The following is a 72,089-nucleotide window of genomic DNA, read 5'->3' as shown; positions in this document are numbered from 1 at the left end:
ATGAGGGAGCTATTTGAAGCAGTACACCCTGAGAAACCTTATTCATGCTTCTGTCCTCCTCTCACAGACTCTTCCAGAAAACAAGTCACTGACAGTACTCATCCGGACTTGCACTGCACTAGCCAGATCACAGCAGACAACTGGTGAGAGATCATAATGGGTACAGAAGCAGGGAGGAACACAAAGGGATAATTAGCAAGTTCTACTGCTTCATCATTCATACCTGATGGCAGTGAGCTTCATTATTTGAAGAAGCAAAATGCTGCAGAAGCTGTCACCCCTGTGCCCCCTATACCACACTGAGATGCTCACTGTCTTCAAAAGGGAGAAAAAAAAAAAAAAAAAAAAAAAAAAAAAAAAAAGAATTGTTTACTATAAAATCTACTAGCTAATCCTTGCATATCCATCATCCCAGCATCAGATCAACCTGAGCCCATATGATGACCCTGCTCTGAGTGATGCTTTTTTAAAACCATAAAACCCAACTGTCTTGGCACTGGAAATTGCTTTGCCAAGGTACAAACACTCCAGCTTGAGAAAAATCAAGTCAAGGATGGCTGGCCCATGATCTGACCTAGTTTCTCCTGTAACCTTCAGCTCAAACTAGAGCAAGCCACAGACACAAAAAAGAGCTGTTAGATCTTGTACTCCTAGACCTTTAAAATGCAGAATCTCTTCCTCCAGTACATATTTAGTGACTTGCCTACAGAAAGGACTTGCCTAAAACTCTTATTTTAAACATTCAAAAGGGAGGTTCTCACTACACCGAGGCTAATATAAGCCCTAATACATATTCCTGTCATTAAACCCAGAATTCATCTTAAGCTTTTTCTTCCTTTATTTCATGATGAGGATGACAGGACAGTGGAACAGGTTGCCCAGAAAAGCTGTGGATGAGCCACCACTGGAAGTTTTCAAAGTTGGGATGTACAGGGCTTTCAGCAACCTGATCTAATGGATGACACCCCTGACCACATCAGCAGGGTGGTGACCAAACCATTCTATGATTCACTTCTCCCACATAATGCACTGAAAAACATAGATTCCTTCAACTGTAAGATATTTCAGAAATCTCAATATATTTTAATAATCTACTCACATTTGGTTCCAGGCTAAAAATATATATATTTCTGAATGTTTCCCCTCAAGCTAGTTCCTTTGGACATCTGAGCATTTTGTTGCTCTTCTTTGAGCTCTACTGAAATAGCCTTTAACATCCTGTTGATATGGTATTCAGTTTTCGGATGTGTTTGAGGCGGATGTGTACAAAAATGAATCATAGAATGGTTTGGGTTGGAAGGGACCTTAAAGATCATCTAACTCTAACCCTCCTGCCATGGGCAGGGACACCTCCCACCAGACCAGGTTGCCCAAAGCCCCATCCAGCCTGGCTTTGAACACCTCCAGGGATGGGGCATCCACAGCTTCTCTGGGCAGCCTGTGCTGGTGCCTCACCACCCTCTGAGGGAAGAATTTCCTCCTAACTTCTAACCTTTAAAGTCCCTTCCAAACTTCTGATCTAAATCTCCCCTCTTGCAGTATTAAACCATTCCATCTCATCCTATCACTCTACCCCCTGACAAAGAGTCCCTCCCCGGCTTTTCTGTAGGTACTGGAAGGCCACTGTAAGGTCTTCCTAGAGCCTTCTCTTCTCCAGGCTGTACAACCCCAACTCCCTCAGCCTGTCTGCATAGGAGACGTGCTCCAGCCCCTTGACCATCTTCATGGCCCTCCTCCGTTCTAACAGCCCCACATCTTTGTGCTGAGGGCCCCAGAGCTGAACACTCCAGGTGTGGTCTCATGAGAGCAGAGCAGAGGGGGACAATCACCTCCCTCACCCTGCTGGCCACGCTTCTTTTGATGCACCCCAGGATATGGGTGGTTTCTGGGTTGCAAGCACACATTGCTGGCTCATGGTGAGCTTCTCGTGAGCCAACACCTCCAGGTCCTTCTCCTCAGGGCAGCTCTCAACACATTTGAGGAATCCCACTTCTTTGTTCACTGGCATAGCACCTTTTTGTTGTCAGCTCAACTACAAACTGTGCTGTTCTGTAATCATGTCACACTGCGAACCTGTGTATTGCTTCCTGCTGGGTCTTAATTCTAGATTACTTCAAGCATTGCTATTATCCATCAGTAAATTCCCAATTTGAGACCTCCTCTCCTACGAGCCTGCCTTTTCATGAACTTTGTTCTCTTTGCTCTACTATCCTGTAACAATTCTACTTAAGTTCAGTTTACTCCAAAGCAAAGATGTTGTTAGTTTCAAAGGTTACAGGTTTTGCTTGAGGCCCCTATTCAACAAAGCATTTAATTACATGCCTAACTTTAACCACATGCTTAAATCCAATTGATCTCAGCAAGCAGAGATGAGCTTAAGCATATGTTAAAAAAAAAAAAAAAAAAAAAAAGTTAGGCATGCAAGTCAATGCTTTGCTGAACAAAATCCTCAGATTCTGTAATCACATGGATGATTTATTTTCCATATTTGGCAAGAATTGACAGCTCAATGCTTTCATGTTACAGGATTTAAAAATGAGGCTTCACGAGAGTCCAAAACTGACATCATGCTTTTGTTCCTTTCTTAAAATAAGAAAGGGAAATAAATACTTAAGCAAATATTCAACAGTACGACAATCATTAAGCCTCTAGGATTTAAACACACAGTAACTCTACATTCTCGTTACTGCAGTACCCTCTGAAAAAGATAAAATAAAATTAAAAAGCCCTGTGAAAATGTTTAAAAAAGACTTGCCGCACGTGCATCTCAGTAAGATAAGCAGCATGTTCCCTGCTATCTCGTTAGCCACTGCCATCATTGCATAGTTAAATGGTGAGAACAAAGCTGTCAATTTCTTAATTCTTTTCTAACTAAACACATTTAAATAAAATGGATTTAACTCATTGCTCCAAGAAAGATTTAGGGGGGAGAAGTGGCAAGAAGTTAGCAGTCTTGGTTTTGGTCATGGGTTGACTACTTCTACAGGTCTCCAACACACGTGACAGCTGATGTATGATTTTACGTCAATAAACAACAAATGCATTTGGCATAACAGGAATTTCATGGAGAGTGTTTAAAATCACTTCCAAATGTCTTCCACTGTTTACATACAGACTACTTCATGACCTTTCTCTTAATTGTTTTGTTTTGTTTTGCTTTGCTTTATTTGCACTTTTTTGTTTTCTCTGCTTTCCCTCATTCTGCTGCTTGGTAACTACAGGTAGGGGCTACATGGAATGGAGTTAGGCAGCCATACCAAGTGTCCTCTGCGTACCACCCAACTGTAAGGATCTGTTTTTGGGAGCAGTGCCATCTGAGAAAGAAATGATGAAGAAAAAAAATGGAAAATTACTACTTCCTCTCCAACCATAAAGCCTTCCAAAATTCAATTAACGTGTTCTAAACTAAACTGTCAACACATGCTATGGCAATAAAACACTTAATTTCAAATGTATATAAGAAAGTAGCTGCTCATTGATATTTATCAGAATTTTAATATCCCCTGACCATTGCATTTCCACCATTGTTACTGAAGCGGCATTTGTTGTAACGCTTTTGTCCCTCAGTACTTACGATGAGCCCTAAAAATCCTATAGACAATATATATAATCACACCTGTCGTATCTCTTAAATAGCACTACAAACCCCAAAAGCCACTCACAGATGCAGTTCCCACCCCTAGCACAAATAGCATTGTTTACTAATGATTACTAAAGGATTACATTTGCTGTTTTCCCAACAGCAAATACATCTTGTGATTTTAGGGTTTCTAAGATGGAAATGATACCTTTGCTTTCACAGATTCAGTGGTGCAACCAATAGGAAAACCACACATGTTCATTTACAGCACAACCACTGTAAATGCTGCTGGATACCCAAGACCCGCAGGTAAAACTCTGAACAACTTTTGGCCACTTTCTACTACAAAGGAAGGGCAGGAGGCGAGGAGGCAGAAGTGTAGAAAGGCCTCTGTGCCGCTGTGCGTACAACTACTCATCTGTGACTGCTCATCTCCTTTTCCCACTGCGGTTCTAAGGACTAACACCTGCTGGAAAGCTGAAACCCGATAGGCAGTAAGTACAGATACAGGGTTAGATCCACAGCCTGTACTAATGGATTTTTTCGGATAGATGGCAGTGCACAAAGTGCATCTGAGACTGGTCCAGGGTCGAGAATCCATTTCAATGCTCAGACACTAACTAAGGGAATTACCGCATTATCAAAAGCGCTTTTAGAAAGATCATGGCTTCAGACCCTGTCCTGCTGCACTGGGATATCTTTAGCTCTTTTGAAGGGGTGAGCTGGGTGCCAAGAACATAAAAGTGGCAAAGCAGCGCTTTGGATTTTATTTCCCATTCCTGTGAGTGGCAAGGGGGCTGTTTATTTTTTTTTTTAATGCATTCTAACAAACATGGTTTTAAAGCACAAAGCTAAAAGATGATTAGGAAGACAAAGTATGAGATCCGGCATACCGGACACAGCAGATCATTAAACTGGTTCTCTGGGGTCGGTGACAGTATAGATTTAGAAATATTCCAGCAATAAAAAAGGGCATTTCAAATCACTCTCATTGGCAACAAAATCTACAAATACTACTCACTTTGTGCCCTCCTCATTCTAACACAGCTAAGAACGCAGCGTGAAATTTTAACCATTTAACTGCATTTAGCCTGGCAAGTCCCTTTCTCACAAAAGGAAAACCCTAACAAAGCAGCCAAAACACACAGGAGCGGATCTCACTACACGGCTGGCAGTTCTGTGCCCACTTTGGGGTTTCGACACGCAGCTCTCATGATGTGGAAGCATCCACCACCGTTTTGTTTTCTGTGCACAGTAGGGGGTTGCTAGGAAACAAAATACTATTGTCTGATTTCATGATCTATTGCCTGGTTTGCCTGGCGTGAGCATCTTCTGAAGCTATCACCGGATTATTTTACATTGCATGGAGATTAAGACTAACATTAAAACACATGCATGAAATGAGAGGAATAGTAAGAAAAAAAAAGAAAAGCCTCAAAATTCAGGGGAAAGAAGACAAAGTATCCCGGAAAAATGAGCTCTGGTAGCCTGGTGCTATTTATGTACATACACACTCGCACGTGCATCACTGCTCCCTTACTGTACCTATAGTTTTGTGGACTTGTCGGAGACTCTCTCGCCTCCGAGGACACAAAACGTTCCCTTACTACTGGAGAGCTACTGTACGCTGCAAGTTCTGTAAATACCACATGCTGCAGAACGCCTGGTGCCGCCGAGCAAACACACTGGAGTCATTTTTTCCAGATTTCAGCTAAGGGTTGTTTTGGTGCCTTAATTTCTTTATGTAATCGGTTTTGCACATTTGGACTGAGAGGAGTCTAAGACAATTACCCCCCTCGCCCTCCCCTTGGCTGTAATGCAAATAAATAAATAAATGAAAGCATCAGGAAAAGAGATCTAGAATTGAAAGCCACAAAAGCACATTTCACCTCTTTTTTACAGCAAGGCATCTTTGTGAAGGGAGAGATTAAAACACTATTAGGCACCCACATTTGTTTAGTTCTATGAAGCATCCCCACAGCACGCACGGAGACCTCAACACCAAAAAAATACACAATCACACTTAAAAAGCTGAGAGGGAGATGGAGAGACTTCTGTACAATGCGTTACAGAAAGAGGTTTCAAATAAAACCTGCAGAGTAGTTATTACTCTTTTATGCATATCTACGATTTCGCACCACGCACAACATGCGCTATTTCAAAGTCCTTTCAACTTATTTATTAATGTCAACGCATTTTATCATTCCGTTTTAAATTCCGGGAAAAAAAAAAATAATAATGAATGAGGCATGTTGCAAAAGGCATCAAAGCTCTTGACACACTACAGAAGAACTTCCAGTGATAAAAAGAGAAAAGTAACAACAGGCAAGACAGAAAATACACCCGGGCTTCTCGCCTCCCCTGCCCAGGGATGGATTCCCTCAGACCCCAACCTTCCTCACGGCCACCAGCCCGCTCCAAAACCACCCTGGGGATGAAAGAGAGAGAGTAAAAGGCAAGGCAGCTTCTTTTGCAGCCCAGACAACAGCAAGATTAGATCAAAGCACCGGGAGATGGACACGACCCGCAGCCAATCCCGGGTAGGATACGGCTTTTCCCCGGCTGGGAAGCTCCTAGGGTAACCCCACCGCCACCCCGGGATGCTGGGGCGTGCAGCATCACCCCGACACCTCCTCCCAAGCGCTCTCTCGGGCACCGGGGGGGGACAGAGGAGGAGAGCGACGGGACAGCCACCCCCGGAGCCGCCACCGCTCCGGGAGCTGCAGGGGGGGCTGCCTTGCCGCAGCTGTGGGCGCCTGGCTCCCCGCAGCCACCAGCAGGGCTCTGCCAGGGGGGACACGGGTTTTGTAGGGTCCCCGGTCCCTGCTGGACAGATCTGGGGGACCCGGAGGGTGCTCCCCTTTTTTTTTTTTTTTGAGGGGGGGGGCACAAAAGGGGGTTCCCAGCCCAGCCCGGTGGGGGGCGGCGGCAACTGCAATTTCCAAAAAAATAAACAAGCAAGAAAAGGGTAAATAAATAAATATATAAATATAAATAAATGGCCCGCTAGAGGAGCGCGGGGAGGGGGGGGGGTGGTATGGGTAGGGTGAACACCCCAAAAGCAGCCGGTCCCCAAACAAGAGCCGAAGCCGGGCGCCCAGGAGAGCAAACTTTCCGACTCACCGGGGAGAGCCGGTGCCGGGGGGGGGGCTGTGCACGGCCCCCAGGAAGCGGAGCCGGGACCGGGACCGGGATCGGGATCGGGACCGGGATCAAGGAGGGGGACAGCGCGGCTCGCCCCGCTCCCCTCGCCCTCCTTCCCTCCCTCCCCCTGCCCTCCCCGTACCTACCGGCTGCCGGTGCGGGGCCGCGGAGCAGCGGGAGCCGCCGCCCGCCCCCTCTCCTTTCCTCCCCTCCCCTTTTTCCCTTTTTCCTTTCCTTTTTCCTCTCCCTTCCCCTCCCCGGCGGCGCTGCAGCGGGCGGAGGACGCCCCGCGGCGGCGGGGAACGGGGGGCCGGGGAGGAGGCGGCGGCGGCGGCCGCTGCCGATGCACAGGGAAGGAAGGAAGGGAGCGAGCGGTGTGTCCGTGTGTCTGTCTGTCTGTCTGTCTGTTTGTCTGGGTGCGGGTGTGTGTGTGTGTGTGTGTGTGTGAGAGAGAGCGGCGGGGAGGGATGCTGCAAGGGAGCGAGGGAAAATTCTCCCCTCCCAGCGAAGCCGCCGACAAATGGCAAGGCAGGTGTGCAGGGGAGGCAAGGCTCCCGGAGGATGAGGAGGAGGAGGAGGAAGAAAAAGAAGAAGGAGGAGGAGGAGTGGGGGGAGGCGGCCGGGGGTGGGCGGTGAGGAGGGCGGGGAGCACGGAGCCCGGCGGCTGGAGCGGCCCCGAGGAGGAGGAGGGGGGAGGAGGATGAGGAGGAGGATGAGGATGAGGAGGAGGAAGAAGAAGAAGAAGAAGCGGCACCGGGGAGCCCAGGGCAACAGGGGGAGGTCCCCCAAGTTGTCCCCCAAGCCTCTGCTCAAACTGCCCCAGCCGCGGCTTTGGCAGCTGCATCCCACCCGGTGGGCTCCCGGTGCGCCCCCTGCGAGAAGTCCGGGGGTCGGACACGGGGATGGGGACAGGGTGGGAAGGGGGCTTGGGCTCAGCTTTCCTTCAGGAAAGGGGCAGCTGGCCGAGGGCAGAGCATCCCTGCTCAGGGCACTGGTGGCAATAAGCAGTTCCCGAAATCCGAGCTGCTCCTAGAGGTGCCGCCTAACACCTCGGTGGAGAAAAGACCTAGCCAAGGCCTTTGGGGTTGAATTTCAGCCCTGACAAGGGGTGTTTGCGAGTCTGAACTCTTCGTGCTGCTTGGGAAAAGCTTGTTCCTCTCCTGGCCTGAGCTGCCACGGGAGGCTGCTGGAAGCGGCCCCATTGCGCTGGAGAGATGGCCGTGATTTAGTGCTGGAGAAAGCCTTTGTATGCCCATTTATAACAGGTTTCAGCACACTTCTGGGTGACGATTAGTTGGTAAGTGAAAAGTGGCTGTGGCTGAAAGGTGGAAACTAACATCAGATATTAAATATTGCACGCAGCAGCTATGATTTCTAGTAGTAGGAAGAAAATCTGATAGAAAAATCTCCAGCCTCTCCTTTTTTCACAGTACTTCTTCCACCAAAGTGGCACTGAATTACATCCACAGGTACTGGGCTAATTGTGTATGCTCGCCAGCCCATCATTTTGGGTTTACCAGCAAACACGCTTATGCAACAGAAGCAATTTCCACACCACTGGGCTCATCTGATTTAAATGACACTGGCTTGTGTTGCCTCCATGAGTAGCTTTTTTCCCCTGGCTGGCAGGGTTAGTGTCACAGCTTCAGTTTGAGAAGTGACAACAAATAATACTGACACAAATTATACCAAGCAATGCAAGGGCATACACGTAGAGGACAAAAAATGGGAACTAATGCACCAACTTAGGTAAGCGTTAACTACCTCTGCTGAGGAGCAGGAGCCACTCTTTGCCCAGCTGTGCAGATGTGGATTACTTATTTCTTCATGTTTTTTTTTTGTTTGTTTTTTGTTTGTTTGTTTTTTGTTTTGTTTTGTTTTGTTTTGCTTTTCAGTTGTGATACAGATAGCTATATAAAGAAAAAATTGCTGGAGGCATGACGTAATTATAACTTGGGCATCCTATTCTGTACTATTTACAGTAAAACACATCTATTTAGTACTTTAAAGCACAGACATTAATCCTGTTCATTCTTAAGCAACCACCTACTTTTAAAAAGCCTGTGGAAAACTCCTGGAGAAGTTCATGAACAACTCATATTTATGCGCAATTTACACACACAAATTTACACTTTTAGCATAAATTGGTTTGGGAAATGAAGGACTAGTTAATAAATCACATCACTTCCAGTGTCTGAATATATTTCTTAAGTTTGTTGCATTTACCTGCATTGAATTTGCTTCTTTCTAACACTGAATGCAGTTGTACTTGGAAACACACACATGTACAACTATGGAAAGAAAAAAAATAATAAAGCATTTTAAGTATACTCCTCTTGACTGTTGTGTAAGCCTTGGCTGATATTGAAATAGAGGTAAAAAATATCTCTGCCAATAGCGGCCCTGTTTAATGTACCTGACTGAAGTGTCAAAACTTGATAAAGTCATTTCATTAAGGCAATTTAGGCTTGTTCTCTTCTCCTGTCCCCAAGAACTGTCTGGATGAGTGCAGGCACCCAAACACTCACGCACCCACACGTGTGTGTGCATGCACAAATCTGCAGAAGCAGGTGGTGTCTGCTCTGTGCGATTTTTACCAACACAGGCTCCTTGTCTCATGTATTTGCTATTTGTAGGTCAGTACACTGCCAGGTCCCAGCCAAGATCTCGCTGTGTTTGGTTCTGAATAGCTCTCAGGAAGTTGCTGGCTTGACCCTGGAGACTTTACAGTCTAATTTTTTAATAACTGAAGGATTTTTATTATTATTATTTTAAAAAGACACATTTTAGCTGCCTCTTAAGCATGCATTATAACCAAAGACTTCAATAGGAGCTGCACAGACGTATCTGAGAGCACAATTAGGCCCTCTGGACCTTTTAAAGCTTCAAAAAATAGTCATGTGTAATTCCTTCTTCTGTGGATACTGCAAGCTTTAAGAGAATTTCTGAAAGCTGTAAATTCCTATTTATCCACTAAGAGGCTCACAGGCAATCTTCCCCTAATGGAAATAGAACTGTAAAGCCGAAACATTAATATACACAATATGATCCATTACGCAGGGATAGACTAGCCCGAGCCAATGGGAGGGCTGTGCTGCCGTGCCGTTACAGAGCCATAGCCAAACGGGTGAGCGAAGCCTGCTCGCTGGGTTCAGTATCTGATTTATATCAGCACTCTAAAGACGAAGAAAAAAAAAAGAAAAAAAAGAAAAAAAAGAGAGAGAGAGAGAGAGAAAATGCAAAAAATAAATGAATAACTACACAATGTACAACCTTTGAATCCCTCATCTGCATTGGCTGGCAGCTGTTATTGGCTAATGGGAGAGCACCGTTTGGTCTAAATATGAGCCAGCTATTCTTCAATAACGACGCTGTTAATATGCAAATCTCACTGCTCCGTCTACTGTAATCTCCCTCCGCTGATTGGCTTCTGTGATGAAAAAATTCAGGTTATTAGTTGGCAGACAAAATACACTCTCTAGGTTCCCCCTTAAGATGAAGCATTATAAAGCCTCAAGAATATACATGCTAGAGACAAACAACAACAATGCAAGACAAAAAGAAGCAAAGAAAATGGGATTAGAAACATGATAAAAGGGGGAGTAGTGCATTTAAAAATACTCCTGATTCTCTTTCTTCTTTCTAGCTTTCTCTTGGGACTTTTGTCAGTTACTATAGATAGGCCATTTTTGTTCTTTTTTTTTTTTTCAACCTTTCCCTCTTACAGATGAGGGTGCGCTTGAGCTCACAGCAACCGACTTTAATTTGTACCAAAAATGTAATTTTTGCACTAGAAGACATTCATGTGTCTGCCTTCATGGGCCAGCTTTGCTGGCCTGCCCACAGAATGTTAGGAAGAAATACATCACTATGCATTGGCGTGTATCTTGGTATTGAAAAGGTGGAGGAGGCAATTGAATGAGAGGCAATCTACAGTTCAACCCCTTAAAATCCATTCCAAAAAAAGCAACCACCAGTATCAGCACCTGTATAGACATATGTTACACAAAAGGCCAGACTTGGCCAACCACGAACCTTTCACCAAGGACCTTTTCTACAAGACAAGGAGCTGATGGGAACACTCACACCAACCAAACTGTCAAGATCAGCATTTCATTTTCCATCAGCAAATATGGCATATATCCCAGTATGGCATACAAGAGTGACATCTGTTATCTGTTATACAGTATAGAAATTAAACACTTCCATTGATGCTGGTAGTGTAAATTCTGAGAATTTTCACAGAGAGGGATTGGGTTTGGGAATCTCCAAAGCTGACTTGCAGCCACACTGTTCCTCCCTCTTTGCTTTTGTTTTGTAGATCTTCCTTCGTTCTTGCAATCCACCTCTCCTGACACATAGCACCTGACAGGCTGCATTGTCTTCAGTGCAGTACAGATGCGTCCAGCTCTCCCCCTTCCTTCCCTGAAGTGACAGATGAGATCAACCTATTAATTTCTCAGACCTATGTATCTGCACTGAAATCATGGTCCCAGTGAAATCCAAACAAATTTTGTCATTGATTTTGTAACAGCCCTGATTTTGCTTCACAGGATTGGCAGCGAAGTATTTTTGGAGGACTGGACACTGATTCTAATTTCCAGATAGGAGACAGAAGGCCAGCTACTGCTAGTGTACAATGCGTGACCCTTCTCTTTCCTCAGGCGTTTTGCCAAGGGGAAAGGGCTGAGGGCTCAGCTCAGAGGAGACTTCCCACAGGGCTTTTGATTAATTTGCCATGAAAATAGGAGTTGTGTATACATATATATAAAGATAGATAGCAAGCTGCAGTTCAAGTAGCATTTGGACAACACTCTCAGACACTTGGTCTGGTTTTTCTTTTTCATTTTTCTGTGTGTGTGTGGTCCATTAAGGACCCAGGAGTTGGACTGTATTCCGACTCGGATATTCTATAATTCTATGATTCTATGCCATGGAGCTGTTTTCCTTTTCTGTCTCACGTATTTCAGATGCAGAGATAATGGGAATAGCATAAGCAGAAATGGAGGCAGGTATCTGAAACTAAAGGTTAGAAGGAAAAGGTTTTGACAAGAACCACATAGGCTCTGCCTGAGCTTCCAACTGCAAAGGTCAAACAATAAGCTTCAGACAAATTAATAGCACTTCAGCTACAGTAAAGGAACTTTAATATTTCAGTTTCAGTAGAAAGCCTGAAAAATGTATAATGCAATTTATTTATTTTTCTGAGTGTTTTGTTGTTGTTATTATTTTTTTATTTTTCTGAGTGTTTGCTTTTTTTTTTCTTTCCCAAGTGGTATGACCATTTCTTTCCAATATATATTAGGATCCTCATTTAATAAATAATAATAAAGCTAGTTAGTAATTAACTCTTAATTGTGCTCTCCCTGGTATTGCTCTAGAGGAAAAAAAAAAAAAGGGTCCACATGCTTCAGCGGGCAGAGCTACAAACACATCCAACCAGATAATTGACACAGCCGTTGAGCCAGCACAGTGTTAACTCTCTTTTAAGCTTCCTCAAATCATCTAGCTTTAGAAACCATGTAACTTAATTGGATTGCTACAGACCTGACAGTTCCCCACGTACTGTACGCTAATGGATTGCATCGTTACTGTATGATTGGATGCGTAAGCTACTGCTGTCAGCTCTGAGACCCGTTAGGCACCGTCACCAGCTTGTCTTTCATCTTCCGATCGCCATCACTAAGTGAAAACAACAATAATAATCTGGAAAATTTAATTTGGGGAAATTTAAAACGACCGCCCACCCAGAAACAGCAGATGTAGGCCTAGCCTGTCATCCGTGGTCACGTAGGTAGTTCTCCGCCATGTGCCCAATCCTGCTGAAACTCCAGTTAACTCAAGGAGGCTCATCAAAAGAATAATCAAAAGAATAAAAGAATTAAAATTCTTTATCACAAGAGTTACTTAGATGAGGAAAGTCTGCTGAACAAGGCCTTTATAATCCCAAAGGGGAAAATATGAGGCCAATTTACAAGGCAACACTATCTTTACTCACTAAACACAGTTAGAGAGACAGAGTGGATAACAGAAGCTAAACAGCAGCTTGACAAATTCCAAAATGCGATTTCGGTTTCCACCTTAATGAAGCAAAAGTTAATACTACCTGTAAGTCAGAGATGTCCTCAAGGCACAAGTGACAGGTAGGTGCCAAATTGTCATTGAAAGCCTGTGAGGACTAGATACATCTCTGCCGTTGGTGTCAGTGCACACCTCCCTCACTTCAGAGACCTCCTGAAAGAGAAGATTGGTGCTCTGGCCATTATGCTGTCTCTTTTCTGCTGGTTTCCTGAACACCCATTGCAGTTCAGCACTGTTGTGCTCGTTTTGTAACATGGGCCTTCATTGATTAGGCACCCAAAGCAGACGTAATCTTTGTTATTAACCCTTACAGGGGCTATTTAGACATTACTGCTGGTGGGGGGGAGGAGGGTTACAGCACTGAAATCACCAAGCTGTTCAACCTTTCCCACGTTAACATCAATAAATGTTGATTTAAGCTGCCAATAATCATTTTATATACAAGTGTCTGCTTTTTCAGCAACAACCATATGCAATTTTGAAAACAGCCAAAGGTACATATTCTGAAAGAACCCATTCCAGTAGGCTGGTCTTAGTGTGTTTTGTGTGCATTTAATTTATTTATTTATTTATTTGGGGGGGGGGAGTGACATTTTTTGTAATCAGTCAGAACCAACAGCTACTCAGAAAATGACATTGCCTTTTCCAAACAATCTTCTCTGAGGGCAATATTACCATTGTTTCAGCAAAACCACCTCTTCTTTTTGCCTTAAATAGTCCTTGTGCAGGGAGAGTGGATAGGCTGCTAAATAAATATTTATCCCAAGCTATACCATTTTTTAAGTTAAAGATTCAATCTGATCTAACTTGTTTGTAAAGACCTTCCTGAGACAGATGAGCAAATCCCTCTGCTGTTCTTTGTCATAACCATATCACTACATAAAGTTTCCACAAGCCACTGACTATTGATACAGTCTATCCAAAAAGGCTGCAAACCTTCATCAAACAATCCTTAAATTAAGCAACTCTCACCCCCAACGTTGCAATTATGTGTGGTAAATAGTCCAGAAGGAGAAGAGATCCTGATTTTGTCCTACTTAGTTTAGCGATCACTAAAATGCAGCCACATCTGGGTGGCTCTTCAACAATACCCAACGGTGCTATATAACATGATGATCGGGAATGGAAAATAAAGACTAATGTATTCAGCTGAAACAGCAACTGAAATTTACATAGGCAGAATATAATTACCTGAATTGGCATCTTGCCAGGACACTGGGGTTAACATTATTACTCCTACAATACTCCTATTTATGGGCAATATGGAAAAAAAAAAAAAAAGTAACAACAGGATTTTTTAATTGAATCAGTGTGAACCCAACTACAGTAGGTTGCAGACCAATTAAAATTGACAGACCAGTGAAGCAGATACACATAACACGCAGATAAATATAGAAAATCCAAATTGTTCTCTTTTTCTTTGTCTTCTCTTGATGTATTTTCCACTGGATATTTCATTTCATTTTCTTAATCTTTTGATGCCAGGAAACTATCATTGACTGGAAACACTTACCAGCTTTTAGCAGACAGTTTTCATAACTTAAAATAAAGATGGAAAAATATATCCTGTTAAATGTTTCAGCATTGCATTTCTTTCCTTTTCTACTGCACACAGTATTAAAATTACATTGGCTGTGCAGCAGGAGATTAGAAAGAGCAACTGCTTTTAACCTTTAATAGTAAATGATGCTGAAGCCACTAAATCTGTCTTTGGAGCACACACTCTGCACATACTACCAATTGGAAACTTGTGGCTAACTGACAAGCAAGCAGACTGATTCCCCATCAAAAATGTTGCAGAGGTTAACTCCGGTAAAGCAAAACTACTTTCTATTTTTTTCTTTGTCTTCAAAAAAAAAAAAAAAAAAAAAAGCTTGAAATGGCATAAAATATATTACCCTGTTTAATCCTGGTTCTGCAGTCTTTACTCACCTGAGTATCTATTTCTCTGACAAGTCAAACCACACAAACACCCACTGAGGTCAGTGTGACTCCCGGGGAATTAATATTCCCTATCTGACAGAGGTGTTGTGAGGCATGCTTCATTAGTGTTCGGAAGCACTCTGAGAGCCCTAGATAACAGCTGCTATATGTTGTAAGAAAACAGTACTATTCATATTCAACAGAAGAGCTACACCATGTTCGTAATTGACCATTGCCTGAATCTTTTCCGAAGTCATTGGGTTTGGAGATACGCCTCAAAGCAAATCTGTTATTTAACAGAATAGAGAAAGTAAAGAAACATCGTGGTATTTTTAAGAGCAAAGCAGAAGAAAGCTCCCTTGGGCTGTATCCTATTGACCTCTGGTTCCGTTATTGTTTCTAAAATGTTTTTCCATTTAAGGCATTGCCACTGCATCCTTCCCAGGAAGGCCTGGGAAAGGATATAAAGTGAGGTCTCTACTAAGCTTCTAAGTAACATCTCTAAAAATGGAGGGTTGCTTTATCTTTTACTGTCAACCAGGTTTAAGGGGGAAAAACCCTCCAGGCTTTGGTTATGAATCTTCTATAATATAATAAATGGTGCCATCTACTGGTTCTCTTTTGCTTTTGATCGGTGTCAGGGTTTGATCATACGGTACAGCTACTGCAAGTAACATTAAAACACCAAAGAAATCAAGCCAACATCACTGTAGCTAGCATACTTCCCGACAATGGATCTTGGAATGATTTACAGGGGTTTCCGTAAAGCAAACAAGTCCAAAATGAAATAAGAGCAGTAGGAGAAAGAAAAATGACAAGATGCAAGCAAGGGAGAGAAGGCAGCATTCCAGCAGACGTGAAACTGGATGAAGGGTCGATATTGAAGACAGATTTAGCTGAGAGTGAGCTAAACTGAACCAGACACAGGCATCCCATTGGACAAATCAGTAAGGAGACTCCTCAGAGACAGGAGGAGAGCTTCTCCAATCCCTCCCAATTAATTTTCTTTCAGAAAAAGAACAGCCGATCACGCTGTTTTTTTCCTTCCACCCACTCCAGTTTCTACTATTAAGCAAAGAAGAAAATGTAACCAGCCCTGACAGAAGAAATATACACATAGTCATAGAAGTTATAGGTCAATTTCTTTCTCGGAGCTCAATATTTTTCCCTATTTACACCAGGAATGAGAATTGACTCTCTGACTTACGCCTCAGAGAGATACATGAACACTGTCATACATTGTCATCTTTTTAACTAAAAAAGGGTAGGTTTAGATTGGATGTAAGGAAGAAATTCTTCACTCAGAGGGTGGTGAGGCCCTGGCCCAGGCTGCCCAGAGAAGCTGTGGATGCCCCATCCCTGGAGGTGTTCAAGGCCAGGCTGGATGGGGCTTTGGGCAACCTGGTCTGGTGGGAGGTGTCCCTGCCCATGGCAGGAGGGTTAGAGTTAGATGATCTTTAAGGTCCCTTCCAACCCAAACCATTCTGTGATTCCATGATTCTACTCTTACTTAAACTAAGTAATTTTGGCACCTCTTACAGGGCTAAACAGGTATCACTGAGTAAGGGAACTGGTACAGAATACTCTTTATTTGTTGTTACTTTTAATTTATCTAGGTAATTTGCTTGAAAAAGCACAATCAGCTGTAGAGCTATTTTAGTCCTATTTCCTAAGAAAAAAGAGACTAGTGCAATCACAGCATCTGGCAAAGGGGAAGCAGTATCAAAAATGCACAATTTTGTCAAGTGCTTCATGAAAAGCATAGTGGCTTTTAGTACTTTAGGGAAAAGCACAAGGGGAAGCTCTTTTCAGGCATCAGACAACCCTGCCAGATGCAAATCCATAGAAAGTATTCTCCTTCAGTTCAGCTCCTCATAAAATACTTGCATGTCATGATAGTCTTCACCTGCTAAGAAACAGATAAGCAGGACTGGAAGGAAGCGTAGATTATCAGGGCTTTCATTGCTGCAAATGTAACCCACATCAGAACAAGTTGCAGCTTTTGGGGCTTCGGTTTTATCTCCCATCAATGGAGACCCTACTTATCTGTGTCTTGTGGAGTGCTTTTAGTCTTTAAAAGTACAAAAGATCATGGACAGTATGTCCTGTAGATTTCTCCATTCCTGAATGAGAAGTGCAAAGAGTCAGCAGCTCTCTTAGCCCATCTCCACCCCTAGAACCTAAGTGTTGGAATTGTGCTGGAAAAGACTGGGAGCTCTAGAGTTGCTGTGGAAGGCCCTTTAAATGAGCTGGAAAGTAAAATCATTATGCTTTGAAGGGGGAATAAGTTCCATTTTTATTCTGCCACATGTTTTTCACAAAGATTCTTTCAGAATAGGTCCCATGGGTCCCTGTATTCCCCAGGCCTCTGCGATATTTTTCATTTAGCTGTACAGAACTTCTCTCCAGTGAAATGGCCGTCAGCCCTTTCAAACCTGAGGATCCTTTAGGCTAACAGAGCAGATATTTCCTTTTCTCAGCAACCTTCATAGATCCTTTAGAAGTGATCCATGGGCCCCCAAGAACCTGTGAAAGACAAGATGAAAACTCTGTTGCCACACAAGTAGTCAGAGCTTTCAAAAGAATGTAACAGGGCCACAAATAAGGTTATGTCAATAATAAATGGCATTTACTTTGTGCATGCAGACCCAATCTAACAGGCTGTTTTCATATTGATAGGAGAAGCGTATGTGCACATTTTCTTCTCGTTTCATTTAGTTTACCCAGTAGTTAGTGGGCTGATAGCGCAAAGATGAAGTTCTATAGATTTAGTAACCCACTGGATAAAGGGTCAGTTTTGTAGCAGACTTTCACCATTATCCCTTGAGATTCTTCATCAGTCTCGGTTCAAATCTTAATGATTTTAACCTAATGAAGATGATATCATCATCTGGTCCCTCCAACCATGCAGGGCTGTTTCTGACACAGCGTGGGTGTGAAAGAGTAAGAGCTCTCTTTTTGGCACCACCTCTAAAAGATCTTAAATAGACCTCAACTAGTCTGTGGTGGTCTCTTGAACAGTATTAAGTTTTAAGAGAAAAGGACCAGCCTCAATAAGAAAGGCACTGACAAGACTTCCCTTCTTCAGCTCTTATAACAAGTTCTCAGGACAATGTGTGACATTGGAGAAATTGACTGCAGCTGCCGTGCATGAAATCCAAGGCTTCCAGTTCAATTCTTGGCTCCAGGAACAGGCAGGAAGCAAGCACGAGTCTAGGCAGCAGATGGGGACATTGCTAATTGGTCTCTTTTGATGCTGGGCCATCCGCTAACAGACACCTCACACTTCTCTCTTAGCCGTGATTTGCCATGTCAAAGAGCTACAGATACGGAAATGATAACAAAGAAAATGAGAACAGCAATCACTTCAGAGCAGACAATCATTTATCCTCCAGCATGCCAAACAAATTAATTGCAGAACTTTGCGAGGCAGCTTGAACTCACAGATGCATGCAAGTGATTCATCCTTCAGTGTCAGGTGGTAAAGTTGTTGTTACACAAGTGTCGTCACTTCTGATGCATTTTTTCTGCTTTCTTTAAAAGCCTGGTGAGCATTACAAAACAAAACTAGAATGGCTTACAGCACATGGGAGAAATACACTGGGGGGAAACTAATACGAGAGCAGCGGTTCTTAAACAAGGTATCAGTATTTGTGCATGTGACAAAAGTTTTATTGAAAAAGTAGGATTCACAACCAGAAGCAGGAACAAAAGTCTGTAGTTGCAACTAGAAGGGAATTCAGGAACACACTGGAACCAGTGAAGAAGTTTGGGAACTATTCCATTAAACTGTTCCAGTTTAAATAGTGGCATCAGATTACAACCTTTGTTATGTAGAAGTGCTACTCTAACACTTCTCCAGAGATTACTGGCTACAAATCTTAGTATTTTTGTGGTAACAGTTGTGGCTTTGTCTTCTGCAATGTCCTTGCCATATTTTACATGCTCTAGGACAGTAAATGACAGCTATTATATTGCTCTGGGGGAGGAAATGTATCACAGATTCTGTGTCCCTCTCACTTTTGAGCATAGTTGCTAAGTTTTCTGTCTTTTAATGATTTTTTTTTTTTTTTTAATTAAAATGAAAGGAAATTAAACTGCAACACTTTCTACAGACCATCCATTTACAATACAGTAAAATAACCAAAATGATTTTGAATGGAAGGGACATAAAATGTCCTCTTAAGTGACCAGTGTCTAAAAAGCTCTCTATTTGGATCTGTTTAATTACCTCAGATGGAAAAATGTCACCCTCTAGAGGACCAAGTTTCAGTCTGTCATTGTTGGTTGATCCATATATTTCTATGTACGGGAGGTCATGAGGCCAATTCAGTAGAGTACCTCAACGCAAAAGGTAATTTAAAATTTAAGAGCAAGTGTTTTGCCCTAGCTTTTCTGAATGTCACCACCTTTATTCCTGACAAACACATTGAAGAACGTCTGCTCTCTGTGGTATTTTTGATAGCAAGTGACCAGACAGATCAGAGTAACCAGACACCTATCTGGTGATTGAAGTGACCAGAAGATTCAATACAACAAATAAATAAATAAACATAATAATAAATAAATGCATAATAAATAAATATATCATATATAATCCATAATAAATAAATAAACATCAAGGACCAGTCTATGGTGTTATTACTAATGTGGTGCTATTGCACATATTCCTTCACTGCCACTGTAATCCTCAAGGATGGCACCATTGTAAGATAATATTTAGAGGGGCAGGTTCACATCTGCCACCTAATATAAATACAGTGACCTTAGATTTGTTCTCAGTATTCTGTACAAGATACAAGCAACAACACAAGGAGATGCAGGTGTAGCTTTCAGAAACTTTCTCATGTGCCACCTGCTCCATGGATTGCTTTCCTGTATGCATTTTCCACCTACTTAAGAAGAATTCTTTGCGGATACACATAGAAAAAGTAAATACCAAAAGCCTAAAAGCAAAAGACCCATCCCCACCCTCTAACATCAGGCTAAGCTTTGAGTAAATACAAGCACCCTGAGGAGACCAAAACAAGAACCTTGTAGCATCCATAGAACTTTCTTGTTTTACCTTCTCCAGATCACTGGCTAAAGTAATTAAAGTAAAGTCTTTCCGTGGCCCTCTCTAATAGCTTCACATCTTCCTCAACAGCTCATCCAATTTGCACCATCAATGCAATTTCTAAGCCCTGAACATATTAACATGCTCAACAGAGCTTACCTATTTAATGTTTAGGCCTCCATTACAGAGGGAAAGGGACAACCACCTCCATGCGGCTTTTAGTTACCAAAAACAAGTGGCTAAGATATACTGAGTGAAAATAGTGGTCTTATTTACACCAGACACACAGATATTCCATGGCTAGAAATTAGGAATTTGCATACATGCCCTATGGTAGTTGAAAGAGTCTCATTAGGTTTCATTAGTCCAACTGAAGGTAGATTACTTGGTTCCCTCTACAGTGCATGGAAAAAGAATGAGTCACATCCCCAGAGTGATTCACGCTACCTGGGACCATCATCAGTATCAGTATACACACGACTAGTATTTTTTCCTCAGTCCAAGAAGCCTAGATGATTAGCTTACATCATCTAATATTTAGATGTTAATTATTAGACAAGACAAATTCCAACAGAGTCAACTGGAGCATCTCTACGGAGACACATCACTGTGGGACAATTCTGTTTTCCTAGAGCATTTCATCAGAATCTTATTTGAGGAGAGGATATATCATCTTTTTAAGGTACTTTTCCTTTGCACAGAAAATCTGTGCTACTTGTTTAGATGTTTGGTGTGGTTAAGGTTAGGCAAGAAGAGTCACACAGATATTTAGCAAGCTTCTCTGCAAGTGGTCCCCTGCCTTGCTGTGCATTCCTCTACTAAAAGTCTCTTTTCCATTCTGGTGAGGGGAACTGATCAGCTAACACAACATCCAAATGCAGGCTGTGGAGGGAGGTGGTTTGCAGATAAATTACTTGGAACTCCACCACTGAAGAACTGTGTGAGTGTATCTACTAAGGAACATCATTCCCAGTTGGTGTTTATTAGGCACATCTGCAAAAGGAAGAGAATTAACAGCCATGAAACAGACCATTCACTTTCATGACCGCTAAAACCCCACTGAAAAAGTGCTCCCACTTGGCTCTTGATTCAGCCTAATTGTTAGGTTAAACAAACATGTCCTGAACTCCATCCTAGAGATGACTGTCATACATGAGGGAGGAAGAGATAAAGGGAGTACGCATTTCATACTAACCATTTGGACTCAATAGCCAAAATTTCACTTTCGTTACCTCTAACAAGTATGCTTCATTTTCTATTCAGGAGAGAAAAAGAAAAAAATCTCAACAAATGTATTTCCAATCAAACATATCATCAGAATTCTCTGCTTTTGTACTGCACATTTCTAAACTCTAATTTTAGTATACTAGCACATGTTTTCTGTTAACAGATCTTCTCTTTCTCATTTATACTTAACCTTTTATACATCATTAATTAAAGTTGTTAGCATCACAATATGTCTGCTCTTCATGCATTCCATTGCTTCTAAAAACAATGTTGCAATGCTGTTTTTCTTATCTGCTGCTCTTTTATGCTTTTCTGACAGCTTTTGTGTTGTCCATTTCCCAATGTACATTATTTTCCATACTTACGTATTAAAAGCAAATATTATTATACTAAATGGTATCAGAAAATTAAAGCATCTGGGAAATACACTAATGAAAGTTCAAAACTGCCTTTGTACAAGAAAATTAGCACTCTTGATGGTCTAATAAGCATGGTTAAGAATGTCTCTGATGGCAATAACCTGAAAAGTAGTCAAAGTCCCCTGTGCCATCAGCTACTAATATAATATAACACCAAGAAAAAAAAGAAAAAAAAAGTAAGCATTGAGGGGGAAAAAAAAGCAAACATCACAAAGCCACTCAAATGGAAAGCAAGCCATTTACAGATGTCTGGGCAAGAGGAAGGCAAAGTGAGTTTGATTCTGTTTTAAAAGTGATGACTAAACTAGCCACAGGTGTAACTGGGAGTGTATGGTTCCTATTTCAACTTCATGCTTATTAAAGTGAGTGGAGTTAGACTAAATAAAATCTGCAGCAAATAAGCAACTGAACTATTAGGTCCTACTTTTCAACATTCTTCCCCTCCCCCAAATAAATAAATAAAAGAAGAAAAAAAAGCTTTGAAATAATTAATATGCTTTTGAAAATGCAATAAGTATGTTCTGTAGCTGCTTTTTAGGTATAATTCTTAAGAACAGAAGGAGTCAAACCCACCAAAACGCTGTGATTGCTACTATAAAAACTGAGGTGTGTTATGGTGATTGTAATGAGTTACTTTTGATGTCATACTTTGATTCCTCTGTGAATTGTGAGGTGTTCCTTTGTTGTTTTATGAGTGCTAATTGCTGCAGAGCTGTGTTAAATCATTGCTATGCTGTATGGTGTTTTTTTTTAGCAGCAGAATGGATACTTGAATAATTACAAAGAAGTAGTTCATTAAAATGGGTTTGGCTATAGCAATGAGATTTTCCAGCAATTCATTGAGAGTGTGTGTACAGCCATGCAAACAATCTGTTGAAAAAAATTCTCTTCCTACCTAGATCAAATCTTTTGTGCATTCAGCTTCTCTCAGAGGTAGGACAGGAAATGACAACAATTGCACAGGGCTGACTTTCTTCTCCACATACTACTGTAAGAATCCTGATATTATTCAAAAGTCCTGCTACACAATTCCTCTACTATTACAGATAACTCACCAGAACTCAAATTCTGTTCCCTGTCTGTAAAAAAGAGATCTCAAGTGTGTTAGGGGTGTGTAGGAACTGAAGAACAGCAGGGTCTGAACACCACTGAAGAGCAGAATAAACTTGTAATGTAAATGAGAAACTCTCTTCCATTTTGGACTTTCAAGCAATTTCTTTTTTTGCAGAAGATGGCAAAATGTTGAGTCCCATGATGGCTGAATACACTTATGCCATTAGGTCACACAACGAAGGAGTACCTGCAGCGTTGAGCTGCAACAGGATCTAGGTGCTACCTCCATAACTACCATACTCATTACATTAAAAAGTTTAGCAGCTACTGCACGCTGTGAAGAAGCATTACAGGTGCCATGAGGACAAGACAGAAGTTCCATGGGAAACTGAACATGTAAACCAAACAAATCTCACAGCTTGGTTTAAAAAAAATAAAATAAAACAATTAAAAAGAAAAAAAAAAAAGAGAAAGAAAAAGAAAAAAAAATAATTAAACAAAAAACTTATCTAGTGAGATTCTACTAATATCCATAGGGTCGGCAACAGGATTGATACTTGAGTTCTTTTGCACAGATCTCTTATCTCTTATCTCATTGCTTCAAGTAATAAGACACTGACAGTGACAGTTGTCTGTAATTCCCCAGTGCCTGGAGCAAGATGAGATTATCTGCAGAAAGCAGAGGTTTATTCAGACAGGAACCTCACGTTCCACTACAAGCTCTGTAGGATGAAATGAACACAGGCCGATGTACTAACTGTTCTCCCTTCCCCAATTTCTTTCACTTCCACTCATTGCAACCTGTGTTTTTTACTTATGTTTCCAATTTCATTCTCATTTTGAGGAACCACTCACCTTATTTCTGATCATTAGGTAGTAATTTTAAAAGTCTAGTTAAAAAAGAACTAGATTTGAAATTCTCTCTGATGCAAGTATTATTGGCAGCTGAGATGGCTCACGTGACTGGGATGCTAAAGAAATTTAGTTAAAATTTCTTTTGGGAAGAGGTGACAGTACTGAATGATGCGGCGATAGCACTACGAAGACACTCCTACCTGGTGTGTATATCCTAATAATTCAGAAACTAATTAATAATGTGCTAAAAAACAAAAGACAAGAAGAGAGTACAGCAGAAGTGAAAAAGGAAGAGTCTTTATAAACCATATCAGAATTACTTCTTATGGCTTGTCTGTGGTAGGAGGCAGAATGCAGGAAGAAATTGTCTTGCCATGGGAGAATTCAATCTCAGAAATGTAGCGTGGAGGTCACACAACTTATTAAAGTTTCTAAAATTATGCCTTGTGATCCTTTAACACAGAAAGTATTACTGCTCTCAATACAGGGTAACTCAATTATGGGTCTCACTGCGATGGATAGAGCTGTATTAATTCCTGGCCTTGAGTCGGTGAGGGATAACTGGAGATGATAGATGGGATTTATGTCATGTAATTTTAATTATCTACCAGGGGTTTAGATCTAGTTGCCCTGGACTCCTTCTGCAGGCAACAGAGGGAAATAGGCAGTGCTAGAAGGCAAGTCATGACACCTATCTTAGAGCTTGAGGCTGTTTCATCTCATCTCATGTTAGTTATCCAGAAGTTAGATCTCTTCCCATCCAAATTCCCTTCACAGTCAATGCAAGGGGCAAGGCACCACCAGAATGTGAGTTATTACACTTCAACAGATGTATAAAAGAGGCAAGGTGAATCCCCTCTACAGTAATTGATGCTGCAAAATGGCTAAATTCCCCTGGCTGATGAAAATTGTGAGAGAAGTTGACTGGGGAAAAGCAGATAGAAAAAGGCAAATGAAAAATGAGAGGTCTATAACACAAACTAAAAAGGCGCTGAAAAAGCAAAGAGCACTCCACCAAGAAGGAGGAAATCTTGAGCTAAAAGCCTACTCTGGTTCACTGGCAAATGGAAATAGATGTTAGAACCAGCCACCCACTGCTCCCCAGCGTAACATATGGAAGAGGTCCATCAAACGCAGTAAATAAATGAGAAGCTTAAAGCCCGGGAAATCAATAGAGAAAGCTAGAGTAATACAAAATAAAATATATGGCTAGCAGCAAGACAACAAAGGGCAAAAAGAAGAAAAATTGAGCACTTACTAATAATGCTGTTATTGGCTTAAGGAGCTTGGATACATCTTACCTAACTTTAGACATCAAAAGAATATAGTTATTTATTTACATCTGAACTAGTGACCCTTCATTCCCTTTACACTCAGCTGGAAGAAATAAGAATTTTGGTAGCATGATTCTTGTCATCCTAATCCAATCATGTAAAACACTTCAGATGAAACCCCCTCTTAGAAGTGCTTTTTTTTTTTTTTTTTTTTTTCCCCTCTGTGACTATAAAGGAAGAACCAACAGATACAATTGAGAAAAAACTTGAGATATCCAAGCTCTTCTCTGCTGAAATGATTGCCTGGCTTTCCATGTATATTAACTAACCTAACACAGATGCATTAACAATTAAAGAAGTCTAAACAATGGTATGAACTCATGATTTAATAGAGATTTGATGATACTTTTTGTAGAGATGCACAAAAGGTAGGTAGTGTATTTGCACTTCACCAGAGCATGATGCTCTGATCCTTTACTAGTTGTGACAGATATGACAAAACCTGAGGGTAAAATGTTAATTGTAGATAACTTTTATCCAAGTTGACTGAGGTGGCTACTGGCCTATTGATGTAAACTTTATATTAATGCTACAATGTTAGGATTCAATAGATTAGAATTCTGTGTTAATATTAAAAAAGAGAAAAGTGATTAAAATGGATAACTAGATGCTGGTTAGCCTGAAAGAAACTATCCACCAAAAAGCCTCTGCCAAAGTTCAATCCTTTGCCCCAAAGCACATAGCCATAAAATAAAAACATTTTAATAGGGGTAAGCAACAGAATGTCTGTGCTGGTTCTGGGCTTATCCCACAAAAGATAGGCATTTAATTGAATCTTTTAAATTAAGGGTAGTTGCACTCCATCCTTTTGTAGTGAATGAAGCCAGACCCTGCCACAGGGCACACAAGAACTGAATCAGCTGTGGGATGCCTTTCTCTTGTCAAGTATATGGGGAGCCTCAAGCGATGACATTCATACCTCATGTTTAAGCTTTCCAGAACACTGACCTTGAGACAGAAATGCAGTTTCAGGCCAAAAGATTCAGCCCAAAAGATTAGGCAGGGTTATTTAAGAAGCCTGGAAACATGGGTTTATAATATGTTGTAAATCCGTAACTACCAGCCATAGGCAGTTTTAGTCAGCTGTAAAATTTTTTTAGGGCACCTAATCTTTTTGAAATGCATTTTTCAAGAAACAGCAGGGAGCCAATGGCCTCAAACAGAACAGTTTTATGAAGAAAGTGACCTAGGGAAAAGTTTTTAGAGGATTGCTTTTAGCATACAAAAAACATATTAATGTTTTTTAAGGGAAAAAAAAAAAAAAATGAAGTGCATATTTTTCTATTGGATTTTGCATTTTAACTCAGATTAGAACAGAAGGTCATGGGGAAATTTGCCCAATTCTTCTTTTACAACCAGACCAATAATTAAGTATAAATCCAATCCTTTGTCTGTTGTTTTCAGTAGTACAAGTTACAATACTCAGCGTCTCCCTTTCATCCTATTTTTTGAGAAATAGAATAGCATTTAGGAGTATTTACAATGCTCTGTAGAAATATTAACTACTTCCACGTTAAATATTTATCTTCAAATCACAAGCACGAAAGGTGCCTTTACTGTGTAAAAATATATTTCTCCACTAGAGGGAACTATTAGACCTGATTGCTGGGGGGAAAGGCTACATTTCAAATTGATGATGCTGGTTCCACCACAGAAAAGTGTTGCCAACTTCACAGAAAACGCTGTGATTTATTACGTTGCTACACTGTAATGTGCAGATGATTGCAAATCAACAAAGCTTTTGAGTGGCATTTAGTCAATAAGCACTGAATATGTGGTGTATGATATCTAAATAAAAAGAGAGATTAAGAAGCTTGCTTCGCTTGGAAAGATTTAGAGATTTTACTGAAATACTTAAAGCCAGACCACGTTAAATGAGAAGATACTACAGAATGTAGAAGCACTCAGGTCATTTCCTAACATGGGTAACCCCTCTGTTCAGCACAGAACAGTCCTCTGCTCATTATTTTGGAAAGCCATTTTCAACTAGAAGTGTATTTAGTGACACAATAAAACTGTCTCCTCTGTTATTTCCTTCTTTCCTCCAGATTGTGGAATATGCAGTGGGAGTATCCTTCTTTGGAGGGCTAGAGAGAGTAGAGATTTTGCTTGTTGATCTTGCTTTGTCCTTTGTAGATTGTGGTTTGTGGGTTTTGTTTGTTTGCTTGCTTGTTTTCATTTTGATAGGTTGCTACACGTTGCTTCCTCTAAATGCTAGAAAAAGCAAAGAGAAAGAATTGAGCTTAGTACTTTTAAGTGGGCCGTGAACTGGTTTTGCTACATCCACATTTCTGGGGAAGTGTGTTGCACTGCCTCTGAAAACCTTTCTGCCTCCTGCAAAGTAGACAATTAAAAGACAACTATTTCAGCATTGCTTGGAATTCCTCAAGTCACTGCCTCGACATGACTCAAAGCTACACGCTGCAGCTGCAAATATGATCCTTTTAATGAAGGATCAAATAATTACTTTGATAAAGATATATCCATGCATTTCAGAAAACCGGGTAAGAGATCTGAATGATTTTTTTCAGCCTTACATTGATGCATGGTGCAGCCACAATTCTTCCCCCAAAGCTTCACGTATGAACCACAGCAGAAGAGCAGGCACTGCATACTGTCACAGCCTCATGCACATGGCTCTCTGAAAATGTGTCCTCTGTTTTGATGACCAAAGTAAATTCTGCACCAGAGGCAAAGCAACATAACATCAGTGACTGTCTCCAGCCCACCTTCCCTTTTCTGTTGTTTACTGAATGTAGCCTTGATGGGAACTTGATGATCTTAGCAGGTACTTTTCATATTTTCTAATACACTTCCTCTGCTTCAGCACCAGAGGTTGTTGCTGGGTCACGTGAAAGGGTTTCATGTGGGGTGTCAGCTTACAACATGGGGAAATCCTTCCCTTTAGCACCCATCCATACACATTCCTGCATCATGTGACATGATCAAAAAAAAAAAAAAAAAGACGGCTGTATTATTTCCCTGTTGTGTGGAGTTTCGGTGGTATTTTCCTACTCGTTTACATTATATCATTGGAATCGATCACCAGTTTCCTCAAACTTTTGCTAAGTGGCAGGTAGGACTCACCGGTTGGTAAGTTTTCTCACACTCTTATTAACATGCTTGTTGCTGCTTGCTGTTTGTTTTGCTCTTCAGAGTGGGCAGTCACTCCTCTTCCTTCTGCCTGCAGAGCGCCAAAGCCCAAAGTTCCCGTCTTAGCCCCACACCCATCCTCGGAAATGATTGATATGGGTTTGGCGGCGTGCTTCTGCGCTGGGAGCTGGGAGAGCCTTATGTAAAGAGCACAAAGTGCATTCACTGAGCTATTCCCCGAAAATCATAAATCATTCTCCTACTGTCTGTGTTTGCTCGTTAAGGGGAAAAAATGCCCTGAGATCAAGCTACTACTGTTCAACGTCACTGTACCAAGAAAAATCTGCCTCAACAGGCTTCCAGGATTTGCTGGAACTAGACACTTTTATAGAAAGCTGCATATATTTCCTTTTTCATATCTTGGATAGAATGATAATAGTTTAGAGAAGACAGTAACTTTTATTTCCCTGTTTCTGTTGATTTTTTCCCTGATGAGTTTTCTCCTGGTGAAGTAGAATTCACTAGTAAAATGTTTGTGCCTTTCTTATTTTTATTATCTATCTGTTAAATATTACAATTCTAAATTTGGAATGCTGCACATGGGAAAATTTGTAAATGCTGTGCGATACAAAGTTCTGTTTAATCAGAAGTGTGCCAAATGCATTTCATCCTGTAAAAACTTAGCACACTAAACAACCAAATGTACATTCCAGCTGTACTCAGTGACTAAACTTCTACAAATTCGGTGAAGATAGACAACAAAGCCTCAAAGTTGAGAAACGAAATTTGCTTAGGTGTCCAGATAGTTGAATTAATGCACAAATAGTATGTTTACGTGGGATAAGAGCCCTCAGCTGGCATTTAACTGGGATGGTGATGCAGGATGACATTAGCAGTTGGAGCTTATATCCTCTAACAAGTTATTTCAGAGATGGAACAGACTTCTTGGAAGACGGTGGCCTTCATTTACAACATTTACAAATACAACATTTGTATTAAAGAGTTCATACTCCATGTGGTTGGAAAAGCATAAGTAAAATGGATTAAGGACTGACTAACACATTCCCACAAACAATTGTCAAAGAAGCTGCAACATATAAGGGGGTATTTACACTAGGACTCTGCAGACATATTTATTAGGACCAATACTAATATTTTTATTTGATACGGAATATAAGATAAACTTAATTCCAGTATAATTGCCAATGAAAGAACGGTTGTAAATAGCATAGACATACACAGCAAAATAAAATGGTTAAATTTTATCTATATTTTGTGGCAAGAAAATTGAGAAACAGATTTGATAGCTGAGATACCTTAAAAATATTAAGGACTCCAGTAAACAAGATCATGAGCTTTCTTGGGAAGAACAGAGTCAAAAGGAGTATTAGAAAGTTTAGGCTTTGGATGATAGGAAAGTCTATGTAGGAGAAGGAAACCTTTTCTCTGCATAGAGCTAACTGGAGTATTACATACACTTCACGTGTTCACCTTTGTTAAACGATTCTAAACCAGTTAAAAAGATTTGCAAATAAGCACGGAAGTTTCAATGAGACACTGAAATTTACTGAGAACAGGTTATAAAAATAATACAACAACAACAAACAGGTAAAATGTAGGCCTAAGTTATTTACTAAGTTATTTATTTTGATATTAATGAAATGTCTTGGAAGTGTGTTGATACAAAGAAATTGCCTATTACCCAGAGAAATAATAATGAAAATTTTTCTTGGTCAAAAAGAAAAATAAGGTGTGAAATTTTCATTAAGTTAGAAGGTTTGGATTGTTGTCTAGAGTAGTTTTAAACTGGTAGTAAAGCACAATGTCAAACTGTGACATTATAACCATGTTAATACAATAGTAAGCATCAAAGTAATTTCTGTTAATTTACTTTGTGTAGCTGCTAAGAAATGTATCTTCATGCACTGGTTGTTCTGGTACAGAAATAATTAGAAACTGACTGTGAAGCAGGACAATGCAATGTCACCTTAATACCAGCAGGACAATGTCACCTTAATACCCTGGGTGAGAATTTTGGATATTGTACCTTTCTGGGGGATATACATTAAGATTAAGCTCTCATTCAGATTTGACAGTCAATAACTTTGACAGGCTTGAACAATTTAATTCAGTAAGCAGACAGTGATTTATTTATTTTTTAATCATTTAGTGGAGAGAAACTACCTGCTATAAAGTACACTTACTTGACTGCATGGCTGAATAAATTCAAATTTGAAATGATATTAAACAAATAAACAAAAAGAACAGTTAATCACTGAAACTAACAAAAACGCAGTAAATTCTCAAATTCTCTAGAGTCCTTTCTGGAAGATACGCATGAATCAAATATTAGCTGTTTAGCTGTGCGTAGGGAAGACAGTTGTTATTGTTTCAGTTATGTGCAGCATAAATGACCAAAGTTCTGTTGGTGCTTTCTGGATGGACTTAGAAGCAATGAATGAATGAGTCACATCAGAACAGAAAGGTAACTAAGATTGGGGTAAATTTTCTGATGTCTCTCTTTGTCTTCGTTTAAAATAAATCAGATTTAAAAGTTCTAACCAATCAAATTATTCCTATCACATTACAGTTACTATAGCATAGGATATTGAGGGTTTTATTTCTACATTATTGTGTTAAGGAAAGTAGCCTGTTCCATAAAATCATAGAATGGCTTGGGTTGGAAGGGACCTTAAACATTACCTAGTTCCTTCCAGCCCCCCAGCCATGGGCAGGGACGACACCCACTAAATCAGGTTGCCCACGGCCTCATCCAGCCTGGTCTTGAACACCTCATCACTGGTCTCCACCTGGACATGTAGCCATTGGCCACCACTCTCTGGGTGCAGACTTCAAGCCAATTCCTTACCCAATGAATGGTCCACCCTTCAAATCCTTCTCTCTCCACTCTGGAGATCAGGATGTCATGTGGGACTGTGTCAAAGGCCTTACAAAAGTCCAAGTAGATGATATTGTTTGGTATTCCCTTGTCAACTGATGCAGTCACTCCACCATAGAAGGCCACCAGATAAGTCAGACATGACTTGTCCTTGGTGAAGCCATGCTGGCTGTCTCATATCCCCTCCTTGTCCTGCATGTGCCTTAACATTGCTTCCGGGAGGAAATGTTCCATGATCTTCCCAGGCACTGAGGTGGGGCTCACAGCTCTGCAGTTCCCTGGGACTTCCTTTTGACCCTGATTTAAAATGGGAGTGATGTTTCCTTTTTTCCAGTCACCAGGAACTTCACCTGACTGCCAGGACTTTTCAAATAGGATGCAAAAAGGCCAACTCCATCAGCCCATTCCTTCAAGACCCTGGGATGTATGGCATCAGGCCCCACAAACTTGTACCTGTTCAGATCCACCAGGTGGTCTCAAAGCTGCTCTTTGCTCTCAGTGGGAGGGACTTTGATGCCCCAACCAAAGCTTGCCCAGACGTTCTGTGATTCAAGATGTTGGAAGCCTGAAAGGCAGTGCAGACTGATGCCAAGAGGTTGCTGAGTACCTCAGCTTTCTCCATGTCTGTTGTTACCTGTTCTCCCCTCTCACCCATCAGAGGGGGCACGCTCTCCTTGTCCCTTCTTTTCTGGCCAACGTACCAAGAGAATCCCTTCCTGCCATTCTTTGCATCCCTCGCCAAGCTCAGTTCCATCCATTCTTAACCTCTTTAGTCTTAACCTCCAGTCTTAACCCCTTTAATGAGCTCATCTGCACTGGTGAGCACCAGGCCCAGTGATGCTTCTCCTCCGGTTGGGTTGTCTCATACCTGGGCCAGGAAGTTATCCTCAACACACTCTGGGAGTCTCCTGCATTGCTCACAGCCTGCTGTGGGGCTTCCCCAGCTCATAGCCAGGTGGGTGAAGTCCCCCGTCACGGTGAGAGCATGCGAGCATGATGCTTCTTGTAGCTGAAGCTAGAAGGCCTCATCAACAGCTCAGGCAGACTGCGGTAGACCCCAGCCACGAGGTGTCTTTTATTGGTCCAGTCCTTAACTTTTACCCACAAGTTCTCAACCTATCTGTGGCTGCTTCTCAGAGGCATCTCTTTGCAATCAATCCATTCCCTAACACAGAAGGCTACACCCCTGCCCCTCCTTCCCTGCCAATCTCTTCTGAAAAGCTTATAGCCCTCTATTCCACTGTTCCAGTTGTGTGATTCATCCCACCATATTTCCGTGATAGCAATCAGGTCATAGCTTTCTAATTGTGTCATCTTGACAATGCCATGGTTTCCAACTCCTCCTGTTTGTGTCCCATTCTGCGTGCGTTGGCGTGGAGGCACTTCAGCTGGGCTATCAGCTGCATCACCTTTTCAGAGGAACCCTTCCTAATCGCTTTGGGACAGTTCCCAGGTGTTTCCCTGTTGTTTCCTAAAGTGACAATGCTCTCAGGTTCACTTCCGTCACTCAGAAGTACATCCTCTTCCCCCACCACATCTAGTTTGAAGCCCTGCTAGTACACTCTGCCACCGTGCTACCCAGAACACTCTTGTCCTGCCTGGTAAAGTGTGCCCCATCCAGTGTCAGCAAGCCTGGTCTCTCTGAAGAGTGTCTTAGATCACAGAACCCAAGACTTTGAGCATGGCACCAGCCATGCAGCCAATAGTTCACTTGATCCATTTGTCTCCTTCCTCTTGGGTCCCAGTTTCCAACTGGGAAGACAGAGGTGAACATGAACTTGCACTCACGATCCCTTCAACATCTTTCTGAGGGACATAAAGTCCCTTCTGGTATTTTGGAGCCTTTGTTGCAGCCTCATTTGACTCTACATGTAAGTGTAGCAATGGGTTGTAGACTTCTGGCCTCACCAAGCCTGGTAGCCTCTTTGTAATATCATGAATGCGGGCCCCAGGTAGGCAGCAAAACTCTCCAGAGAGATTATCAGGATGGAAATAGTAATTTGGCTGATAAAGTCATGAGGGAAAACGACCATGCCAAACTAACCTGAGTCTAACAACTAAAGTTGAGAGAGAGCCTTCATGAGTCAGCATGTTGCTTCAAATCACTTTATATTAAGTAAAATACACAGGAAAATATAAGTATGCATGAATATATGAGTATCCAAAGGAAATTAATATTAGCATTTCATTTTAATGTTTGCTTTCCTACACTGACAACATATAGGCAGTTTAACAGTTTTAATAGTAAACAGTTCGCTAAAATCTTCATTTTCTATTCAGGTGTAAGGATACATTTAAATTATGTAATACAATACCTCAAATAAAAAGCTAACTACATTCACAGAACAGATAAATGTTACAGGTTACAACCAGACAGGACTATTACCGTAAGTGTAAGAACAGACAAAGTACTGTAAATTCCTCAAACGCCAAGCACATAATAAAAACAAGGCAAAGAAAAATATCCACTACTCTCTATTTTAACAAGAGCTTTTAATATGTGGTCATTTATGTTGAGAATAATCTCACCTAATATTCAGCACTTAGGTGTTAGATGACTAGTATTAGTTCAGATCCTCTGCTCTGTCAGTTCCTCTAAAATCAATGATCTGCAATGCATTACTGTCTCTAGATGGCGAATTCCATTTTAAAAGCTGTCTGGAGCTTTTAAAAGCTCCTCATGTATTCATTCCTCTTTACTAACTACTTGGGAGACATATGTTTGCCAGTTGAAATCAGCCTGTTTGTACCCCACATCTGAATACACTTGGTGCCAAGCCTTTTATAGCAGGAAAGCCTATGTCCACCTTGTCCCCCACACAAGGACATTCTGGCAGACACAGGGCAAACGGGCTGTGATATCATCTATATGAATTTCCTGCTCAGCAAAATATAGGCCACCAGAGCTTTGATAGCCCAAGAAGGCAAATATATGCTGATACTGTTTTTTCTGTAGGAAAATAAAAGTAGATCTCAATCTTCAGAGATCTAATCAAATAAAAAGGAACTCTTCAAATGTTATTTGTTTGACTTTAAATGAGTTTTAAAATAAAATTTGCACATATTTTGTAAACACCTGACAATATTGATAACATATAATTATTGATAAGATAATATTGATAATATTTATATTCTTCTTCTGGCCTCTGGCCACAGTTACAAAAAAAAAAAAAAAGTTATTCCAAATATTCCAAAGCATTACAGATTGAGCTCTGCTTAGTCTGGGTCACACAGTTAAAGTGAGAAAAGCTTAAATAAAAAAAAAAATAGATAGATAGCTATTGGACTACTTCACTGTTGTAGCATTCCCAAAAGAAAAGAAAACAAACAAAAACCAGCCTAATCTGTCTGGAAAGTATTACCCACATTATTGTACCCCATTGTAGCTTCATTAGGTTATGGTTATGGTTACTCTATAACTCCACTACTCCAAGACACTTTCTTAGTTCTGCTGCCTTTTTCTCCATCTGCTGAATGTTCCAGTGCCATTGTCTTTTATTTGAATGGAGTTTGTTCAGCTGGCAATGCAAACGTTTTAGAATAGCATCATATCTCTTATTCTGTACCTGATAAAATAGAATAAAATACACATCAAATGTTTTTTCAAGTACAAGTGCATTTACAGAGGTGGGTTCACCTCACCTAACTGTGTAAGTGTAGATTCTGACATTTGACTGTGTCATTTCATGATGACTTTATAGATACTGAAGAAACACAGAAACATCTAGGAAGCCACTTATCTGATTTATTGCAGTTATCTGCTTTAGGATAGTATCTGTCATCTGCTTTAGAGCAGTATCAGTCATGTCTCGTTCTCCCAGAAAGAAAAATAAAAATAAATAAATAAATAAAGAGAAAAGAAAAAAAAAAAAAAAAAGACTGTTTCCCACTAAGAGCTTAGGTGACGAGTTCAGTGTGGAGACCTGGTTTGTAGATGTTTAACAAAATAAATCCCACCCAAAGATTCATAAGTGAGCATCTTACAGCTGTGGCAAGACTTTGTACGTGGACCACTTCAGGTTCCAGAGTAAGAGGTGAGAAAGGATGAAATTTTCATTCTTTGACAGCTGTGCTTGTGTATAAGTTGGAATACAAATGAGGTAACCTAAACGTAGTAGCACCTTCACTGTTGCAATGCACTCAGAAAGGTATTTTTTGCTTAGTAAGGCAAAACTCTAACAATTCAGTACCATATCAATTTTGCCCTCAATGCTCCATTATTTTGAGAAGTATTGCTCCCATAGGCAACCCTGTAGAGATTTGCATTCTGAAGTGTAAAAATGTGAGATATTTATTGTAATAAAAATGTAAATATTGCCTATTCACTTAAGGAAAATTGGCTTCAATCTAATTTGAATGATATTTGAGTGGTAGTATTTAACTCTTCTTGTGTCTGCTTGTTGAAACATTATGGTTTATTAATTCCACACATGACAGCATAGAGCTGCAATGGAATTACATTGCCAGTGACTTTTGTGAGTCTCATTGCTTACATTTCACATATAACTAAGTAACTTCTTCACTTTTGTTTCATTAATTACACTGCCCTGTTTTACTGGGCTGCCTGGCTCTCCACTATAATCCTTCACAACTTTTCTAGGGATGCAGTCAGATTCAGTCATCCAAATGAGTGCTTGCCAGATCTGAACATTACCAAGGACTACGTCACACACCTTTGAAACATTTATGACCAATATTATCCACGCTTCTTAGAAATGTGTCTCTAGCTTCTTTGCTGGGAATTGTCTGGAACATCCACTAAGACGAGGAGCACTCATATGCTTACTGAAAACCAGAGAAGAGGACTTTGCTCTTTTATTAGGCATCGTGTACGTGTAAGTTAATCATTGGAAAATACATTATCTGGGCACTTGTGGAATCTCCACCACTGGAGTCCTTTAAGCATAGGATGGACAAACGCCTGTCAAGAATAATAAAGCTGCACGATGATGTGGGGAAAAGAGAGCAGTAGGAGAATAGACATTCTTTAGAACTTTTCTTTTCTAATTAATTAATATTACAACCTATTTTCTATTATTTGTGGTTGTCTTGTAGTAGTTACTATGACTGAATCGTCATCTCTACAGAAGTAATCACCCTCATCTATTGACCTTTCCCTATCCAAACCTGGGAATTGGCTAGGCTTTTTAAGAGAGAGGTATTGGGGCTGTGATTTAGGAAAGAGAATGAGACATGGCCTACAGAATACTTAGACATTCACTGCTACCCCTGTTATAACAGGGATGCTTCCCCTGTTTAGAAACTAAGTGTACAGCATATGAATTAGCCATGTCAGAGCACAGACTTTCCTTGGAAGAAAGGAACCTTAAGGGACAAATTTCCTTGCAGAAAGATGTTTCTTCCATATTTTCTTTTTAATTTCCCAAATTCACCTTTTAAATGATTCAGAACATCTGCTTTAGAAAGGCATTCCAAATCTCATTCCTGGACAATGTGTTTAGCTAGGGAAATCTTTGTGGGAAACCTGAGATAACACTTAGGCAAAGAGGGAATTCAGTCCATGCAGCTTGAGTACTACCTCTCACCATTGCTTCAACAGGAATTCTGTAGGCATTGAAGTATAGGGCTGTATAGGGGCAAATTTTGACGAGTGCTTAAAATCATTGCTGAATCAAGGCTCCAAGAAACTCTACAGCAACAACAAACTTCTTAACCAGACATAATGATTTCCTTTATCTGAAGGCTCAGAAACCTGGAAGCTCACATCTTCTCTGCAAATTTATGAGGGGAGGCCAGTTACTCCTGGCCCAAGCATTGCAAGAAGCTGAAAATCCATGCAAGATGTAAAAGTACTATGACAAACTATGAAGCCTTGAGGTGGGGTCAGTTTGTAGATTGACACCTGGCTTTTGAGGTGTGACCTACCCTACATGTCTACAATCATGTTTTGATCATTAGAGACCTATAGTATTATACATACTATAGAAGTCCAGAAAGACTAGGTTACGTGGCTCACCTGTAGGTGCCATGAGCACCTACATTTGGCCAGCTGATCTCTTGACTTTATTAATTGGACTGACTACACCTCCATTGATTATAATGGGAACTGACTTGTGCAGCCACTTACACTGAGCCAACCACTTTTAGGTGTCCTGAGCCAAATCCCAACCTTGCAGCTCAGTGGATCTTCATCCACATCTCCAATACCTCCCTTTATTCACATGCTTGCACTAAGTATTCTTTCCTGGCTTGTGCTGAGGGCTGCTGGGTATTAATGTTTCTGCTTGTCCATTGTTAGTTTATACATTAAAAGTTGGACTATTTTCTAGAGAACTCTTAATAGAAAATAATACCCTGAAACATTTGATTTTTAATCCTGCTTCCTTCTGAGGCAGAAAGATCTTATAATCCAAACAACTGAAAAAATACATTAACCTTCACTACTTAATTGGTTCTGATAACAGAACAGAACATTATTTTTAGGCTGCCTAATTTCAGCATGGATTTAGAGAACTTTATTAGGAAGCTGTTGCCTTGGTAATAAATTATTTTTTCAGACGCTGAATAGCAGAGACTAAAGTGGCTGTGCTTTGCTCTTCAGTTTAAAAATTCTCTGCCATTTCCCATAACACAAATGATAATTCTTTTTTTCTCCGGCATTTTACAATGGCAATAGAGCTAACCCCAGTTCTGTTAATCTTTATATTATCAAGCTTTTATCATTACATTTTGTGGAATTTATTTGAATTAACAAGATAAATGATGTGAAACTTCCAAACTAAAACCCATGCAGACATGCAAAGTATTTTAGTATAGAACAAAACATAAAATAGAGTTCAATTACCTAAAAAGAGAAGCATTTAACTATTTATCAGAATTTTATCTTGTCAGCTACATATTAGCTACTCTGTTATCTTTAATTTAATGTCAACTCAAATTAGAGAGATTCATTGGAAAACCATTTTCTTGGTGCAATTGATTCTCCCATTAATGTGGTATCAGGAACCATGAGACAAGTCATGAATAATCAAGTCAGTAGTGAGATTTAAAATATTTCAAAAGTATTACAGAAATAACAAAACAGACATCTTACTTTACTACCATTCAGTGACACCTTTCTTTTCAGAACTTCATTCCAGAAGTTAAAAGCTGAACTCCTTCTTGGGAGACTTTACAAAAAATGTCCGTAGCTTTATTTTATCTCACAACAACAATTAAATTCTGAACTTTAGAAAGACTAGCAATACCAAGAACTTAAGAAAGCACAGTTACTATGTGTACTTGAATAATGTATGGCCAGCAACCCTGTATAAAGTACTCCAAATTTGATCTGCATTATCCACCTTTTATCAGAGAACTGCAATTATATTTTATTGAAATGACTCACCTCGATTTCTTTTTTAAGCTTAGCATGCATTTTTTTTTCTTCTTCCAGCAAATCTGTTTTTTTACTGATGAACTCTTTCACCGATGTGATCTCCTTTTTTAAAAGTGTAATTTCTTCCTGCAGGTTTAAAACAGAGAAATCCCCTTGTTTAAAAGGTTGCGAAATACATCTACTCATCTTATTACAACTGCCACCTTTTAACAGACTCACTTCATTAATAAAGGTGAGATAAATATCTTTATTACACAATTGCACGTTAAAATAATCGTTAGGAATTAAATTAATAATTTAAGAATCATAATTAAAATTGATTATTAAAATACTTAATAATATGGTTTTATGTACTTTAAAAGATACTCTCTTGCTCCAAAATATACAAACAACTGTAACAACACAGAAATCTGAATTCATTTGTGTGCTTATATTTTTGTTTTAAATTTAATTTACTGCAAAATCAGTGAATATTTCCTGTAATATTTGAGATAGTTTTCTTTCTCACAGGAAAATACAATGTTTATAGTCTTCATGTATTGAGATTTTAAAAGTTGCCTGTTTTCATCATTATACTTGAATAAAATAACACCACGTTTTCAATAACACAAGTTGCATCATGGTGGCAATTTGTGACTTCATTTCAAATTCATACGTGCTTGCTCACAGATTGGCAAAATTTTGTGGTGGGGACTTCCAACATTTTAGCATGTAATAAGTCTTGCAATTAGGCTCTAATAAGAACAGCCATGTTAGACTGAAACACCAAAACAAATGAATGCTTTCTGCCTCCTCCCTCTTATAATCTTCTTATCAAACCTACCTCCTGTAGGCAAACAGCTCAAATGTAGTTCATTATCTGACAACAAAGTTAAATGAGTACTATGCTCTTAGATAAAAAGTATAAAAACATGGCTATATTCCATTGCCGAAAAGTGAACGCTGAAAAGTGTACATGTAACTTTATCCAACAACCCACATAATCCCACAAATCACTTGGCAATGATAAACTTTAATTTATAACCCTGTAATTTTTTTCTTAGCTGAGTTCATTCAATCTCATAGAATGAAGACTTTAAAATAATATGATTTTTTTTCCTGATGATTTTTTTTACTGCAGACTGATGTCTTAATTTCTTCAATTAATTTATAATTTTAAATGATTCTCTATTCCCCCAGTCAATCCATCGTGGATGTAAACTTATTAGACAAAATAATCATACTAAACTATGCCAAAATTAAATCAATCAAAATGAAATCAATCAAAGAGGAAATATAGTACCTGCACTTGTTTTATAAGAGAGCCTTCTGGATTCTGGAGATCATGCATTAACTCCTCTTTCTTTGTCTTCAGCTCTGTGACGATGGCTTTCTTGTTAGCAAGCTCAATCATAACTGGCATTTTACTTTCCATCTCCCAAAAGAGATTTTTATGAGCCTTTATTTTTTCCCGATATTCAGTATTTCTTGCAAATCTCATCTCATACTCTTCCTGTATTGTTTCTGCATCAAACCTCAGCTTCATATTTTCAAAATATAGGGCTCTGACCTGGGCCTCCAGGTTTTCGCAGTGATATTTTGTCACTTCTATGGCATCGTCTTGCAGATGTATTTCCCTTTCTGTTGTTTTTGTTTCTAACAGGATAGAATTCATTTCTTTTTCTAGTTCCTGAAACTTAGCCTGTAAAATATTTCAGCATTCACTTAAGAGCATTTTTATTTGAGAGGATACCAGGTATCAAGTTAAGCATTGTAATTTATATTTCTTTAACAGAAACTTATCCTCACTTTCTTAATGGGGTTTGAATTAAAGATATTATTTCCTAAAATCATCACCTTAGAGGCATAATGGACAAATATCTTGGACTTCTCGCCTTAGACTGAGCCTAAAATATGAAATGAAGTATTCAAATTACTTTGATTTCCCCATATTTACAAGATACATAGTACTTGATGGACCAAACCCAATCTTAAAGTTTGTTTAACAGAATCTCTTTTTAAAAATCAGACTAAAACAACATGGTACCAAACCCACAGCTCCAGGAAGCAGTACTTCATGCCGTCATAAGACGGGAGGGTTGAATTGCTGCCTCAGAAATGTTTGTCTCTCTGTTGACTACAGAGGTAGCCTAGATGACTAATATGGGTTTAACATCTGATTTGTAGGTGATGCAAGTTTGCTGTGGTGAATCCCACCCTAAGTAACATCCAACTATTGTGTATTAAGTGAGAGAATGTGCACTGTGACTTATGCTGCCTATTATATTTTCTCTAATGGAAGCATTATGTGTGCCATGAAGTATCCTATTCAATGCTTTGAACAGAATAAGGCATTATCAACTGTTAAGAACAAAATGTTTCTGCATAACTTTTAATTTGGAAATCCTGGGTTACAGTTTTAGCAGGATCAGTATCACTGCCACAATTTACTGGGGAAAAGACTTTCAATTTTAGAAATTACGTTTTACATATCTACTGTGACACATACACATGGGAATAGACTGGAAGATGAGCAAGCAGTTCCACATTCAGTTCCCAACTATTTTATTTAGTTGTTCTTCTAACAATAATGTTTGTATAGAATTTCCTAATGTTTGTGTAAGAAAAAGAAAGATGTTGGAGAGGAAGATATGAATACATGAATTATCTAGGACTCTAAAGTTCTGTGGGTTTTTGAAAACTGAAACTCTTGTTTTAGTTGCTTGATCACAAGTTAATTGTTACAACATCATCATATTATGTCACAGTAATATTATTAGGTATATATATTACAGTATATTATTAGAAGAAATCTTCTTGCAAGGTGTGGCCAGTTATTAGACCTTCCTAACCAATAAAAGTCTCCACTGCTCCTTCAGAGAAGTTATCTTTGTGCAAAATTTCAAATATCAGTTATTTCAGTTATCGGTTGTTTCAGTTGTAGAGCTATTTGCAGATGTTATAATAAGATTTCCTTTTGCATTCTCTCATGCTCAAAATCATCTTAACACTATTGTGGTTTTCCTCATACTTAAATATATGTCTCTTGACAGACACTTGGTCTCAGAGTTTAAATGACAATTGAAGGCTTAACAAATTCTGTGAGAGATTGTAACAGAAGTGATTATTTAGTCTTCAGGAATACTACACAAATCTAATGTTTAACAAAATAATTAAAAAATAAAAATAATTAAAATAAAAATGGTATTTAATGACTCTTTAGGACATCCACTAAACATGCAGAGAAAAAATACTCTGCACAAATTAAAAAAAAAAAAGTAGTCTTTACACTAAGAAAAAATGATAGTTTTAGAAAACCTGACAAAAAGAATGCTTTTTTTTTTTTTTTTTTCCATTAATTTCTTAGCTACTCAGCATGAAAAATACAAAAACCTCTAACTTTATATTGATTATTTAATGTTTTGTCTGTTTCAGTTTTTTTTCTCAAAATAATAATAAATAAAAACTTCTGCTAAAACACTCTAATGAAGTCTTAGCTAAGGAGTAACCTTCCAAATAATGATGCACATGCAGTTTCAGCAAGGCTTAAATAACACACAGAGGAATAGAATAGCTGCCTTACGCTTACTTAAATGCAAACAGTCAGAAAAAAAATGTACAATCACCTTATCTTGTTCCCAGGAATACTTCCTGAAATAATTAATAAATTAAATTAATTAAACTCTTCTAAAGAAAGCTTATTACCTGTAATTGGAAAAGAACTGCTTTGTTTTTTTCTATCTCTGATGACTGTAAATGCTGCTGCTCTGCAACTTGTTTTACCACTTCAGTTAGTGACTGATAATTCTGCTTGGCCATTTTACACAAGAGCTGACCTACAAAGACATGAAAGAGAAGCGAATTGTGTTATCAATATTTTATTTAATTGCTAACTGTTAATGTAAGAGTACAATAGTACGAGTACAAATAGTAAGGACATCCTGATACTAAATTTTGTTTAGCTACATATACATAATCCTATACGCTCAGTTTGGTTTTGTTCATTTTTTATTACCAAGAGGTAAAGAGGTTGCCAGTCGGTACATGCTCAGAGACAATGACTGAGAATTAGGACTCTCACTTCAGAGTTTTATACCATAAAATACTACAGTGTTCTTCTGGCTTCTGCAACGAACAGATCCTTATTTTTTTAATCACATAAACACGGAATCACAGAATGGGTGAGGTTGGAAGGGACCTCCAGAGATCATCTAGTCCAACCCCCTGCTTGAGTAGGGTCACACAGTGCATGTTAATGTAGTCATCTTAAATGCAATTTAGAGCACTTCTTCATACTTAGCCTGAATATTTATATTATTGCAGTTACCATACTGCAGCTGCATATTAAATATACCATATTTCAGCTGTGTATTAACTATTAAACTATCCTTAATTTATGACAGAAAGCAAATGGAGAAAGCTGTCGCACTGGAAGCCACAAACCAGTTTCACAAAGAAATCCCCGATGACTAGGTAACATTTAGTACTATCCTGGTATCACTTCAGATAGCATAAATTAATGAAGATAATCTGTATTGTAATAGAAAGTGAAACTAAACTGTGTTGAAACCATGCAAATGTGACTTGACACAAAGTGCACCTTCGGTATGCTAGGTGGCACACAGATGAACTGCAAGTTGGAAGGCTTGGCCAGGAAACCACCTTTATCATTTCGAATTTAGGGCTGTCGATACTGTCGTGCGGCCATTCCTCATTTATCTCCTCTACCGTGCTCCCCCAGCACCTTCAGCACGGAGAAACCCTTCCTCTTGCAGCACAGAACCCCAAACACCCAAAAATCGCAGAGAGGTGAGCAGAGCCAGGCAGCCGCCCCACACGCTCCCGCCCCCTCAGGGCAGCTGTAATGGCCGCCCCCACGCCTTCCCGCCCAAACCGCCGGGCATGGGGCGGTGGGGAAGGAGGCGGTGTGAAGGGGGGCAGCCATTGCTGGGGAGCAAAGAGCGCTGAGGGGACGGGGGGAGGGCGGCTGTGCCTGGCAGGAGACGGAGCTGAAGCTGAGGGAACGACGCAGCCCTGTCAGAAATGGAGTCGAGGCTGCGCCGTGGGGCTCAGAGGGGAAGGGTGGGCTGGCTTGCCCTGCGGTTGGGGCATGTTTATGTAGCTCTTCTGCGCTTTTATGTACCCAGAGTTAGCGAGCGGCGTTGTATTAAACGGTGTTTTCTGTCATAATTTGTTAGTATTCAGTGTGCACTGCAGAGGACCTAAGCTTTTCTGAGTGCCATTGAGTTCCAAGAAAAAAAAATCATAAATGTTGGAAAAGACCTCCACGATCATCTGGTCCAACCATCCCCCTATCACCAGTGTCACCCATTAAACCACGTCCCTAAGCACCATGTCCAACCTTTCCCTGAACACCCCCAGGGATGGTGACCCCACCACCTCCCTGGGCAACCTGTCCCAGTGCCTGACTGCTCTTTCTGAGCAGAAATGTCTCCTCATTTCCAGCCTGAACCTCCCCTGGCACAACTTGAGGCCATTCCCTCTAGTCCTAATGCGCAGTTGTGGACCCATCATGTCTACACAGATATTCCTCACAATTCCAGGCTAAATAATTTTAACATTAAATTACACTATTTTTATAATTTAACAGCTCAACTCTGCATATGGTGCATTTACTTCATCCCTTTTATGAGATGGCAGAAGCTCAGTATAATACACCAGCTGGAGATGTAATCCCAATTTGTCATTTTCAGTATTGTTTTGTATCCTGACAATTTTCAGACCTTTTCTTTATCCCTTTACAGCACTCTGTACTGAAAATAATCCCTGTAAGTCTTTTTTTTCTTTTTCTTTTTCTTTTTAGTCTGATTAAAGGAAATAAAAATGCTTTGTTGGTCTCTCTTTGCTGAGCCCCTGCTGTTAATTTTTAATGTCATGCCCTAGTTCAGCCACATTTGACAGTGGGCTGAAATCCTCAAAGATAACTGCTTTCTGCAAACCTCATGAAAATTAGAAATGTACTTCATGTAAACTTCCTCTGCTGGGCAGAGGAAGGACAAGATAGCCACATCAGTTCCCTTTGGGACTGAATGAGAGAAGAGTTCAGTTCTCATCCCTTTGCCCAGTGTATGCTGGAAGAAAAAACAAGAAGGGAAATGGCAGGGGACTTCAGAGGTATGTCCTGGGCCTGGCAGAAATGTAGGTGTATTTCAGTTTGAAGGGAAAAGAGGGATTGGAGTCACAGAAAAGCAATTTGTAGGAAATCCAACTTTACAAAGTCCTCAGTTCGTAGAAAAATTATTATACTTATCATTTCTATGACAATGATTTTAACACAGCTGAGAAAATGTATTTACTATTATATGATTCTTGGACAAACCCTGATACAAATGCCTTGTTCCCCTACTTGCCTTCTGACTGTTGAATTGCCCTGTCAAAACACTGGCTTTTTTCACCAAGCGCTGCAAAATTTCTCGCTGCTCCAAAGAGAAGTTTCCTTCCCCATTTCAGGCAGTGAAGACTGGCATCTCTTAACCCCTATCGGAGCCCTTCTGAATGTGCTTTTTCGTGCCTGACTGCTAAATCCTTCACTGGAACATGCCAGCACGCGTGTCTTGCCTTACAGATCTCTCAGAAAAGGAAACTTCTGGTCTGCACAGGTGTTCCCTTAACTTCTCTGTCTTCTTGTTCTGCTTTGGCGTGCCATACGTCTCTGAATCTGTGATTGTGCAAAATGAATGCACTGGTGCGCGTGATGACAGCAGTAAGCTACATGGCAGGGTTAATGCTGCTTCCGGGTTTAGTCCTTAATCACGGTGATGCCTTCAGTACAGTTTGTTATTTCCTGGGGATAGTGACAGCAACAAAGCAGGGTCTCATCATGAAGAAGAAATACAGGTTCCCACTCCAATCTTACCTAGAATCGGAATTTCCATCTTGTACAAGTCAGCTGCAAGACTGACTGTGCAAAGTGAGATAGATATATAAAGCTGGCAATGTGTGTTTGTAACAGATGATATCTTGCAAGAAGTTAAAAGGGTTGACTGCCTGTTGTAAGTAATTTCTGTGTTTGAAACTCTTGACTTATAAAAGCTGTGTGTACTTCAATTTTTTAATTTTAAGTGCTGATTTCTCTTTCTTCCACCTTTCCTAAGTACCCTTAAGTTAAGAGAGGCGGAATGTTTTGTTTTAATCCAAGTTAAGAGGCTTTTAAATTGTTTGTTTGTTTGTTTTGCTTTGTTGTTGAAATTTTATTGCAAGTGTGCTCGTATGCCTGTTGATTTGGACTGCTTTAATGTTTTCTCTGGGCATCTCTCTCTGGCATGATGTTAAATATTTCTTTCCTTTTCTGTTTCCCAGAACAATGTCAGTTCTCTGAGTTTCTGTAAGATAAGAAGATCTATAGGACTCACAGATGCAGGAAATTGCCAGCAATCTCGTCTAGACCAACAGAGAATTTTCAGAACTGGACATCTGGGTTTTCTGAAAGATACTTTTTAGATGTCTTTCTGGGCTGTCTTTTCTCTACCACCTGGTTTGACGTCCTTCATAGTTTCTTTTCTATGTTCACTTTGCATTTCTCCTTTTCACTCTTGATCGCCTCCTTACCTTTCCTCGCTTCTCATCATCTGTCATTTTCTTTGATTTTATTTTCTTGAAGCCTGTGCTAGAGAATCTTAGCACTCTCCAAATTTTTGTGCAGTTTCAGGGAGTGAGTGGAATGGCTGACAGGTGGCCTTGGCTTCAAGTTTGTGCAAGTATTTGTCTTACACTGTGTACTGGAACGCACAACTCCTTTATAAGAGCACTTAATGCTCTCTGATGCAGTTATGTGCAGCATGAATTTCCATTTAACACGGAACCTAGAGCGTGTTGCTTAAAACCTGAATAACCATGCATGCATTTCTAATAAGTCAAAGCGTTGCTTTGCTTGGCAAGCCCATATTTTGAGACGGGTTTTGTTTGGGGGACTTAGAAAGCAGTCATGAATTTCTATTACGAGTCTAAGCAAATTTACTTCTGACACCAGTGACCTCAGTTGAACACTGTGATGCAAAACTGGAAGGATACGAGGGTGACTCAGCCCCATTGTTCCCTGTGTGTACATCTCAATAATTGCTTCTGTGGATTTTTTGCAACGCATAGACAGCTTATTAGCAATGCAGGCAGCTACCTCTCCCTCAGCAAACACTTTCCTTCCACCCTTTATTTGGTGGTATTTTCATGGGGAAGTGTGAGGACAACAATGAACTCCACTTACTTTCCTCTGGTGACGTATCTGAAGTGGAGCAATAATCTGTTTTTCCACTACACCCCTCTGTTGTACTACCTTTGCTGAGGCTTTTAGCTATAGTTAGGTTGGGACTTGTCATATTCTTACTGACCTCCCACAGAGTCAGGGTAAGGAAAGAAATCTCTGGATTTCCCAAGTCATGATGTTTGATATGAGTCTGTTTCAACACAGTTTCCCTTGCAAGGTGTCTTCTCTAAAATCTGTTATCAGTTGTGTGCAAATAACACCCTGAGCAAAATCGAGAGTCATAAATTCCTTGGCAGATGCTTTTATCTGCTGTCCCATTTTGATGCTTTCTGTTCACCTGTTTTGATAGTGGCTAATTAATCTTTGTAAGTGTTCAAGTCGCAGAAAGGAAAACATCATTTTCAGTCAGGATTGTTTTTCTTCCAGTCTGGAGGAAAGAACAATGAAGAAAATAAAGAATGCATTCTGTAAAACCTCCTCTGAATAAACAGTCCAATAAAACAAGGGTCTATGATCAGATATTAATTTGTGTTCATGCACAATTCATTCCTGTGCAGAGAAATGGCAACATTAAGGAATAATCTAAATAATTATGGAGTCTTCCCACTGATGATAAAGCTGAATCACATTCGTCCCAGATAAGGCACAGTGCTGAGTCATGAAATAGCCATCTGCTCAGGTTCCCAAAGAAAAGGGATCCAGTCTTATGAGCCAGACCTCTAGAAGTTTTCACTGGGAACAGTGAAAACTCATCAAACACAGAGAAAATAAAATAAGATGCTTTTAAGGCAATACATAAAATATGCTCTCATAGCAGAAAAAGGAAGAAAGAGATAGGCAGGTTTCCAAAGCAGACAGGAAGGAAGTCCAGAAGAGAAGGGGGGAAAATAACAACACAGAAAAATGAAAGTACACCATGAGGCACAAGATAAGCCATGAAGACAGGATGGTTTTGAATAATCTCAGTGCATCTTGATTTCAGAGCAAAGACTGCAGCTAGCATAGTGAGGAAACTGAAACCAGAGGCTGCGCATGGTGTTTTATTGTTTTCATTTGGTTGTGTGTATTTCTTGCATTACTAGGTAAAGTTTCGTTATCCTGTGCTGAGCTCCTGTGTGTCCTGAGAAGAAGAACTGTGCCTAACACATACCCCTCGATGTAGAAGCCAGAAATGAGCAAATTGATACTTTTGGTTATGCAAAAGGGAGAAGTGTAAAAAATCTTGCAGAGGTCAGCGGGAAAGTTGTGGCTGTGCTTTGAGCCCCACAGCCATACTGCCAGGAAGGGTATCAGAAACGAGCTCCACCTCAGCAGTACGTGTGTGAAACGCCTCAAAAAAAAATGTTCTAGAAAATCTTCCAGTCCCAGCAAGCTGATAGCATGAAAACCTTCCTGTCTGATTAGCCTTACAGGAGGTCCGAGCACTCAGAGGTCAAGAAGATCATTATGTTAATGTGGGGTAATTGAATCAATAAATCTAGTATTTGGGACGAGCCTTTTCTCATTTCTGATCTGGGATAAAACTGAGGTAAGTGTGCTGGTAGGGAAATTTAAATAAATGTAAAATATTTCGCATTTTCTGTAATTTTCTTTTGCTGCAGTACTTTTTCTGCGTTTTCTTTTAAGGCAGTGGAGGAAATCCTAAGACAATAATTATAGCTATGTCACCTTATCTACACAACATCACTAAATACTTTATTAAATGCTTTAATAACATAACTCTATGTGTTTGGAGTAATGGCGTCATCTTGGATTTTTTTTTTTGGCTATTTGTAGGAATCTTTAAATTGCCTGGACTATGGTGGAAGCAATACTGATTGATCTGTTCAGCCTCCCAGCCGTCTTGCAGAACAACATCCAAGGACTGCTATGTAGGACGCTGGAAACTATTGAGAAGTGCTCTTCCATCCCTGCTCCATTTATTTATGTCATGTGCTGCCAGGTGCAGGGCAGTGAAGGGAAGGGTGAGCAAGATTCCTTGCTTCCAGCTCTGAGAGACTTCCAGAGTCTGCAGAAAAGACTTGAGGTGGTACGTGCTCTGACTACAGCCGCTGCGTTGTACACCATCAAACAAAGGCTTGATGAAAAGGACATAAGCAGCATTAAAATTATTCTCCCTACCTTAAGGAAAGAATTAATGAAAGTATACATAGACCATCTCTTTACTCCAGTCTACCAGTTTGAATTTGAGGATTTACAGGTGGCATCAGATTGTAATAACCTACAGATAACTGAACTTCAGAGTGAAGAGCAAACACTTTCCACACAGGACGTGGCGCTCATCCAAAGTGAGATTCAGACGTACTTGGAAAGCCTTCCGAGTCTGAAGGGGGAGCTCACCATCCTCAAATCTTCCCTGATCCCAGGTAAAGTGGACAGCAGCTAATAGATTTTATGTAGACTGTTCACAAGCATATTTCTTCAAGGGAATTTCAAAATGGGAAAGATTTGGAAATGTCTTTAGGCAGCAAATATCTCTATATGGTCCTGTAATAATGTCTGTAAGAGGGAAGGTGTCAAAGGAGATAAAGCAAAAGTCTGTTCCAGACCTGGGGCATGATCAGTGGAAAGAGAAGCCTAGGTTTAGCATTATTACAGGCAGTAAAATCAGTTCCACTCTGTCTGGGGATTACACACTTTGGGAGTTACCATCATATTCTGGAAAGACAGGATGAGAGCTTGGCCCAGTCTTCAGCCTTATGTGCTCCTGGTTAATCAGACTCATGTCTCAGTGTCCCTGCCATGGCATGACCCAGTTTATTGCAGTATGTCTCTCAATTAGTGTAATTATGGGGTCTTCTGATTCAGAGGGAAGCTGAGGGGTTTCCTACTGCAAAAATTTGGAACTGTTTTTCCCTAAAAACAGGTCTGAAATGACCAGAACCTGAAAGGCACTCTAGTTACTTAAAGCCGTCTGCCTTCATTGTCCTTCAAGTTTTTATCTGTGACTTTTGATCACACTCCATAAAAGACATTCTGAATCTCAACTCTGATTATGTCACGGAGCATGTCAGCTATTAAGATAGCAAAAAGCATTTCTAAGAGTCTCTTTGTTCAGCTTTGCCATGCAGAACCCTCCCCCTACAAAAAAAAAAAAAAAAAAAAAAAAGACACAGAGATTCTATTTGGTGCACGGGACCACAATAAAGTCTCTACACTGTAAACACAGAAGATTTTTCAAAAACACTAGTTCTTGATCCTCTCAGTGTACTTCAAAAAGATGTTTGAGATTGTGTGAAGTCTTGAGAACTAATATTTAATTTGCCACAAAAGCTTGGGAGATGCCACCTTGGAATGCTGCTTTAGAAATAGATTCTCCTTGTCCTGTGTGAGTTGCCTCTTCTCCAGGATTTGCACTACAACTCTATGAAAAGCCAGGCAATAACTGCCAGAACTCCATCTCACTTATACCCCTCTATCTAGACTGTAGAGGATTGTGATTATGAGCAAGAAGGAAACTTAAAATCCTTCAATTTAAATGTGAGAGTTAAATAAGAGGTAAAGCAGCACTCGACTTGTTTGTCCGATTCCATTTCTCTTCAGTATAAAGCCACATAATATTTGGACTGGTCTTTTGTTAAAAGCAACTGTTTGTTGTCTTTTTGCCTTGTCAGATGATATCTTCCTCCATGGATTCACCACAAGGACAGGTGGGATCTCCTACATACCAGCTCTAAGCTCCTGCAATCTCTTCAGCAGTTCTAAGAGGAGGGACCCACAAGTTGTTGTTAAAGAAAATCTCCGCAGGCTGGCTAATGCTGCAGGATTTAACCCAGAAACTTTTCACAGAGTCAAGGTACCATATCAAACACTAGATTTACATAAACTGATCAAATCTTCCTTCATGCATCACTGGCTAAAACTGTAGGCATTATTCTTATCTTTCTCAGCAAGAACTTGTGAAAGGCAGGCCAATTAGAACATTTACTCTGGCAGTTTATCTGTGGGAACAGCCATCCCAGCTATCAGCCATTTGGTGCAATATGGAGAAGCAGCACTGTTTCTTCCAAGTATATTCTAACATTTGACTTACCACAGGGTAGAACAGTCAGATAAATGATCAGCGCAGATTCTCTTAAAAGGAAACAAACAACACTTCTTTGGTGTCTCTCTACAGATATATCTGCATGTCATTTAAAAAAGGGAATGCCTGATTTCCATGCAGAGCAGTTGGTGCAGAATAGAGTGTTTTATGGAAAAAAAATTACATTAGTCAGAATGTTTTTTACTGTCTCATCACTGTGCACATTCTGTTTTTGTTTTGACAGACTGATCACGCTAATGCTGTGTGTGTTATGGGAAAGACAGAGCCTGACAGCTATGATGGAATAGTTACGGATCAGAAAGGTGTTACAATAGCAGCTCCAGGAGCCGATTGCATACCTGTACTGTTTGCTGATCCTGTCAGAAAAGTCTGCGGTGCTGCTCATTCTGGTAGGAATTTTAAGTCACAGAAATAAAAATAACTAGAAGACCCCTGTTAAGGGACAAAGAATTAAAAATTAGCAACTGAAGGTGCAACTAGCCTTGGGAATAATTTGTTTCCCAAGCTATGAAATTGTTTGATTTTATAGCTATAATAATAATAATTTATGTCTTTATACATTTATTTTTCTGAGCTGGTAGCCAAAACCAAATAAATCCTTTCTTTGCCCCATCAAACTTCATATGTAAAAAATGTCCTTAAAACCAGAGCCCTCCCCCCAAATCATTTTGAATCAGAAGAAATATTTGGTTGACCCAAACAATGAAAAAACAACTGAATTAGGGATGGTTAGCTTAGGACAACCTGGGGAAATACTTGACTTCAGATTATGCCCAAGCTGTTAGGCTAGAATGTGTATACCATAGTGAAATTTTAGTTTTGGGGCTGTTTTATTAAAAGAAAAAAGATGTATTTATGAGGTCAGAGGGAATGTATGGCTTTGATGCTAGTATACACCTTCATATACACACTTTTATATTTGTGAATTTTCATAAGGGGATAAAAACTTTTAATTTTTCTTCAGTAAAGTTGTTTTCTCTCTAGGTTTCTCTAACCTAGTAGACTTAGGTTAGAGAAATTAAACAGAACAAGAATTCTACCATGGCTGTCCGGGAGGGAGGGGAATGTTGTGGTTTTTAATGGGGAGAAGGGATGGAAATAATTCTATCCACTCTTGAAAGTTTTAAGGGTTTGAAGTTTTACACTGTTTTGCATTAAACCTCATAGCTGTCAAATATTTCATTCTGTAGTTGCTCCTTTCCTTGCTGCCTCTTCATTTATCTCATCCTGCCTTCCCTGACTCACCACGCTGTTCCTCCAGCCCACACTGCTGCCTTCTCTAAGCATACCTCCAATCTCCAGTCTGAACTCCCACATTCCATCTCCCAAGTTATGGCCCTCATTCCCACATCACATTCCTTCCAAGGTTCTCAGTTATCTTATAGTTTTTCTTGCCTAAATCCTTTTCTTCCTGGCCAGCCCTGCTTAAATCATGTTTAACTTGAACACGTGTTGCTCTGCATACAAATCCAGACAATTAGGTATAAGGTCAAGTCAGTCTTTGGATGTTGAAAAACATAATAAAAGTTATTAGGATATCCTATCCATCAGAATGAGACACTCCCTGTGCAATGCAAAGACCTCCTAGGACTCAAAATGAGACATAAGAACTCAAAGCTCAACCTTCTTCTACTTGTTCTGAACGGTGACAAAGTGTGAAGTCTAAAGCTAGAGACTTAAGCCTCCTTTTTTTTTGTATAATAACAGTAAAAATATTTTTACGATGTTATAAAAATGTGTTTTTCACTGTAACATATTTCTATTATGATGTATTCTCACTGAAGTGTTCCAGGATCAGATGAGCTGTAATATATGTTCTAGCTGCCAAAAATGGGACACATGAAAGAAGGAATTCAGGAATCCTAATCCAAACTCTCCTCTCTACAACTACAAAATGATGACAGCATAATCATATCACATTATCCTATCATGTCACCATATAAAATCATGACAGTTGTTGATGTGTTATTTTTTAATATAGAGAATTGCTGTATCTATTCATTTATACTCTGAATAATAACATGCTTTTAGTTATTATAAAATTCAAGAGAAAACTTACACATTTTTTTCAACCTCTTACTTCTCACAGGATGGAAAGGCACGTTGTTAGGAGTTTCTATGGCCACAGTAAATGCAATGGTATCTGAATATGGCTGTAACGTGAAAGACATCCTTGTGGTCCTGGGCCCTTCTGTAGGGCCTTGCTGCTATAAACTACCTCACGAATCAGCTAAAGAGTTTCACAGAATTGATCCAAAGTGTGTGAGACACTTTGACTCTGCAACTCCCTACATTGATATTAGAAGAGCCACAAGGTAAGTCTACTGAGCACGTTTCCATGACATACACTGTTTTTGTGTTGCACTAGAGATGACAGCAAAAGAACTTGTAGTGTTAATTCCACATTAATTATCAAAATAGAGTATTACCCAGCAGTACTATGGTGAGGGTCCTCACCATCTTGAAGTGCTCTCTAAGTAATGTGCAGAGCTGGGTTTCAGATATTATTTTTATTATTATACTGGCTTCTGAAATATAAAAAAATGCTCAAATTATGTATTTTAATGGTTGCAGAAAAGCAATTTTTAAATCTAATATTGAGGAAAAAAAAAAGTCCCAACTACAATATTGGCACTTGACCAACCTTCAATTGGTACTTGAGGTGCTGTCTGAACGATAGGAATGTAAAGATGTACAACAATTCCTGTTTTCTGTTTGTCTTTCTTAAAGGATTCTTCTTGAGAGTGGTGGGATTCTTCCTGAGAACATCCAAGATGATTCTGTCACAGACCAGAACCAAAATATCACATTCTGTACTGCATGCCACCCTGATAAATTTTATTCTCACTTTCGTGATGGTACTAACTTTGGCACACAGATTGGCTTCATATCAATCAAAGACTGAGATAGTATCTCTTACCCTGGAGTAGTATTTAGACAACAAGTCTGGTGTGTTGACTGTTATCCTGCTCTCCTGGTAGATTTTTTTCCTTGTTTCTTTCATGGACTTGTGATGGAAAGAGTAAACAGGCCTTAAGATTCTTCTGCTTCTTCCATTCCCTGTCATTTTGAAGCAAGAAGAGATGTCTAAGATATGGATCCAATAATTCTTGTGTGAGCCACGTTCCAAAGGAAAAAAGGACAGCTCCCAACAGTAACAGTAAAACACACACACACACAAAAAGCAAGCAAACAAACAAAAACCAACAACAACAAAACCAAAGCCTTCATTATCTTCTGGATGAGTCTTCTGAATGAAGTTAAGGCTGACACTACTGATAAAGGAAAGGAAATCTGTCTTTTTAAGAGGTTGGGTATGCCCATCAGTGTATGTTTCAGCTGAAGGTTAGCCTTAAAAAAATGTGCCTCAGATTGTTTTTGTTTAGATTAGCTTGAAAAAGAGCATCAAAGCACTTAAAAAAATAACTTGAAAGTTAGAAGCAAGCAAGGTCCTTTGGGGCAGACATTGTAAACATTTGAATGTTAACTTAAGCATTTTTTGATCCTAAAAAAAAATAAAACTAAGACTCAATATAATTTGGTTTGTATGGTCATGTTTCCCTAGGATTTTTTCTTTGTCATTTGTGCTGTACTAATGTCCATTGAGACAGTTTCCACAGTGCTCAGTTATATAATAAGTACCTGAAAAGGAGAGTGAATTTATCCTCAGTTAATGTTACTGACCAATTGCTGACATGTTTGTATTGCTAGTAAATTCAAAGTGTGCACTGTTTTCTTATTGCCACAGATATTTGCCTCTAGATGTTGTGCTAGGTGTTGCAAGGCCAGGGTGGATGGGTCTCTGACTGACCTGATGCAGCGGAAGGTGTCCCTACCCATGGCAGGGGAGCTGGGACTAGATGGTCTTTAACCATGGTCTTTAACCCTTCCAACCCAAACATTTATGAGATTCTCTGGTTCTGTCATTCTGTATGATAGTTGTTGACACACAGACAGTCAGACCTTCCTAATTGATAAGTCCTTTGTTTTCAAGCCTGATAGCGTGCTGGCTGGAGCTTGCACAGTTCCCAAGCACGAGTCCTGGAAGAACTGACTGCAGACGTTATTTTCTATTTTGATTTAAACGGGCTTTACCGATTCTAGGCCGTTTTTGTCCACTAGAGGTCAGTGCTGGCTCACGGTGCTCATCCACCTCTGGCTGCACTGTGTATCCGGGTTTTCAAACAACGCTGCAAAGCACTGTGCAGCACAGCACTTCTGCCAAGTTAGTCTGCTACCTGTGCTTGAAAAGTAATCGACGTTTCATTCTGTTGGGTTGTTATTCAGAGGCGACCAAACTAAAACTTTCCAAGTCCTCCAGGAGAACAGACTTTTTAAAAACCTTCCTTTTACCTGTGAATGGTATTTATCAGAGAAGACCCTGGTTCGACTGTTACCCCAGACTGTAACCACCTACCAAAACTATTTCTTCTAACTTTCCTACTTCTTCTTTAGAAATGTTATTCCTCTTCTGCTGTAGTCCCACAGTCCTTCAGAAAAACAATTCTTACACTTTCAGTTACCTTTTTAAAACCTCACCGTTGCTTTCATCACTCTTGGGGTCAGCATTGCGGTGATGTGGTGATTAAACCCATGGCTGGGCTCAGACTGAAGGTTCAATGTCCAACAGGGGAAATGCACTGCAACTTACTGCTGCCAAGCATGTCCCTTCACGGTAGCTTAGGGTGTGTATGTGTAATGTGTCTATATGCATGTGGATTAACAACTTGTTCCAAATAGAGGATAATGTAATTATATGGGCACTGAAAGGCTTGCCTTGCTGGCTCAGAGAATAACAACCGACTTTCCCCTCTCAGTTCTGTCCCTTTGCCTGGTTTCTTCATGTGATCCGTCTTATGGTCACAGATTGACGTAGCTGTGGAGTGACTAAGGCATCTTCCCTTCTTCTGCTGCTGGCGTGGGGGCAGTAGCACCACGCAGCCTTCAGTCCCTGCACCAAAAGCTCTGACACAGCTTGTCAGTGCCCTTCGCTTAACCCTCTTCCCTGGTGGATTAAGAGCATGCCATCAAAAGCAGCTGAGTCGCTCGGCTTTGCAAGGTACTGCTTGACAGCTGAAGCATCACAGGTGCCCACGTGTCTGCTGACAGCCCAGCTCACCTCCGAGGTGGTTTTAAAATAATGCATTTTGCGTTGCAGCGAGTGAAAAGACCTTGCAGCCATGCTGTTTACCACAGTCCAAATGCTCAAACGGTAAAATAGTAAGTCACAGTAACCTGATACTGATAGTGAGACCTGGCTTGTTCCTACCTGCTCAGGAATGACACCAGACTTTTTCTGTTTAGAAAAATACCATTTGCAGGTCATGGTAGGACGAGGCAAGCTGGAGAGTGTGTGGGAATGAGCAGAAACACCACAGGCACTACCTTTTAGAAGACAAATTGCTACCTCAATCATTGTTCATTAGTTCTTTTACACTGAATTACCTAGACTGTAAACCTGTCAAGACAAGAAGCAGGCTTTTGTATATGAACTACTGAGGTGGAGAACTCCACGACCAATAAGAAAATAATAATATTGAGTTCCCATCTGGTTAGGCTCTATATCATACAGAGAGTTTCACAAGTCATTGCCAGAAAAACATTTTAGTTCTGGTATTAAAAAAAATAAAGCTTAGAGGAAGGTCATGATAAAAAGGAGAAAAGGCTGTTTTGCATCTGTTTTGTGGAGATTTTATTTACTTATTTGTTATTACTGCTGCCCCTAAAGGACCTGAGCAGATCAGCCCTGATTCACCACCTCTGGGGAAGCTCTTAAAATGCTTCATAAATTGTTCAGCTCTGCCTACCTAATGACCAGATCCCATTCATTAACCTCACCGGAGAATTTATTAGCTGCCTCTGTCCCATTATTAAGTTATTTAATAACATTATTAATTATGATTGTGGTTTGCCCTGAGGAGAGCACAAGTACGCGATCACACTGAATATTGGTTTTGATAGATATTATTGTGCAATTAACATTTGTTGCCATTGTCGATTCTGAATATGGGTCTCTTCAGTTGCATTTATATATCAAAATGAGGTGTATAAACTATGTTTGAGACAGGCTTTTAACTCTGTTCCATTACAACAGTGCAGCTCCACCTCAGCTCTGGTTCCAGTGCCTGGGGAAGCAGCGTGCAACTTCAGAGGCTCAGATCTGTGCCTGAGATAATTAGCAAAATGCTTCCCCAAATGGCAGAATTTACTGCCACAGGTGTGGCAAAGGCAAAAAACATCAAGGGAGTTAGATTAAAAATGGCTGTAATAAATTTATAGAGGTTGGGTCCATCGGTGACAGCTTGTCTCTTCCTACTGATGCTCCATGGAGATGGGCTAGGGGGAAGGACAGCTGCTTGTTCTGGGTTCTGCATTTGATGGCTTTGCTTGTGAGCAGCAGCCAACTCCAAAGCCACGGGACTGGGCCTTCAGCAGAATATTTGGGCACATCTCAACTCAGAAAAAAATGAATCAAAAAAAGAAGAATATATGCAAAGTGCAAGCATTTAATTACAGGAAGGTTTATCCTTTCCCCAGCAATAACATAGTTTGCAAAGTCATCTTTTTTACCTTCCTCCTTGTTTTCCCCATGCTTACTTCTTGTCTATTGCTTTACACCCAGCACCACTCACAATTGCCCTGTGAGAGCTCTGGGTCTAGCCACAGCGTGCTGGAGGAAGCAGAATCCATGTTGTGCAGAGCAGTACAATTGTTGCTTTCTTTCAGATGCATGTGCCTTTTTTTTTTTTCTTTTAACAGCAGTGTAAAACTTTTTTCCTCTGTACAGCATCTTTCTAACTCATTCCCATTTTCCATCTTTCCGCAAGATCTCCCAATTTCCAGCCTATGTGGTGAGGAAGTCAATATTCCTAGATTCTCTCTTTGCTGTCCTCGTTTCCACTGCATGCTCAATTTGCTGCCGGGCGATGCAAAGAGGGAGATGAGCTGCACTCATTTGTCCCGAGGCTCAGCGTGTGTGTGTGCGTGTGTGCAAGCTGATGTCATGCATGCCAGGCTTTTGTTCTCAGAGTACCAAAGTCCTCTCTGAACTCCAACCTCCTGTGTGATAATTTAACAGGACAGTGCAGTGACGGGAGCAGTAAATCCTATATGTGACGGAGGAAATAATGTATTGACCCGCTGAGGGATTTACATAGCTCCGCAGATGGACTGCAAGCTCAGCCTGTGAGCCTGACTTGTTCTACTCTCCGTTTCCAGCAGATACTAGCCAGTGTTTCCAGATGAATGGTTGTTAGAAATGTATGTGAATTTGAGAACTGTCTTATTTGGGTATGCACTTGTGCCCAGGATGCTAGTAATCACCACCTTGTATCTCACCTTTTCATAAAACCAAGGGATTTTGCTGATCTGCTTGCTTTAAATACCCAGTCCTTGTGGCCATGCTGCTAAAAAGCATTATTATGTGTTTCCCAAAGGCACATGGAGAAAGAGGAAGTTAGATTATTTTTTTTTTGTCATCCCTCTGATCTTTCATTAGTAAGTGTTTAATTTACAGTAGCATCTCATGTTGCAAATACTTTCCTGCGTCTCTTTGTCTGCGAGCTCTCGGGGGTCAAAGGAGGCCCGTGGAAGAATTTCAGCAGCGCTGTCCCTGGAGGACAGCGGGGCCGAGGTCCCTCTTCTCCCCTTCTGCAAATGTAACATCATGTCTCCAGGGCAACCTGGATTCTGACAGTCATGGGAGCAAGGACACGGCATGGATTTCCATTTGATTCCTGCAACAGCAAAGAGATCTGAGACAAAATCAATGTGCCACTAAACTATGAGAGTTCATTTTCCCAATTAATTTTATCTAAGGGATCATTTCCTCTCTTCTTGCGTAAATGTGTTTCACTACTACTAACTGTATTTGTTTTTCTGGTGTCACCTTTTCACTTAAACATCTGAGATTGGCTGTAACAGAAAAATTCGGCGGGTGCCTACCAAAGAACTGAACAAACATTTTATAAAGGCCGCTAAGAGCAATGTTTGCATTTCAACATGTGTAACTTCACTTTTTCTCATGTGATGTAATGTTTTGGACAGCGATTCATAGTTTTGGTCAGATGTTTCAGTTTAAAGTGATTTTATCAATGGCAGCTAAGGAAAGCCATACCTATCTGATGTAAGTATCTTTGCCTTTCTCTTTGAAGCACTGAGCTCTGTCCTAAAGGAATATCCAAGTGCATGTCACTGCTAAAGCAAAACGTATCTGTACTATTTTGGTTTCCTTTGTTTGAAAGCTGTGAGCTTGATTTTCCTGCACAAGAATGAATCACAGAAAAATCAGTTATAAAAATAAAATTGTGACAGGTGGCTCAGACCTCTTTAGTATGTCTTAATCAGCCCTTTTAATATGTGCTTCATAAAATTGGTATTTAAATAAGACAGGGTTATGCAGAGAATTTTATTCTGGATCTCTGCTTTCTGTTTTATATCATTGCCTTAAGAAAGCTTTCAGAACATGAAAGGTGAGCAGAGCGCAGAGTGAGTTAGGCTCCTCTAGGTATGTGGACATTTCCTGCCATATTTGATGCTTAGAGCTTCCTCAGTTCTCTTAATTAGACTTGATTAAGTTCTCCCATCACTGAAACATCCTGGCTCACGTACCCTTGTGCTAGCAACAGCTGGAACACAGACATAGGCTTGATAATGACATTTATGTTGCAGAATTTCTTCAGATTTTCATGATGACACCATAAACAACATTGTGATTAAAATGTTATGCCACAACTGTGAGATATTCCTGAAAAATCTCCTGAAAAGCCTGACATTTAGTTGAGATTTTAGGGACTATAATCAGTAGCAACTTTTGGTTCTTTGTGAGACTGTGAAAGCTAAGACAGCTTTGCACTCTCCTTATCTAGTACTTGTCTTCATCAGAGCAACATCCTTTGGGTTTTAGTGTCTTGTCCAGTGAACAATTATATTCTAAAAATAGGATTTGGATTTCTATAATTTCCCTTATGAATGGCTTCCTAAGAGAAGACTGACTGCATATACATGTACGTAGGCCAGTAACTGCAAAATTTAGCTGAAGTCCTTTCATTAGTTAATATTAGTATTTAACATGAAAGCCTTCTAGGAAAAAATGCAGGCCCTACAAAATGGGAAGATCACACTGCTCTGGCTAAAATATTCTTGTAGGACAAAGGGTAAAGGTTGAAACAGAGCCGATGGCTAGTTTCATCATCTTCAGAATGACACATTTCCATCCGTCTTTCAGAACCGATCTTCGTTTCCTGTTTTGAATATTAAGAGCAGGCTGAAATAAAACATTTAAAGCTGAAGATGTGCCATTGCAAATTAAAACAAATGTTGAGATCTCAGTTCATGCTGAACAGAGAGAGGCTGCTTTCAACAGAGCTTGCCTTACTATTTATGTGGATCTATGTGCATGAGCCAATCCTCTTATTTCTTCAGTAAACATTTCCTTCGTAGATTGCAGACTGTTATGTTCCCTTTGGTAAATGTTTAGCTATGATATTTAACTCCATTAGTCTTTCATAAGATGATCCTTCCAGCTCTTAATTCTCTAAATTCTGCCCTATTAATGTCAGCTCACTGATAATCAGTTTTCACTTGCATTTTCTTTTAGAAGGAGAATGACATTTGAACTTTGCCGAGGGACTAGGGTTTTTTTTGTTTTGTTTTGTTTTTTCTTTTCCTTTTTTTCTTTTCTCTTTTTCTTTTTGTTTTAGGCTTGCAAAGTTGTGCTTCTCAGTACAATAAAAGCCTGATGTAGCATTAATTAAGTAACCTTAGCCTCCCTTTATTCCTTTTTATTCAAAAAAGTCATAGCCTCTTGCACTTTAATTAGAATTTATTTTAGGCTTCCTTGCTATAACTCATGATCCGTCACATTGTTCCAGAAGTGATCTTCATGAAGGAGGCTCAACTCAGCAAGTGAAAAATAGTTGGTGTTTTTGAGGCTGACATAGGATTTATAGTAGGAGAACATTTTTAACTTTAGGAAAAACTTTTTTAAAACCTTATGTTGGAAAGCTGACACAAAGAAACTAAGAAATAATTTCCCAGTTTCTACAGTGGAAAAAAAAAATCTGAACAGAGTGTGAGTTAATACTCATCCCTTGAATTATATTTGTATCAGGACTGGATGCCTTTGTTTATCCTCAGCTAGCTGGATAAGGCTGGAAGAAAAGGGTGACATTCTGTGCCTGCTATTACAATTGATAGCAGAGAACAGGGACAGCATTCCTTTTAGCGAGTTAAAGAGTGCTCGAGCTAATGATGAACCCATTTCTTCCAAGCCAATATTTGAGATTGAGAAAACAGCCAGTCATTCCTTGGCTCTGCAGCAGTCTTGGAGGCTGTTATAAACAAACAGAAGCAGGGAACAAAAATCTGCCCTGGGACACAGCTAGCCTGAAACTGAGGTCCATGGTGCAACACTGTTGGACAGAAGAGGCAGAAAAAGACAGCATCATGACCACGAAGACATTTCTATGCCTGCACATTAGAGACATAGGGCAAGAAGAGTTCATCCATGTGGAAGCGTGCCCCCACCACCACCAGAGAGTAACGCTGCCAAGCTTCTTCCTATGCATAACTATTTGCCACAGTACTAAAGCTATTAAGGCATCTTTCTGTAGCCAGGATTTTTCCCCAAAACATGGCAAGGTTGGACTGTTCAGTGCCTATGGGCAGTCCCCGTTCTCTTCTCTCTTCCCCCTAATTTAAACCTTACACAGGCATACCACGCACTCACAAGCTTCCAATGTATACAAGCAGGGGGAAGACCACAGCTAATTGTGAGAAGCAGAGAATAACCGCTGCATGTACTATCTGTGTGCAGGGCTCTGGGACCTTGCTAGATCCAGAATGATTGCAATGGTGGGCAGATCTGTCCTCACCCACTGCAGCTGTCTTTCTGGACTGAAGATATGAAAGAGAAGCTCCTTTTTGAAATTTCATTCAGCTTGGCTAACAGCCCAATTCTGCAGACTTGGAAGATTTTCTATCATAATATTTCTCTGAAGCTAGCTGTGAGAATAAATGGCGTGAGGTATGTTTGGCTCAAGAGCTGAGAGTTTAAGATTTTTGAAGAATCTTTTCTTGTTTGTCATGGAGCAAATCCCAAATTTCTTGCTTAGAAGTCCAGGCTCCCTGCTGCTATGGGGCCCCATCTGAACATCTTGACTAAAAGGGAGAAGTGCTCTCCTCTGTGAATACTTACTGTTAACATTTCTACTCTCAACTGAACTAATGTGTCTACGGCAGAAATCGGTTTGCAGTGGACAGGATAGAGCTAGGACCTGGTCAAAGGGGAGAAAGGTGCTAAATATGGTGCATTTATTCCTTAATTGCACGGTAGCCACCTAAGACTGTGGGCAAGGCTGCAGTGCTGAGAGGATGCAGAACATAAAGAGGAATGTATCAGTTCTCTCAGGTTCTGCTAGAAACCAGTAGGTCAAAGTAGATTGTTTTCATAATTCTTGCTGTATATTTTGTTCTAGTTTGATTAATGGAAAGTTACACAGCACCTTGACCTCTACTTCTTTTGGAGCAACAGAAATTGTGTCTTGTGTCTTCTGGGAACCTCTTGTCTGAACCTCTTTTGGGGAGAGGTTCAAATATTTTGATACTGCTGAATCTTCAAGATTCAGGGTGGTCAGTTGAATATATTCTTATCCCACGTCTCTCAAGAAAGCATGATAGAGAAACTTCTGACTTCTGTACATTTGCTGTGCTTTTATTCTTCTGTGTGGGCAGTGCTGCTAATAGAGGCAGTAATGCCATTAACATAACTCAGAAGATAGGAAACTCTTCGGATACAGCAAAAAGATGTGAGGGATTCCTCTCGTATTCACTTCTAGATATGTAAGACTTACAGACCAAGACACCTGTAGGGTTGTGCCAAACTTCCAGGCCCATCCCAACATTTCAGAGCTCTAAGACACATTCCAGATGCTTTCAAAGCTCAAAGATGAAAAAAGAGAGGGGGAAATTTCTAAGAGACACCCAAAATATGGAAATCCCATGTCTTTGCATAAGATGTGTTTGGCTGGCATTGCTGGTGAGTTTACAGTTGCATCTGCCATAGGGCACCCCAACAGTGCAACACCTGCAGTCAAAATAAAAACAAAACAAAAAAAAAACACTAAAACCAACCGAACTAACAAAATAAAACCACCAACCTTTTGCAATGAGTTCTGGGACACAAAATTGGTTTGGGATCTGCAGTGCAAAAGCTTGTGAACCTCATATCTCTCAAAAGCCATACCTGTCTACCCCTGGACACTACAATGGTCTTTCGTGCTTTTAGACTGGCTCTGGCTGCTGTTAAAAGGCTCACTGTGTGAAGTACATGCTTTTTTTTAAGGGATAGGAATGTCAGGACACATTTTTGTTCTAGCAAAAAGCATGCTATAAAAATTTACTATCCAAGTAGTCAAAATTTCCAGCCACAGGTGAGGTCCTTTGTTTCAGTGAAAATCAGTGTTGTTGCAGTAATGCAGTACTTACATTCTGCGTTACTGTTTTCACAAATCATCTGGTTTAACGAACAAAGCAAAAACAACTTTGACCGTTTCGTTCTCAAATTCTGTCTGAGTATGCAGTTTCTACAGACCATCTCAGGAAATTTTGGACTCTTTCCTACTTCCTGCCTTATCCACTGTGGGAAGCAACATTTTTTATTCTTATTTATTTATCAAGTGAATAGGGAGAACAATTATAAATTGCTATAGTGTTTTTTTCTTCTGTTTGCATATTGCAATTTTCACAGAAGTGTTGGGCACTGTTTAAACTTTTCAGCCTTAAGGATGGTTCACAAGCAAATGTTTCATGAAGGTCATTGTTTATGTTTTGAATTTACTGAACAGCTGTGGTTGATCACATTAGTTCTTTGTCTGGAGGAGTATGAACTACCTTTCTCCATGTATAGCTGCTTGGGAACCGAAAGTGTGGTTATGGACACGAGTTCAAAATTCTCTTAAGAGAAAAAATGCCAAGAAAAAAATGAATAAAGCTTGTGAAAACATGAATATAAAGAGCAGAAGCATTACCAAAGTGCGTGTGTTTAAAAAATCAAAGTGAAAAAATAATCCCAGATAATTTGGAGAGGAAACTTCACTTTGTTTCTAGAAAGTGCAACACCTCCCATAAAAAGAGGAGAAGAATGGAGTACTGTTGGCCAAAACCCTTACGGTGGTATAAGGGCCTCATAGAGGAAGGGCAATGCTGTGCCTTGTTCCTCCATAAGTTTGCAAAGACCACAAAGGCCACGGGATGCAAAAGGCCATTTCCTTTCTCCCTCCCTGTGGGTCTTCATCTTAATGCAAGAAGTATAAGAGACCACTGGTACCACAATTGATCCAAAAAGAGTAGTGGGCAAAAAGTATCCTGTTCAAACTTAGAGGGCAGCACACACTCTGTTAAGGCAGCCAACTCACTCAAACCCACCTCTTTCCACAAGAAAGAGAGATTCAGTGAGATCTTTTCCATAGGTGCCTGTAGTAGATGGTACAAATATGGCATTAGTTCTACTAAACTAGGAAAATTGAATTATACTGGATCAAAAGCTGGCAGTTCGTCTTGACTGCAAAGCCTTATAATTAAATCAACCAGGTTCTGGTCCTTCAGCTATCATACAGGACATATACTTTGAAGTTTTGTGGTGCATTGGTTGAAGATTGGAGTTCATTACTGCCCTTGGGAAATCTAATTAGATTGATGGCCATTAGAGACCCGTAAAAGGAGGAGAGGAGGGCAAGCTGCAAAATGAAGTGTGGATTAAAAGACAAAAGCCAGCTTCTGGATATTATCCTCGTGAGTTAGTGACCAGTGGGAGAAGGAGAGGACTTAGAAACCTGCAAAATAAGATCGCTTTTAAATGCTACTTTTTGCCTTCAGATGTAATCCAGGTGGATTCACAGACCGAGACTGATGAATGTCTAATGAACGCTTACCCCGATTTATCAGTTATATTGTAGGGTGTCTAGGACTGCTGTACTGGAACTACCTGGGAAATGGTTTCATACTGTTAATTTAATGAAAGGAGATTCATTTTTTTTTTTCCTATCACCTGCACATCTAGATCAATATTCAGCTTCTACTTCAGTGTATTTCTTTGCTTGAAACTAAGGTACACTTCATGTTTCTTCCATTTCAGTTTTACAGTGCCCTTGGTGGTCATATCTGTTAAGACAAATTAGACCAATGAATCCTTCAAAGTCGCTGTAAATGCCTGTTTTCACATTTCAGCCAGCAGAATTGCCAGTAACAATTGCTATATTTAAATTACAATTGAGTATTGCCAGTGATCCTGACCTTTTCTTACCAGAAACTGTAGCACATCGCCCCACTCCATTTCCTTAACATTCTCAAAGTTCTAATTTTTTTCCAGGAAGTGATCATAAAGAATTCTCCCATAGACTCTCATTATTTCTTTCTTTAATGATGTGCATTGCAGTCTTCATTCTCCATTACCTAGTATTATTTTCTCATTTTTTTTCAGCATACCTGGTATAAACAGAGATGGTAGAGGTACATGGTGCAATTCAAGCCATGACACTGGGAACGAGACCCAGATTTTGAAGGTGTTGTGAGCAAGACCTGGAAAACCTGGAATTCTATCAGTTTGCTAGGGGACATCTTCAAGAGGCCCAACTCTACCACATACTGAATAACATAGTTTATTGATACAATAAATGAATCCTGAATGAAAACAGGCATTAATACTGTTGGGAAAGAACATGTTGGTAAGATCAGTATATGAGAGTCTCACATGGGAAATATTTTGAGAGGGAGAATAAAATTATTGGCAGAAAATGTGAAACATAGCAACGAAGTTGAAAATTTGTTTTGTGCTTAAGAATATGCAGACAAGTCCAAGAAGAAAGTTTCTTCCAATTTAAATAAAAATCACAGAAAACACAGATTTCTCTGCTCTTTGAATAGATGTGCCAACTAATTTGAATGCATATGCTTCCATCTATATTTTTATCACTTATTTACATGCATAGGCACACACTTGCAGCTATGCATCTGTGTGTAAAAATGCATGAGCCATGTACAACTTCAAGCTTGTTTTTATTAATATACATACATATATATATATATATATCAGGCCAGCCAGAGAAATAGCAATAATATTTCTCTTGCGTGCTTGTTCTTGTATGTCTCATTTACATATTTATGCAGCTCCTATTTTCTTTCTAAAATAAAGTCTTATGAAATTATCTGCCTAGGCTTTCACAAGGACACAAATCACCAAGCTTTTGAATTTTTGATTAATTCTACCCACTTCATTTTTGCAATTCTGGACTTTCCTGAGTGTGTTACTATGCCATCATTCATTTGCCATCAGCAAAAACACCATGGCTCCAGAATGAACTCTTAATTATGCTTAGCATTCATGTCAACACTGTCCATAACAAAATGAATTGATTGAACATCTGCTTTTTCATATTTATCTTGTAGTGCTGACTTATTACACTTTCATTCTAAGTTATCTACGAGAAACAGGAATGAAGCAGGATGAGTTTTGCATTGTTTTTATTTGTTTTTAATTTTCTTTAAAGCAGCAAGCAGATCACAAATATGCTAAAAGAAGAATAGAAATGGAACTAAACAAAACAATTGGTAACTTAAAACCAATGAGTACATTCACAGGGTCCATTGTATTGCCACTTAGCCTTGCAGTTGTGACCTATGTGCTCTTTCTATCTGTTTTGCACTCAGTTGTGCTGGGTTTTATATAGACTGAAAGATCTACAAGGAATGTGCTATGTCCTGGATTGTGGGACAAGCTTTTTGTTACACTTCCAATAGCAAAACACATGCTTGTACCAGCATCAGATTATACCAAGAGGTGTAAATCCAGCTCAGCTACCAAAGGAAGGATGAACCCAAAATAGAAAATAAATTAGTAACCTAGGCTAAATTTCCCCCTTCAACCTTAGTGCTGGATATAAAATTTCTGATGGAAAAGAAAGCTTCCCTGGAAGATCTCAGCATCTGATTATAGAATACTTAATCTGAAACATCTTGGGGTCTGCTGAGGTTCCAAACAATACAAAGATGTGACCAAGGAACCAAGGATGGGATTTGCTCCTGCCTTTACAGCCTTTCCTAAAGGAGGACTATAGAGAAAGACAGCCAGGGTAACCCAGAGTGAAAGGATCTCATACTATGCCAGAAAGAGAAAAGAGCCAGAAGGGAGCAGTTCTATTATGTGAAAATCTGATTGCATGCAAGTACATGTAGGTTTTTTTTCCCCAGTGAATGTGCTGCCTAGAAGGGGTAGTGAAATGTCCAACAGTGGATATTTCAACACTCAACTGGATAAGTGTCTGAACAACCCAACCCAGAATTACCTTCTAGCTTAAATTATTCCACAATTCCTTGACTTCAGGCAGATAAAATACTGATATTTTCTTTGATTAGTCAAACACAACCTCCTTTTTAATCAGTGGAGAGAAGGCAGGTGTCACTCATTTCAGCCTAAACTGTTGAGGTCTGATGAATTGCACAGAGGAGGGTTTATGTCTTCCCACAAAAGGAAGGCTACAAAAGGAGTCTAAGCCAGAGTTTAAGTCTGGCTCAGGTGTGAATATCTAACCACCAGACAAATGCATTTAGAGAAGAAGAATAATAGCTGGTCTGCCTCCTGAAAAGATGTCTTGGCAATGAGGATCTAACGGGCAGTGTGGCCTCAGAGGAACTTGGTGGGACATGGGAACCATGGGAGCCTTCAGCAGATACTCAGAGAAACTCATATGCTCTCTTAAATAAACTTTTGTATATCACACAGAATCACAGAATTTCTAGGTTGGAAGAGACCTCAAGATCATCGAGTCCAACCTCTGACCTAACGCTAGCAGTCCCCACTAAACCATATCCCTAAGTTCTACATCTAAATGTCTTTTGAAGACTTCCAGGGATGGTGACTCCACCACTTCCCTGGGCAGCCTGTTCCAATGCCTCACAACCCTTTCAGTGAAGAAGTTCTTCCTAACATCTAACCTAAAACTCCCCTGGCTCAACTTAAGCCCATTCCCCCTCGTCCTGTCACCAGGCACGTGGGAGAACAGACCAACCCCCACCTCGCTACAGCCTCCCTTGAGGTACCTATAGAGAGCGATAAGGTCACCCCTGAGCCTCCTCTTCTCCAGGCTGAACAAGCCCAGCTCCCTCAGCCGCTCCTCGTAGGACTTGTTCTCCAGGCCCCTCACCAGCTTCGTTGCCCTTCTCTGGACTCGCTCAAGCACCTCCATGTCCTTCTTGTAGCGAGGGGCCCAAAACTGAACACAGTACTCGAGGTGCGGCCTCACCAGAGCCGAGTACAGGGGGACGATCACCTCCCTAGCCCTGCTGGTCACACTGTATATGTGTCATGATAGAACCTAAGGGACTCTACAAAAGTCCTTTTCCTGAATTAATTCAACTAAATCTGATGTTTTAACAGTTTAGGTAAGCTGCTGCATCCTCTGAGGAATTTCCCATTTGGTTTCATCCTCAATCAAATGAAAAAAGTTTTAAAACAGAGTTCTCATGGTACTACACTTTGGGGAAAATTCAACAGCACCCAAATCGAGGGTTGAATGATGAAAATGGTTTCTTGAACCTATTGTATTCATATTCAAGTGAGATAGTCACTATGTTAGTTCTCCTGCAAGATCTGAAAGAAAGGGAAACAGGAGAAACATTTGTGAGCCTGACTGAGATGACAGTAGTTAATGTACGATTGCTCTGATTTGTGCATGGCTGGAAAAAGTCATTATATTTAAAGAGAAGTTTCCACTGCAGTGAAAAGAAGAGTAAAATTCACGTCCCTTCACACAACAAAAACCATTCTGAAGGAGCAACCCACACCTCTTACCTCTGAAGTGATGTCCAGGGAGGCTTTACCGAGCTGTTGGTGGAAGGCATTGCTATTTTCTGCAGCAAAAGGACACTCTGCCAAGAGGGGGCAGTGTCTTTTTACTGTATGTCCTCTCAGCTCTGTTTTGCCCGTGACGGGCTCAGCGTTCACCAAGACAAGGAGAGAGTAAGGGGCATTTTGTGCCAGCCCCGGGGAGCAGAGCCACTGAGATCTTTCTCTAGGTATCTCTCCCACGACTGCATACACAGCTTTAATTAAGATGTGATGTTTACTGCCATCTTTCTGAGCCAGAACAGATGTTGTGCTACAGTGAAAGACTCTTCCAAGATGACTTGAGAACTCAGTGACATGTGGAAATTAATGGGATTTTTGTGGTCAAATTTATCTTAGCATCACTTGCCACGAAGAGCAGTCTTTGGGGCTCTTCCACCACATCAGTCCAATAATGTTACTAAAAGTAAAGACAAAACCACTTCTCTCAAACTGTTTAGAAACATCAGTGACTGTAAACAACACCTCCGAATGGTGAAAAAACATCTTGATGCCAATACATGAAGCCTCTTAGGCAAAGAGAAGTTGCCCACAGTGATGGAATAAGTTGGGAGGAGCAGTGACAATACTCTTGCCATGTATTTGGGTGTGGGCAGATGCCAAACCTTGCTTTTCCCACCAGCAAACGGGCTGAGACCCCTGTGAGAGGCCAAGGCACCACACTGGGCTCTGCACCCTTTGCTCCCTCCACACTTAGGCTACACCAAAAAAACATGAGCTGCAGCTCAGCCTGCCAGCCTCTGCCTCAGTGGGACGGGTGCCAGCTGTGATATAAAAGCTGGAGACTGTGGCAATATGATGCTGAGCCTGGGCTGGTGGGTGCTGCCCATCAGCAGGGCTCCTTGGGGCGCATCTGCCCCAGATGTGTTTTTTGGGGGCTCCAGGATCACTGGTGCACAAGTGCAACGTGCTGTGCGTACGTATTTTGGGAAACATGCCAAAATCAGTGTGTCAGGGAGGATTTGGCCTCTTTGCTGCGGTGAACTCCACACTGAGGGAGAAAACACTTTATGGTATTGATGAGGACAGAGCTGGATCTGGTGATTCTGAAGCAGACAAATGTCAAATGGCTAAAACCGAAGGAGCACTGGTGACTGATCAGCTGTGAAAGAATGAATTAGCTTTGCTTTCCACATCCTCCTACGAGTCCCCAGAATAGTTGGTGTGGCTGCACCGCACTATTTCTGAACATGTTGTGCTCTCTTTTGTGCTGGCAAAAAGGAGAAAGAAAGAAAGAAAAAAAAGGGTTTCTGCAACAACAGAAACACGAGACTCCCCGCGTTCGGATAAAACCAAGAGGAGAACTCTCCAGGAGGAGAAGCAGGTACGGCTGTTTTCATGGACCCTGAGCAGGATGAAGACAGGTTTTGTAAATATCCTGGTGTTCCCATATTGACATTTCCTCTGCGGGCAGCTCTCCTGCTTTGTGCGGGCGCCTGGCGCTCGCACACAGCCCAGCTCTGTTGTACAAAGCCAGGCATGCGTGAGCTGATCGCTGGAGACAGGCGAGGAAAAGGGGGGACCTGGGTGAGGACGAGTCAGCTGGGGACAGGGAACACTGCGGCTTTTGTGGAGCGGTGGGAGAGGGAGAGGCAGGAGAGGGAGGCATCCCCAGGCTCCCCTCGCTTCCCAGACCAGCTCCCAGGGAGAGCAAAATAGGCAGAGCCGCTCAAGCACAGCAAAATTCTGCATGGGGAAAATGAAAGGAAGCCTTGGGGCACAGGGGATAGCACTGCACTATGCAGTCGTGGAATATGGGCTCTGGGGAGGGGGAAAAAAATCGTGCCATGGCTGCTGCAGAAACCAAACCCATCCCCAGGCGCACCACAGCCCCGCTTTCCACCTCTGCTCCACCCAAGGCCTGCATGATTTTGAGGCCTTACGTACAGAAATGAAGACTGACAGGGCTGCAGTAGCATTCAAACAAGCTCCCTGGCAAAATATGTTCAGGTCTTTCCCTGAGAAATGCCAGAGACATTCAGTTATTGTTTACTGTTACAGGAATGTGCATATTTCCCCCCCTCCCCTCCCTCCTGAATCAGATGAGGGGAAAAAAAATCAGGTTTAGAGGGATCACCTGGCTTTCCTTTCTCCCCACGGGGCTTTTCCCACAGCTGAGGTTTGAGGAGAGATGATGGCTAAGAGAATTCATTTTGGAGCAGCGTGAGCAACCCGGTGGAGGAAAACATGCTTCCTATCAGTGTTGTTTCTGCTGTGTCTGTGATGGAGGAAATGAGAGCAGGGGCTGAGGGGGAGTGAGCAGGACTGAGGAAGAGAAAGAAGAAACAAGGGTGATAAGGGCCAAGCAGGCGTCTTATGAACTTCTCTTGGGCTGTGCATGTTCCAGGCAGTGGAATATGAAAGGAAATTGCTCTCTGAGCCCTGGGTAGGTAAACATTATGTTTTGTTTTATTTTATTTTATTTTATTTTATTTTATTTTATTTTATTTTATTTTGTTTTGTTTTGTTTTGTTTTACTATTTATTTATTTATTCTTTTTACAGCGTCTGTTCTCTTTACAATGTGTGTCTTCATGTCAGCTTTGTATTCATCCATTTTCTTACACCAGAGCCAGTGGGTTACTGCAGACAGGAGAAGCCAGTAGCCATGTATTTACTGCACCACCCATACACAAACCCTTTGTTTCAGAGAAACCTCTTAGCTAGGATGATCTGCAAGTTTGGGTAAGGTAGAGGATGAGGCATAAAATGATCACAGCAAAGCTTGAGTCCCTGATTGGAGAGGGCCTTGGTACCTGCTGGGACGAGGACAGGAGCATCCACTGAATTCCTCTGGAGGTAAAAGGACCTTCCCTATACCAGGAGCCAAAAAACAAGGCACTATACTATGATGTTACTGGAAACCGGGAAAATGTATCGGGGGGCATATCTGCCCTATTCTTTTATTATTCCCTTAGCATCCATAATTAGCTGCTGCTGGAAAGCCTGGGTGCAACAGGCCTGCCCTAGCAGAGTGCAGCTACTCTGGCAGCCTGACACTGTTCCTCCACAAGGAGTAGTCACACTAAACTGAACAGCACTGTTCTTGGATGCATTATATCATGACTGCATCCAAGTGCTTACAGGATTTTGACTTACCAAAGTTTGCAGGGCTTCTGCTTTGGTCTAGCTTTTCGGGCATCAGTGGAGATGCCTGGTGCATTGTTGTGAGAGCCAGGGTCTGCCCTGCTTGCTGCTACCAGAGCTTTTGGGGACACATTCCCAGGCCTGTGGCACACATTGTAAGGCTGCAGAGGATTTTAACTATGGCTAAAAGAAAAAAAAAAAAAAAAAAAGCCATCTGAAGACAGAAAGAGAGACCTGGCTGAGTCCCGGGAGAGGGGCTGGAGCTGGGAGGAATTTCACTGCAGCAATGATCAGCATCTTCTGCAGAGAAGAGAGCAGCAAGAATGCGAAGCATCTGTCCTATCTGCAACGTACTGTGACGAGAGAGTCGCCCTCTGCTACGAGCCCGTTTTGGTGGCAGCGAAGCTCCTGTGTGCCTTGCTGCAGTCATTTCCCAGGAGAGGTCGGCAGGAGGTGGGCACCAGGGCAGCTGATTCAGCAATTGCTCTGAATTCAGTTTTTTTCTTCATTCCGTATCAAAAATAAGGAGCTGTTGTTTACGCCGAGCTCACTGAACGGCCCCCTGTTCCCATGATACATAGAGGAGGCTGACAATTATCCTCCCTGGCTTCTCCCCGGAGCTATTTTCTTTGCTGGCGGGGAGGAAATTGTTCATGTTTCATTGGTGCTACCGTTGTTCCAGCTGCCAGAGCAGGAATGTTTGTCCGCCAGCCTGCATCGGTGGCAGCGGCTCCCCTTCGGACCTGCCATCTGTTAGCTTATCGCTGCTCTTATCTGTGCCATGGCAGGGGCTGGGGGCATGGCCCCTGTGCCCAGCACTGCTCCAGCGTGCCAGCAGCAGCAGGGACAGGTAAGG

At 40.6% G+C, this 72,089-nt stretch overlaps 2 protein-coding genes across 4 annotated transcripts; one reads left to right on the top strand and one right to left on the bottom strand.

The window, feature by feature from the left end:
• Window positions 1–27,636: 27,636 nt before the first annotated feature.
• LACC1 (laccase domain containing 1) lies at window positions 27,637–53,785 on the top strand. 3 transcript variants are annotated; one of them, XM_084290040.1, is made up of 10 exons: window positions 27,637–27,748; window positions 38,136–38,235; window positions 42,386–42,455; window positions 45,303–45,477; window positions 47,286–47,731; window positions 47,980–48,569; window positions 49,818–49,999; window positions 50,472–50,637; window positions 52,338–52,563; window positions 52,979–53,785. In XM_084290040.1, exons 6-10 carry the CDS (start codon window positions 48,002–48,004, stop codon window positions 53,151–53,153), a joined length of 1,317 nt encoding a protein of 438 aa, XP_084146166.1. In that variant the 5' UTR covers window positions 27,637–27,748; window positions 38,136–38,235; window positions 42,386–42,455; window positions 45,303–45,477; window positions 47,286–47,731; window positions 47,980–48,001; the 3' UTR covers window positions 53,154–53,785. The 3 variants fall into 3 exon arrangements, with proteins under 3 accessions (XP_084146166.1, XP_084146167.1, XP_084146168.1); XM_084290041.1 differs by lacking the exon at window positions 45,303–45,477; XM_084290042.1 differs by lacking the exons at window positions 27,637–27,748; window positions 38,136–38,235; window positions 42,386–42,455; window positions 45,303–45,477 and having other exon boundaries at window positions 46,767–47,731.
• Window positions 34,078–41,801, bottom strand: CCDC122 (coiled-coil domain containing 122; the record flags this gene model as incomplete). The annotated part of the gene is made up of 4 exons (XM_084290074.1): window positions 34,078–34,230; window positions 38,013–38,129; window positions 39,286–39,684; window positions 41,688–41,801. The coding sequence occupies 4 exons, from the start codon at window positions 41,799–41,801 to the stop codon at window positions 34,078–34,080; spliced, it is 783 nt and encodes a 260-aa protein (XP_084146200.1).
• Window positions 53,786–72,089: the final 18,304 nt, after the last annotated feature.

This window comes from Netta rufina (assembly GCF_964035555.1).
Source record: "Netta rufina genome assembly, chromosome: 1".
NCBI classification, from domain to species: domain Eukaryota; kingdom Metazoa; phylum Chordata; class Aves; order Anseriformes; family Anatidae; genus Netta; species Netta rufina.
Note: the sequence above shows the minus strand (reverse complement) of the source record. Positions and strands in the feature narration are given on the sequence as shown.

Coding starts and splice junctions, on each gene's coding strand:
- LACC1 (XM_084290041.1), top strand. CDS start 48,002: ATGGTGGAAGCAATACTGATTGATCTGTTCAGCCTCCCAGCCGTCTTG. Junction 50,000..50,471: donor AAACTTTTCACAGAGTCAAG/GTACCATATCAA, acceptor TTGTTTTGACAG/ACTGATCACGCTAATGCTGT. Junction 50,638..52,337: donor CTGCGGTGCTGCTCATTCTG/GTAGGAATTTTA, acceptor TACTTCTCACAG/GATGGAAAGGCACGTTGTTA.